At 48.0% G+C, this 65,789-nt stretch overlaps 3 protein-coding genes across 4 annotated transcripts; 2 read left to right on the top strand and 1 right to left on the bottom strand.

Moving 5' to 3' along the window:
* Nucleotides 1-19,593: 19,593 nt before the first annotated feature.
* Nucleotides 19,594-28,789, bottom strand: LOC129079789 (anaphase-promoting complex subunit 13-like). The gene is made up of 2 exons (XM_054585050.1): nucleotides 28,559-28,789; nucleotides 19,594-19,740 (listed from the first exon to the last, which is right to left on the bottom strand). Exons 1-2 carry the CDS (start codon nucleotides 28,787-28,789, stop codon nucleotides 19,594-19,596), a joined length of 378 nt encoding a protein of 125 aa, XP_054441025.1.
* A 13,420-nt stretch (nucleotides 28,790-42,209) lies between these two features.
* LRRC15 (leucine rich repeat containing 15) lies at nucleotides 42,210-43,973 on the top strand. Its single transcript, XM_054585272.1, has one exon. It carries the CDS (start codon nucleotides 42,219-42,221, stop codon nucleotides 43,971-43,973), a length of 1,755 nt encoding a protein of 584 aa, XP_054441247.1. The 5' UTR covers nucleotides 42,210-42,218.
* A 6,107-nt stretch (nucleotides 43,974-50,080) lies between these two features.
* On the top strand, nucleotides 50,081-61,894 carry CPN2 (carboxypeptidase N subunit 2). Of its 2 annotated transcripts, none has more exons than XM_054585144.1 (2): nucleotides 50,081-50,157; nucleotides 56,224-61,894. In XM_054585144.1, exon 2 carries the CDS (start codon nucleotides 56,233-56,235, stop codon nucleotides 57,874-57,876), a length of 1,644 nt encoding a protein of 547 aa, XP_054441119.1. In that variant the 5' UTR covers nucleotides 50,081-50,157; nucleotides 56,224-56,232; the 3' UTR covers nucleotides 57,877-61,894. The 2 variants fall into 2 exon arrangements, with proteins under 2 accessions (XP_054441119.1, XP_054441120.1); XM_054585145.1 differs by lacking the exon at nucleotides 50,081-50,157 and adding an exon at nucleotides 55,600-55,748.
* The last annotated feature ends 3,895 nt before the right edge of the window (nucleotides 61,895-65,789 follow it).

Below are 65,789 nucleotides of genomic sequence, written 5' to 3'. Positions count from 1 at the left end.
CAAATATAGAGACATGTTTCACACTTTATACAAAAAATATCCTGGTGAGTTAAAAATCAATATGTAAAATCTAAGGAGTTTTAGGAGAAAATACAAAATAATATTTTCTTTATCCTGAAGTAAAATATTCAAACCCAGAAGCTATAAAGTAAAATATTAACAATATGACTATATTAAATGTTTAAGACTATACAGTAATATACATATAAAAGAAGTTAAAGGACAAGTAATAGAATATGAAAGTATTTGCAACACATCTAAAAAAGGGTTAATAGTTTGGGGTTGTTTTTTTTTAGGGAAAAATTGTACAAACCTTTAATTAAAAAATGGAAAAAGAATACCAAAAAGTCATTTAAAGCTTTTTAAAAATAATAGAAATATGCAAGAAATATGCAGAAACAGGTTTAGTTTCAACAAATAATAAGAAACAATTAAAATAACACACCATTGTCACAATCAGATTAATACATACTAAAAAATATTGGTAATATCAAGTATTGGCAACTGTGGAAGGAACTGGGTATTCATAGGCTCTTTTTCTACATTTTAAAGCAATCCCTTTAACATATTTTGTGGTGCTGGTTTGGTGGAGGTGTATTCTTTTAGCCTTTTTTTTTTGTCTAGGAAACTCCTTATTTCGCCTTCCATTTCAATTGAGAGCCTTGCTGGGTAGAGCAGTCTTGGTTGCAGGCCTTTGCTTTTCATTACTTGGAGTATTTCTTGCTACTCCCTTCTGGTTTGCAGTGTTTCTGTTGAGAAGTCAGCTGCTAGCCATATTGGGGGTCCCTTATATGTTACTACCTCTTTCTCCCTTGCTGCCCTTAAGATTCTCTCTTTGTCTTTGATATTTGTCATTTTAATTATGATGTATTTTGGAATGGGCTTCATTGGATTCCTCTTGAATGGGACCCTCTGTGCTTCCTGAACTTGTGTGACTTTTTCTCTCCTCAAATTAGAGAAGTTTTCCGTCATTACTCTTTCAAACAGGTTCTCTATCCCTTCCTCATCCTCTTCTCCTTCTGGTATCCCTATTATAAGGATATGATTATGTTTCAGGTTGTCCTGCATTTCCCTAAATGCCTCTTCATTCTTTCTAAGCCTTTTTTCATTTTCTTGCTCTTTCTGGGAGCTTTTTTCTACCTTATCCTCCAGCTCGCTGATTCGTTCCTCTACTTCATCTAGCCTGTTTTTGATTCCTTCTACTGTGTTCTCCAATTCAGAAATTGTATTCTTCATTTCCTCTTGTCTCTTATTGGTAGTTTCTATATCCTTTTTCATGCTGATATAGTTTGCAGTAAGTTCCTTGTAGTTTCCCTATAGTTTTTGTAGTTCTCTCTGAGCTCACTGACCTCACTGAGCTTTCTTAGAACCGTTGTTTTGAACTCAATATCTGATAGTTGACTTGCCTCTCTTTCATTTAGTTCTCTTTCTGGGGATTCCTTCTTTCTCTTTGACTGAAGGATATTTCTTTGTCTTCCCATTATTTGTGAGACTCTTCTTTCTTGCTTCTGCTTCTTAAATTGATCTGTCTTGATTTCCTGACTTTGTGGTGTGAACATCTATGGTAGGAGGCTGCTGTTTTTTCTTTCTTGGTCTGCCTCTGATGATGTCAGATGATGACCCTGTCTGACCTTAGGTAGTCTCTTCGAGACTTTCAGGAATCTACTGTCTGTGGCTGTCTCCTTCAGCTGTTAATCTACTCACTCTGCACTCAGCAGCCAGACTTAGACATCACAGGGCAGGGCAGAGTCCCTCCTGAGGGTAGCATTATTGGGTCCTCTCACGCTGCTGCCGTTCATGGGAGTGGTGTGCCTAAGCCAGATGGCTGCTGCGTTATGGGGAAAGAGTCAGCACTGGGATCCCACCAGCTTTTCTCTCTGTTCTATCCCCAAAGCTTCTCCAGTCTCTCCTCAAGTGTCTCTAGACCACTCCACACCCTCTTTATCCAGGGATCTACTATCTGTGGCTCTCCTTTTTTTTTTCCCCAGACCCCTCAGGGCACAACCACCCCACCAGAGCAGAGACCACAAATCCCTTCATTGTTATTGCTACTGTGTTCATTGTTGACTGTTAACTGTCCTGTACCCAACCATGTAAAAGAAATATGTTTCTATTTGTCTTACTTTTTATCCAGTCCCAGCGATTCCCCCACCTTTGCTTTCTCCTCCTTCCCTAATCTATAACCAATGGATTTCATGTAACCTCCTTTAGCTTCCTCCATTGATTGTAAGGTATAAAATAAGCTGCAAAAGTGCCAGTCTCTGGAGCATTTTCTCAATCCATTGAGATCTTGCTTCCCAGCTATTGTCCTAAGTTTAGCTCAGATAAACTCATAACAATTCTTGAAAGAATAAGAGGAAGGAAGGATGAATTTTTTCCTACTCTCAAGTCATAAAAACAGTCTCTACATCTTCTGAAAGTTGTGAAGTTTTGTTTTTTCACATTTAGGTCTTAAATCCACATGGAAATTATTTTTGTAAATGGCATGATGCCGGTAACCAGCTGCATTTTACCCCAAATGTACAGTATATCTTATTGTCCCAAGCCATTTATCCATTGTCATCCTTCCCTACTGATTTGCAAAGCTATCTCTGTTATGTGTGAAGCTTCCACACATGCATGGGTTAGTTTCTGGGCTCTATATCCTAACTACTGGTCTACTTATCTAATCTTCTACCCACTCACTGTCTTCATTATTATAGCCTTACTACTTCTTGGTTTGAGTCACCACTCTACCTTGTTCTTCAGAAGTGTCTCATCTGATCTGGGCCCTTTGCAATTCTATGCCCATTTCAAGATCAATGTGTAAAACTCCACTGAAAAACTCTGCTGAGATTCTGATAGAATTTCAGTGATGGTGTAAACTAATTTGTGGAGGGAGGAATTTACATTCTTCACAATACCTAAGGCACTTGTTTGTAAACATCATTCATCTTTCCATTTATTTAGGGCTTTTCTAATCTTTCAGGGAGGTTTCAGTTTTTCCATACCTGGCTACCACTGTACATGTAAGTTACGTGGTTTAACTACTGATTTAATTTTTTTTCCAGTGGTTATAGATCTATATAGGCCAAAAAGTTCATTTAATTTTTCCATAAAATAAAAGGCACATTTTTCATTTTCACCAATAACCATTGATTTGAATATTTTGAGCATGTTGGCTAACTCCCATGTGGTAGAATATCAATTGTTTTCATTTAATGTCTTGATTTGATTGCTATCAATTTCAACTGGTTTACCCCACCTTGGAGCATCATCCAGGGAGAAATCTCCAGCACGAAACTACACACACCACTTTTGACACATTCAATCAGCCAGAGCACCTTTTACGTACACTGCACAAACCTTTTCTTGCATTTCAGCTGCATTTTTACTTTTCTTGAAATAATAAAGCACAATGTGCTGAAAATGTTACTTATTTTCTTACATCTTCAATATTAAAATGGCTACACAAAAATTCACCAATTTTGATAATTTTTTTAGTGCATGCTAATAGGACAGCTCTCACAATACAATCTAACAAAGTTGTTTCAAATGGAGTTAAAGACAACCAAGCGCTACTAAAGCCATCTTACGGAAAAAAACCAAATGAACTTTTTGGCCAACCCAGTATTTCTTCACTTTTGTTACACTATATATATTTCAGGAGTTCTTTGTTTTTATCACTAGGAATTCAAATTTCTTAGCCTAGCATTTTTCACAATATTTTTATTTCTATTTTACTTTAAAATCTCTGCTGTATCTGTACTTGTCCCCCCTTTTCCATCCCTAGTATTGTTTATATCCATCTTCCTTTTTTTTCTTGATCAATCTGCAGTAATTTTTTCTATTTAATTACTTTTAACTCAGAACAAACTTTGGGCTTTGTTCCATCTCTCTATTGTATTGTTTCCTATTTCATTTATTGTCGGCTTTTATCTTTATTATTTCCTTTCTGTATTTTCTCTGAGTCTCTAGTTGTTGTTGTTGTTTTTAACTCCTGACTTCTTAGATCAGATACTTAGCCCATTACTTTTCATTCTTTCTTCTTTTTCAAAATATCAATCTCCCTTAAATCCTGTTTGAGCAGCAGTTCCAGATTTAGGCTGCGGTATTGTTGTTAATGTTAATCCTCTGTTATTGTTCAGTCCTGTATTTTCTCATTTCCATTATGATTTTTACTTTGAGCTGAGTTACTTAGAAGTATGGTTTTTACTGCAAGTTTTTTAACACTTTCATTATTGATTTCTAATTCAGTTGTGGTCTGTATGATCCTAATTCTTTGAACATTTTTGAAACATGTTTTATGGCTCAGCATATAGTCAATTTTGAGAAATATTCTTTATGTTCTTGAGAAAAAAATTTTCCTTTAAATTGGGTTCAGGATATCATATATTCACCAGACAAAGCTTGTTAATTATGTTGTTCATGGCTTCTGTAAGCTTCCTAAGTTTTGGTTTGTTGGTTAATTAATTACAAGGGAAAAATTTGATTGTGAATTTTTTAAGTTCCTATTATAATTCTATCAATTTATATACATTCATTTATTTTATATTTATTTACATATACCATATATAAATTATGTGTGTGTATATATCTTATATATAATATATATAAAGTTAGAGACATTGAAATTTAAAATTCCTGGTTAATTTAATCTTTTATAAGGTTATTTATGTAGGTTATTTTTAAGGTTTTAGAGTCATGTGAGTTTTCTTTAAATTGTATTATGCAATGTCAGTCTTTATTCTGATAATATTTTAAAGTCTATCTTACATGTTAGTTTGTTTTTATTTTTTAAGTATATTTTCTTGATTATACTACTACAGTTGTCCCATTTTTTTCTCCCCTTTATTCCCCTCTGCCCTTCACCCACCCTCCCACCAGCATTCTCCCCACCCTTAGTTCATGTCCGTGGGTCATACATATAAGTTCTTTGGCTTCTCCATTTCCTATACTATTCTTAACCTCCCCCTGTTTATTTTATACCTACCAATTATGCTTCTTGTTCCCTGTACCTTTTCCCCCATTCTCCCCTGTAGGGTAAGTGGAGGCAGTCTGGCTTCCTCACCCAGGTGTCTGGGTAACTAAGGGAAGCAGCTTTTCACATCCTTTAAGGGGCCTGATAAAGTAGTGTTCTCACAGCCTTGAGACTGGGTCTCACAGCCTTGCGTCTGGGTCCGATAAACAGTTCCCATAACATGAAGTTAGCTGGCAGGCGCAGCTCATGCTATGTTACCTACCAAATTGGCCTGTAGCTGGCTTTGTTCCTTTTAGTTCTTAAGAAGGTAAGGGATTCTTACTGGGATCGCAGACATAAACACGCAGGAGGAATGCAAGGGCCCACATTGGGTGCCGCCCAGAGGGGACAAGTGACATGCAGTGTGACACTCAGCTTGTAGTGTGCATGGATTGTCCACCCTCGAATAAAGGCATGTCAGTCATCCCAACAGCTCCATGAATATTCTTCCGTATGCACAAATCCCATGAAGCTGTCCATCCTTGATCAGCTGTAACACATTCACTCTTCCCATCCCCACTGATAACCCTCCATGTGATCTTCTTTTCTATGATTCTGTTCTTGTTCTAGTTGTTTGTTTGTTTTTGGTTTTATTTTTGATTTTAGGTTCAGTTGTTGATAGTTGTGAGTTTGTTGTCATTATACTGTTCATAGTTTTGATCTTCTTCTTTTCCTTAGATAAGTCCCTTTAACATTTCATATAGTAAGGGCTTGGCGATGATGAACTCCTTGAACTTGACTTTATCTGGGGAGAACTTTATCTGCCCTTCCATTCTAAATGATAGCTTTGCTGGATAGAGTCATCTTGGATGCAGGTCCTTGCCTTTCATGACTTTGAATACTTCTTGCCAGCCCCTTCTAGCCTACAAGGTTTCTTTGGAGAAATCAGCTGATAGTCTTATGGGAACTCCTTTGTAGGTAACTGTCTCCTTTTCTCTTGCTGCTTTTAAGATCCTCTCCTTATCTTTAATCTTGGGTAATGTAATTATGGTGTGCTTTGGTGTGTGCTTCCTTGGGTCCCAACTTCTTTGGGACTCTGAGCTTCCTGGACTTCCTGGAAGTCTATTTCCTTTGCCAGAGTGGGGAAGTTCTCCTTCATTATTTTTTCAAATAAGCTTTCAATTTCTTGCTCTTCCCCCTCTCCTTCTGGCACCCCTATGATTTGGGTGTTGGAAGATTTAAAGTTGTCTCAGAGGTTCCTAAACCGCTCCTCATTTTTTTTTTTTGAATTCTTCTTTCTTCATTCTGTTCTAGTTGAATATTTATTTCGTCCTTCTGTTTCAAGTCATTGATTTGAGTCCCGTTTTCCTTCCCTTCACTGTTGGTTCCCTTTGTATTTTTCTTTGTTTCACTTTGCATAGCCTTCACTTTTTCCTCCATTTTGCGACCTTACTCCACCATTTCTGTGAGCATCCTGATTCCCGGTGTGTTGAATGCTGCATCTGATAGGTTGGCTATCTCTTTGTCGCTTAATCCTATTTTTGGAGCCTTGATCTGTTCTTTCATTTGGGCCACATTCCTTTGTCTCAGCGTGCCTGTTATGTTGCAAGGGGCGGAGCCTTAGGTATTCGCCAGGGCAGGGCAGCCCACATCACTGGGTTGTGGCGCTGTATGTGGGGGAGTGGTCAGAGAGGGAACAATGCCACTTGCTCAGCTCTCGGTGGGCTTTCAGTCACTTCCCCTGCTACCCACAAGCAAATTGGGCCCTTCTAGTGCTGATTCCCAGGTGGGTGGGTTTGTGTACATTCTAGGACCCCATGGGCCTCTCCAATGAACCCTTCTGTGAGGCTGGGAGTTTCTCCCGCCACTGCAACCCCCACAGGTTTTTACGGCCAGAGGTTTTACGACTTTCTTTTCCCGCACTGGAACGCTGGGCTGCGTGGTCTGTCTCGCTCCCCAGTTGTTCCTTCTGGTTTATCCACACGCAAATGTGGTCCTCCAGCCGCCACCTTGCCGCGTGTCCTCTCTGCCTGGCTGCCCGTCTCTGCCCCGCCTACCAGTCTGGATGAATATTTCTTCTTTAGCTCGTTGGTTGTCAGACTTCCATAGTTTGATTTTCTGGCAGTTCTGGTTGTTTTTTGTTTTTAAATTAGTTGTTGGCATTCTTTTGGTTGTGTGAGGAAGCAAAGTGTATCTACCTATGCCTCCATCTTACCTGGAAGTCATGTGTTTGTTTGTTCTGCTACCACACCAGCTTTCTTTTTCTTAGTATCTGCATAATATATATTTTTCCATTTTTTACTTTACACCTTTTTTCTTTAGTTTTATTTTAGGTATGTCTTTTGTAGGCTGTATAATATTGGATTTTTCTAAATCTTATTTTGATAACACCCGTGTGTTAATAACTGAAACTGATCTTCTTATATTTATTTTATCTGGATACTGGTGTATTATTACTCCAAAAGTTATTTTTGGTTTTCTATTTTCAGTTTTCTTTCTTCATTTCTTCCTCTGCCTCTTATTTCATCCCTCTGGTACATTGGTAAGTTTATGTTACATTCTTCATACAAGCTGGCTTTTGTTTTTGTTATTCTTTCAGTGGTTATCTCTTTCAAACATGCATACTTAACTGTGATTTTTTCTAACCTATTTTAAAGTATTTAGGCTTTCTTTTCTATGTCTAAACACGGCATGGATTTTACTATCTTAACTGCCCAGTGAACACAGACAGCCATCTTAAGTATCTTGTTGTTATCTAATTTTTGATTTGACCTTTTAAAACTTGATTTTTAACCTTTACCAATGTGACTTGGTTGGGCTGTATCCCACAAAGTTAAAGGTCGCCAGTCCTGGGCCTGTAAGAGAAGAAACCAATCGATGTTTCTCTCCCTCTCTTTCTCCCTCCCTTCCCCTTGCTCTAAAACAGGAACTTAAAAACAAATGAATAAACTTGATTTAAAATATTTTTTGTAATTAAATTTAATTTATAGACGTAGTATGCATTTCTGCTCATATACTATGGGGGACTCAGGCCTGTGAAGTCCCCTGATTCACTGTGGATGGAAAAGTCGTTCCAGACACCATTTACCTGTCAAGGGAAGAGGAAGGCGATGATTCTCTCTAGTGGGGAATGCCCCGAGCCCCCATGCTCAATGGCTTTTATTGAGAGGGTTACAAGCGGGGGATAGGTAGCAGGAAAGTATATGTAATTGAATTATATCAGCAACTTAAGCTTCCAGAGCATAGGTGATGTTTAAAGAAGACAATGGCAGGAACACACCGAATAGCTTGGGGCCAAGATAAGCAAACATTAGGGCACTGGGTGGGATTTGGGTCAGGATCCAGGAATTTTGTAAATTTCCTTCCCAGCCTTGAGCTGGTTATCACGGTATAAGATTAATAGAACTTGAGGGAGAAACAAAGTGTGCTTCAAGGAGTGTAATTTACTTCTAGGCCTGATTTCCCCTGGGGGCTCTCAGAGTTATTATCAGGTCCTGCCTATCAACCGCATTACCAGTGTTCCGGCCAAGTCTTATGGGGCCTCTCCCAGGCCCCAACTTGCGCTGGACTGCAGTTCCTGATACCACTCAAAGCGACCCCCTACAGTACACAAGGAGGAACCCCTAAAAAAACTGGAATTATCTTCTGGAGGGTGGGCCCCTTGTTTCAGGCTTCCCCTGCTAGGTGATGTTCTAGGAACCCATCTGTATCAGTGCACCAGCTAGCGTTGTGAGAGGTTGCGTTCAGCTTCAGGAAATTCTTTTTGAAGACTCTTTCAACTCATTTGCCCATTTCATAGTGGGTGATTTACGAGCACACCTGCCCACACCACAATGAGTGCTCAGCAGTTTTTGACCACAAATGGCATGGCTCTGTGTCCTACCCTCTCTATTCACCTGATTTCACCCCAACTGACTTTTTTTTGTTTCCCCAGATGAAAAAAGTCCTCAAAGGGAGACGTTTGCTGATGTGGAAGAAGTAAAACAAAAAATGGCAGAAGCACTAAAAAGCATCAAAATCTACAAGTTAAAAAACTGTTTTGACAGTGGAAAAAAAAATCGTGATAGGTGTATTGCATCACATGGAGAGTACTTTGAATGTTACTGAAGTTTAAACATATAAGAATAAATACACAATTTTTTATAAATAAAGTCTGTTTTTTGGGTCCCCCCTCATTTATTAGGTTGAATCATATGAAATTTCTAATATTCAATCACTTTTGACTTATAAAAACAACAATTTCATGTGATTCAACCTTCAAGTTCTAGCACCACATGTAGTTCTTCTCGTGATTATATTTGTACCTTTAAATTTCACCTTTACATCTTGTTCTATGGTGTTACTGGTTCTTACCTTGCTCGCAAGAGAATAATTCAGGGGAGAGACAAACATACACAGTGGAAATGAGATAGCAAATGTATTTATGAAGCACACAAGCAAAAACTACAAGTGGCAAAACCCTGACTTTTGGGGTTTAGGGGCCGTATACCTTAGCTAGCTTCCAGGTATCTCTCCTTCTCCCCCTTCTAGGCCTTGGGATTAATACCAAGGCTTTTTTTTTCTTAGTAAAGTCTTTTTGTCTAGTTAGTGAAGTTGTTACAGAGGCTCCCCTTCTCAGCACCGAGTCTCAAGGACTCCCCTCCTGCGCTGTTTTTGCTTGCGATGTTCGGGACACTGGCAATCTTATCAAACCAGGCTCAGGACTGGTGACTTAATTGGTGAGACCCGTCTCCCTTTTGCTTCTAGCCTCCTGTATTAAGTTCTTAGTTAGATTGTAATGTGAGGGCCCTGCTTTTTATCCCCTCTGGCCGCTCATTCCTAATTGCTACCTAACAATGGTCTCTATTAACACCTTACTCTGTAAATTGGCATCAGTGCTAGTTTGTTCCAAGCTCTCCTTTGGATGCAGGAAGGGAAAACTTTGGTCTCCCAATTTCTGTTAAGATTGATGACTTTTATATTCTCTAATCATAATTAAAATTTTGGTAATGTTGGAAAATCTTGGAAATAATAAACGAGGAGTTGATGTCATTGCGCCTTTACTATAGTATCAAATAGAACAATGTAATTATATCTCTTTTCAAGCACTCACTTTTTTCATTTTTCTAGAATTTCTAGAAACCACTCTGGGCCTGCTACCTACCCAGCTGTTTCCTTGAGCTTTTCTTGGTTGCTTCCACTGTTTTTTCAATTCCTGGTTTACTTCTTCATTTTTTAACTTCTTAGAAGAAAGAATAGAGAGGGTACCCTCTTTTTTCTGAGACTCTGCCTGAAAATTTCTTTATTCTTTACTCTCCTGTGCACTTAGTTGCTAGTTTAGTTAGGAATAAATTCTAAATTAAAGTTATCTTCTCAGACCAAGATTACTGGTAAGAACTCTTCGTTATTATTTATAGTTGACTCTTTTTTGGGGGGTGAGGGCAGGGAAGCCTTTTGGAGCTTTCCTATGGCCTTTGTGTTCTGGTTCCACTATGATGGGCCTTGCGTTGTTCTTTACTTCATTCACGTGGCTGGAGACAACCCGAGTCCTCTGGAGGTTTGTGTTCTTAAATTGTGTGAAATTCTCTCATCCTATTCTCTTGATAATTTTTTTTTGGTCCTCTCCTTTAATCCTTTTTAGCTTCTCCTTTCTTTTGTTTATTTAATCTCTCTTTTCTCCTTTCTGGAGACTTCTCAACTTTATCTTCCAACAATTTAATTAAAATTTTTATTTCTGTAATTGTAGTTTAAAATTCTGTGATCTCTGTTCTTTCGTTGTTCTTGGGTTTTTTTTGTTTTTTTTTTTTTTGTTTTTGTTTTTGTTTTTTTTTACAGACTCTTATTCTTGTTTTGTAGATGTAGCCTCTTTGGGTTTTTTTTTAGGATAATAGAGTTTAAAATTTTTTACCTTTTAAAGTTCCCTTTTACTTTCTGAGCTATGTATCTGGTTGTTTTGTGTTTTTTTTTCTGGGATTTTTGTTATTATTGTTGCTTGCTTGCCTATTTTGAGTCCTTGGTTGTTGGTTCATATTGTAAAAGTGAAACAATAAAAATAGCCAACTTTGGGAGCTTTGTGCATATGGACAGGAGTTGTTGACTGGCAAGCTATATTTTAGGGTTTGGGGGTAGCAAGCTGAATATTTACTGGGAACCTCTACATGCCAGAATTTTGTGGAGGATTGTGCTTTTTCCAGGACCCTGAAATTTCTTTAAATAACTTTCTTTGTTTGTTTTCCTAGGGAAAAAAGCAGAGGCAACTGCTCCACATACTAGCTTTCAAATAACTCCCTGGTATTTTCCCTCCTAGATCTCAGACCCGCCCTGCAATGTCCCAAGTGTAATGAATGTTCAAGCCTCTCCAGGGCTTTCTTAAGAAAATGGGATCTCTGCTCCTGCTGCCTATGGCTTCCTCCTCCTTACCTGCCTCCCCTCGTTCTGTCCCATACACTTGCTGAAATCTCCAGTCCCTTGAGTATCCTTTCCTATTCCCTGTGATGTTGTGGGTTTATACTATTTCAATTCCTTTATTACCATCTGAGTGGGGTTCAGGCAAGGAGAGGTAACAACTAGGTACAAACAATTTGAATGTTTCACTGAAAGTCCGCTCATTTCTATTCTCCAAGTTTTTAGTTCTGGCAGTTTCTTTGACTTCCTCTGGGCAAAATTGGGTCTACCTTGTCCTGGGTTCTGGGTTTCTCCTGCACTTTGAGCCTCTCCCCTGTCCCAACCCCCACCCTTCCCAATTGCCCAACCCACTTCATGTTATAATTGGCTTATTTTTCTGGAACCATGGCAGGTTGGGCTCTGAATCTCTGCGGAGACTGGGACTGACCAAGGCTATTTTGGGGAGAAGTCACTCCGGGCTCCCCACCTTTGAAAGATCACCATTGCTACCAGGGCGTGCCGAAGGCAGGGAGATTCCAGGACTCAGTGAGTGCCTCGTTGCTGCACACACCCTCATTAGGCATCTGGAATGTTACGAGATGATTTCATCAACATCATGAAGAGACAAGCATTAACCGAGTCCAGTGGCTGGATCCAGAGTACCGGATCCTGAGATGCCCGGGGGGAAAGAAGAAACAATGAACAGGGAAGGGATGGTACAGGCAGGTGGAGGAGGGTATAGGGGGGATAAAAAAATAAATAAGCAGACTCTGCCCACTGACACCCTCCTTTTATCCCGTTCCACTTCTCTGTCTATGCTTCCAGGTGCTTCCTGGCTTTTATTACCCCAGCACAGATATTGACATTTCCAAGTCCAACCCTTGGGAGGGTCCAGTGTTCCAGCTGCTACTGCGTTCAATCAACCCTTATTAAACATCTGGCTGTGGCGGGCATCATGAATTCAATTTTCTTAACCCTCACAACCACCTTGAGAGATAGGTATTATTATTTCACTTTATCAATGAGAACCCAGGCAGTAACATCCCTAAGGTATGATTGACAGACCTGTCATAAGAGCGCAGGTCTCCTGGCTTCTGGCCTAGGGCTGCTCAAGCCCCTCCTCCACTGCTTCCCCTGCTGCGCATGGGGCAGTGCCCAATGCCCCTGCTGATCGGGGAGATGCAAGCCCCAGGAGGACGCACCCGTGCTTGTGGTTGGGGGATATATGACGCAGGGGTTCTAGTCCCTCAAGCCTTGCAGAGTCTCCCTGAGAGCTGAGCACTCCTTGTGGGGGCCTTGGCTGGTGAGAAGGAGATCAGAGGAGATGCAGAGAGTGGAATACAGAGGGGAAAATGGCGAGGGGGAGGTAATTGAGAAGGGCATGACATGAGAGGAAAAAGTGGACCTGCCCCAGCAGCAACCAGTCAGCGCCTGTGGGCACCGTGTTCCTCTGTGGTGAGAACGGCGGAGTCACTCTCAGAGATGGGTCTCTGCTCTGCCAGGTCTCAGTTTCCCCACCCTCGCCCAGTGTTATGAGTCTGAGATGATAATGCATATAAAATGTGTTGTAAGCTGAAGCTCTGGTCAACAGGGAAGGGTCCCTTTGTTGCTGGCACACCACGAGGGCAGGGCGGTGCCTTCTCCATGGGCCCCACACCCCAGGGCGCAACCAAGAACAGTACCACTGGGCATAGGGGAGACCCAGGAACAAAGAACGTCAACAGAGGATGCAGGCAGTTAATGGGGATGCAGGGTGTGTCTTCCTGGCAAGCTTCTCCCGGGGCACTGGCCCCACAGCCCAGAGCGCCCACCCTCTCCTCCCGGCGGCCATGGCAGGGGCCGCCCCACGGAGGCCTGCCGGAACCCCCGCCTGCCTCGGCCAAAGGCGGCGAGCCGGGCCTGCGCCCTGGCTCCAGCCCCCCAGCAATTTATGTTCTCAGTGACCTCAAAAGAGAAACAGCAAATGTCAGTATTGCTGAGTTGAAATTCAGCCTTGAAACTCAAGTTGAAACTCAAGTTGAAATTCAGCCTTGGTTCAAGTACTTTTCAGTGGATCTGTAGGACAGGACTAGAGGAAATGGCATCAGTGAAGCTCGGCAGCCCACCCAGGCTTCTGAATGACACTGCCTTCATAGGGTACTGGCCTGCAGACCTGCCCCGGGGCACTCAGGTGCAACACAGGCTCTCTGAGGGCCATGTCAGAGAACCTCCTGGGTGGCTCAGACCCCTGTGGGCCATGATCTTCTCACAGCCCAGTATCCCTTTCTGGGCCAATGGAAGAAACTCCTGTGAACTGTGAGATCTACAACATTTCCAGTGATGATGCAAACAATGGAGATTCTTCCCTTTTCATATCTGTCAAAAGGAAGAAACAAGCTGCCCTGAAATGTCCCGAGCCTCACAACCCCAGAGGCAATCAGTCAGGCAGAGACTGGCTTTTTCCAGAAAAGAAGAGCAAGTAAACAATACATACAAGAATCAATCGATCTCTCTCTCTCTCTTTCCTTTCCTCTCTCTCTCTCTAAAAAATGATTTAAAAAAGTCTATCTTTTTTTTTTTAAAGCAAATAATAATTAAGAACAAAAATTAGCCTTGCTTTCTTGTCTTCAGGCAGTGTAAATTCTCCTGGTAAATCTCTCCCACCCCTCCACCCCTGCCATTTAAAATTTTTAAATTGACTTAGAGAAACATACTTGGTTGTTCCACTTATTGATGCATTCAGTGGTTACTTCTTGCATGTGCCTTGACTGGGGATTCAAACCCACAACCTTGGCTTATCGGGTGCTGCCCTAACCAACGAGGCTACCCAGCCAAGGCTCTTTTCCCTTTCTTGTGAGGGCACTCCTGCAGAAAACTCCCGTGAAACCTTCTTAAAGGGTCCACTCAGATGTAATGCTTCTTCCCTGAGGCAGAAGTAGTTGCTTCCCTGTAGCAGGCAGAATAATGACCTCCAAAAATGTTTAAAGAACCTTTGAATATGTAAATATGTTACCTTACATGGCAAAAGGGACTTTGCAGAAGTGATCAGGCTAAGAACCTTGAGATGGAAAGATTATCCTGGATTATCCGGGCAAACCTCAGGTAATCACAGGAGTCTTCTTAAATGGGAGAAGGAGACAGAAGGTTAGAGGGACCTGAAGATGCAGCAATGCTGAGGAAGGCCAAGGGATGAGGGCAGCCTCTGGCAGCTGGAAAGGGTAAGAGAACGGACAGATCCCTTCCTAGAGCCTCCAGAAGGAACCAAGGCTTGTTGACACTGACTTTAGCCCCGTGAGACCCATTTTAGGTTTGTGGTAATTTGTTACAGCAGCAATAGGAAACTAACCGGTCCCATTTGCATGCCTCAGTTACACATCTAACACATTGTACTGTAAATCTATAGGTACTGGTCTCCTTAACTGGGCTCCTTGGAGTTAAAGCTATATATTAAGTAGGCTTTCTACCATGGAGTTGCAGGGCACAGCAGATGCTCAGAGATAGTGCTCACTTGAGTGAATATAAACTACATAGGCAGGCTCTGAGAATCAGATCTGATGGCAATTAGCTTCAACACGTGCTGCATTATTGGGGAATTTCACCTTTGATCCCATTGCCCTTAAATGATCTTTCTTATGAAGATTTTTGGAAAATCAGGATCTGCCACCCATATTTAATTTTGCTCTCTCTGAGCAAATGTGTTCTTCTCATCTGAAACTTGGATCCAGGAATCCAAACCTAGACAACAGGAAGGGAAGGGGAGTGTGGATAAAATGCATTCTTAGGTCTCCAGAGGGAGGCTGATCTGAGACATTGGCTTTCAACTTGAATGTTGTGTTCAATCCTGGGGAGCCCCAATTAATCCAGTGGAGAGAGTGTGGTAGAAAATAACGAGGCAGGAGGGCGGGAGGGGAGCAGGATGAAGGGCTAGAACCAAGTCACATGGAAACTGGTTGGGAGTCAGGGGTGCTCAGCCAGGAACAGGCAGGACTTGGGGGTGGCGGTCCCTGCGTTTAACCAGGGTTGATGGGGGGAAAAGGAAGGAATTTGTTTCATGTGGTTTTTGAGGTGTAGAATGAAGACCGATAGATAGAAAACACAGGGTAAGCCGGGGAGGAGATTTTGGCTGAGTCCAAGGAAGAACTCGGTAAGCGCCATCCAGGGTTGGGGTTCTCAGCCATGTGGGGCTATGAGCTGTCTCTGGAGTTCAGGCTGCAGCCCGTAACCCCAAGAGGGAAGGAATTCCCATGTCTGAAGGCGACAGGTGTGAGTCTTTTCAATATTCTTTAAGATCACTTCTCCCTCACACGGTCTGCAATGGATCAGGCCTGCCCTGGGTTCAGCTGGATGGAGGCGGGGGTAAGCCTCTGCCCAGGCACTGGCCCATAGAGATGCTGGCTATGGCCTGGTGCGCTGCCCTGCGCAGAGGCTGTGCAGGCGTGGGTGCTCGCTGTCCCTCCGTCTTCAAACACACACCTGAAACCAGCCGTCCCCACAGCAGGCCTTGTGCAGCTCAGTGTTTCCAGGGAGGGGGCCTCTCACTGGCCCGCAGAGGCCGCCGGGGTTTTTCATATTCCCAGATTGCTTTGGAAAAGCTGCATCGGAGGTTCATATCCACTCTCTCCAGGGCTGGCCCCTGGCCAGAGTGTGTGTCTGGTTTTCTCCCACCTCCCTGTGCCCCTTCCTCTGGAGGCCCAGAATCCCTACCCACTACGGCCCAGCTGGGTAACTTCAAGTGAATGCTTTCCTCTCACAGGGTCTTTGTATCCTCATCTGTTAAATGGGGGTCTGAACTGGCAGGTCCTTTCCTCTCTGATGCTACGAGAACCCAGAGAGTATGGTAGAAAATAACGAGGCGGGAGGGTGGGAAGGGAGCTGGGTCACAGGCTGACCTGAACTCCTCCAGGGTCTAGGTGGGTTCGCTTTCCCTCCCCTGTCCGTCAACCTCTGCCTTTTCAGAGACAAACCCCTGTCACCCGTCCCTCTCCCTAACCCCAGGCTACACTTGAGCGGCTGACCCTGCTTATCTCCCTTCTAACACTTAAGTGGCTATAGAAACAATCCTTTCCCAGATCCAGTGGAAGATCAGTGTACGTGCCTGGCCTGGTGTTCTCGTCTCCACGTGTCTTCCTACTGCCTGCACCACGCTTTGCAGAAACATATTTTGGCTGGTTGTTCTCATGACTCCTGGTTGGAGGGAACCATGGCGAGGTCCTCCCCAAGTCCCTGGTTCAGTCCACTCTCTGGCTGGGCCCAAGGCTCCTGCCTAACTGGGAACAGTGCCTGTGTGTTCCACAGCAGCTACCTGCTGCCCAGGACCTGCCCACAAAGAGAAAGCCCAGCCTCTGGCACCAAGCATGGAATCTCATGTTTCCTAGTGCAACAGTAAGAGGTCCCTGGGCTATTGCGGTCCTGCTCTAACCCCCACGGATGGCTGCAAACAAGCATTCTTGGGATAATCATGGTGAGACATGGGTGAGAAAGCACTCTGTGACTTGCAGAGTTTTGTGTGAAGAATTACTATATCTGGAAGGTCCACTGGGCACCCATGGTCCAGTGGGGGATGTTCTTCCCAGAGCTGGTCTCTCCCTGGGAGCATCTAGGAGGCACGTCAAGCCAACAGGTACTATTGTACCGAGGGTCAGACATGTTGTGTTTAGATGCTTCTTGATGAGAGAGGGAGAGCGGGGAAGGGAGATGGAGGGAGGAGGGAGGGAGGGATGGAGGGAGGAAGGGAAAGAGGAAGAAGAGAGAGCAAAAGAGAGAGAATGTGAACTCCTGACTTGGCTGTCCCACCCAATTCATGACCTTGAGCAAGTTTTCCTCTTCTCTGGATTTAGTTCCCTCATGTGTCAAGTGAGAAGGTTCCTTTCAATGCCATAGATATCCTGTGAACTCAAGAATCTTTTCCACCTTCCTGGGACTCCTGGCCCCCACAGCCGCGAGTTGCCACCAAGGCTGAGGCAGCAGGGAGACCAGAGTGGTCTGGGCAGCTCAGTGACTGGATGAGGGAGCCAGCTGGGGCTGCCTCTCCCAGGGCCTCTCATCGAGAAAGTGCCTTCAGTAGAAGTAGGGCTGATTCACAGGGACCGATCCCCATCATGAGTGACACAGCTTCGCAGGCATGTCACCCTCCTGACAGGCCTGCATTGCTAGCCTCTTAAACAGAGCCCAGCCCTTTGGGCTTGGTTTATAGACTGAGTTATAGGATGTCACTTAAATACCCAGTTGAAAACCAATTTCTGTATCTTCCTTTCTCCCTAAGGAACTCCTGCTTTGCTCAGATTATCAGGAGGTTCTCTTGTTGAGCATTAACAGACTCTCTCTTTTTAGGCAACTTGATTTCATAAGAGCTCAACTTGAGCGTGGCTGGCTCTGTATTTTCTGAAGAGACTTGGCTGAGAGAGCAGGGTTGGCCTCACAGTCACTGATGTTGATTAAAAGCTTAAGTAAGAGGAACAGTACTTAGGGAGAGTTGCTGCAAAGAGAGATGGTGCTCACCCACTCTGCCGATAGCCTCACACAGAGGGATGTGGTAAGAAACAAGCCCTCAGAGCTCATGGCTCCGACTGTTCTTAGGATGCCCGATGTCAAGGATGTTTGGACTAAGTGACAAAGTATCTACCGTAGAAAGACCCGTGGAAGAAATGCTCATCTGGTCTGTGTCCCAGGGTTATTACCCTCCTTCTCAGTCACTAGCCTTCACATCTGGCAGTAGAAGCAGACTTGGTTTCCTTTTCCTCATGGCCCACTAGAAAGTTTCAAGGCCAATATAAGGCCCACTTCGGCAAGGTTCCCCTCCCTCTTCCTACCTCTGTGGTTGTCGCACCTTGGTTTCCCCTGTGGACTCGGCCTCAGTCTCCTTAGCCATTAAATGCTGAGAGACCCCCCTCACCCTCAAGACCATGTCGCCGCCGCCGCTGCCTAGAAAGTTTCTAAAGGGCTTTGGCTTCGGTTGCCTTCGGCGTCAGAATTGCAGGTGATGCCTGTAACAGAATCACTGACTACACTGGCCCAGCCAAGTGAGAGGTGCCTCAAGTCACATGCCAGTGAGTGCAAGGCAGCCCATCCAAGGGCAGGCAGTGCAGCGACTCCAAATATGATCCATAGCTCTAGTCTGTCCCTTGTTCCACTCCACCATCTGTGGCCTGTGGCATCTGGCCCTAAGGTCGCAGGACTTCCAGACTCATTTGTGCCTTTCAGTGGGGAGCTGGGAGAAGAGTAGAGCAATATTGCATGCCAGCTTTGTGTACCCCTTTGAAACAATAGATTTTTTAAATTATCGTCCATATATCCATAAAGGAAAGAACATAAATCACATGTGTGCAGCCGAATGAGTTATCACGAAATGAATTTTGAGGTGTTTCCTTTTAGTTTCACTCCTAAATCTCTTTTACTCTTCCATTTTAAAATTTTCTTCCTTCTTTATTTCCTACTTTCATGTTATTTTGTTATAGTTTATTTGAGCTACCTCAAATCCTTTCTGGAACAAGGAGTGATAAGGATAAATACACAAACAGATGGTGGTGGATGGATGGATACACAATTTTGTCACTGGCAAAGAGGTTCTTGCTCCCCACTACCAGGACAGAAATCGAGAGAGGAAGAGAAACAGGTGCAGAGAGAGGTTTACTGAAAACAAGGCAGATGGACAGGAAAAAGGGAGAGAGGTTGATGTAGAGGCTCCCTGAACTGCTGCCAGGGTCTGGCTTATCTACTGCTGGGTGTCTTTCTTTTTTAGATTTTGTTTATTTACTTTTAGAAAGAGGGTAAGGGAGGGAGAAAGAGAGGGAGAGAAACATCAACGTGATTGAGTCTTGGCCCACAATCCAGGCATGTACCCTGGCCAGGAACAGAACCCATGACCTCTAGGTTTGCAGTCTGGTACTCAATCCACTGAGCCACATCAGCCAGGCCTAGTACTGAGTTTCTTCACGCAGGTGTAGAGTAGATTTCTCTATTCTCCAGATTTGATTGGTGCAGGCACAGAGTGGATTTCTTTGTTCTCCAGGTTCCTATTGTGGGCTGACATTGACTGGCACGGATGCAGTCACATGGGTTTGGGGACTGCCAGAAGAGAATCTTTAATCTTATCTAGAAGAGACTCAAAAAGTAACTGAAAAGCCATGAACGGCTTAGATGAAAAGCCATTCATCTAAGAGAGGGTCAGCTGTCTCGCTCTGACACGACCAGGAAGCTGACCTACCTAGAGTTACCAGTTCTAAGCGCCACAGCTCTGTCCTAATGTGAGGAAACTCCTTGCAGAAGGGATGGAGTGTGTGGGTCGGAGCAGGGGGAGTGTCCAGGGGTCATCCTTACTTGGCTTTGAAGCCAGCTTTCTCTTCATTGTTACTTGCCATCTGGATCTCCATCCATACTGTTAACCACTTGTTCATTGCCACCTTCATGCTACATCCCGAGTTGTAACAAGCACCATCATGCATTCCTGTCTTCAGAGTCTGCTGTTGTCAGAAGCAACGCTGAGTCATTTCCCTTAATTTGCCAGTAGGGAAATGGGCAATGCCAGAGAGGAGTCTGTCACTCCAGGACTCAGGTGATGGCTCTCACAGTGGAATGTGGGCTCATTACTATCATTTAGCGCTGTTCCCCCTGAGAGCAATAACAGACAGCTTCTGTTTTGAGGAGCAACAACTATTTCATTTGTTTCATTTCTTATGCAAAGGTTGGCCAGAAGTAACTGTCTTAAGAAGTAATTTGTTGCTCATCTGAAGAACATAAACTAAAAGTCAAAAAAGAGAATACTGGATTCTAGTTCCAACTTCTGACTGAGACCTTTCTGGAATTCAGTTTCCTTTTCTAGAAAAGTATAGATTTAAACTACATGAGGTTTTGGGTCTTTTTCAATCCCTGCCTTTCTCTTACCCCTCCCCAAAAGCATATAGTTTGGGGTTGGTAGTGGTGTGAGAATCTTGACCACTCTTAGAGGTAAAAATGTTCCTGAGTAGTAACAGATATATAAGCAATTGTTTGAACAAATGGAAAAGCCCAATTCCTTCTGATACATTTCATTTGGAAAACTTTAATGGACTTGTTGTTGTTGTTGTTGTTGTTGTTGACAAGTCCAAAAAAGGATGTGGGGGCCAAAGGCCAGAAACAAACATTGCGGTGAGAATGCCTGGCTTTCTGAACTGTAGCTACTGTGACCTTTCAAGGTATGAACTCAAATAAATAGCCCCAAAACACAGTCTGGCCTTGGAGTTGTTCAAAGCAAGTGAGGAGGCAGAATTACAGACGCTTGAGCTCAGGCAGCCTCCTGAAGGGGCTCCAATTGGAAACGCACTCTTCAGGACTGACTAGGGAACTAAGTCCCTGACGGCTCCAAGCACAACAAAAATGGCTCTGGAGGTCAGAAAGAGGAGACAGGCCAGCAATCGCTGCACACTAAACTGGACCCGGCCCGACCGGCTCCTATCCTGGAAGAGCTACTAACCCCCACCCAGCCTAAGGAGACCAGGCCCACCTAGGACTCGTGAAACCATTCCCCAGGCCCCTGGAGTCTCTCTTCTTCTGCAAAATTATGGCCTCACCTGAAATTCTTGTGCACGGTCCCCTAAGCTTCCTGAGAGAAGTATCTGCATGCTCAAGACCCTCTTTTACCTTCTCTAATTCCAGATCAACAGGGGCTACCATCTTGGTTCATTTAATGTGCTTGCACAGTGGGAGAAGGCCAGAAAGGGGGTCTGATTTCACATTTATTGAACAGCTATTTGGTCCGAGCGCTGATGTGTGTGATGCACAGTGCAAGTCAAGAGGGTCTGAAATCAGTCAAGGTGGATGCAAATATGGACCATGAGCAATGTGTGCCTGCCTCTTTCCCTCCCTCCATTCCTCTGTTCCTGCCTTCCTTTCTTCTCTTTTATCAAGTGAGACAAGGTAAAAAGTTACATTTTTTTTATAGAAAAATGAGCTGTCATAAGTGATTATCTCATGTAATGTTCCCAAACTATAGATGAAAAAACTGATATTCATATGAGCAAGTGACTGGCTAAAGTCCATTTTCTGGATTACTAGCCTTCCATGTGTTCTTGAACCTGTTTACCTAGGTAACAGCATTTACCTATTTTGGGGGGGTTATACACTGAAAAGAATTGCAGAAGGATTGATGTGCAAGACTGGTTTCCCAAAGGGGGAGCAGGGGAAGAATGGGGCTTCCTGAACTGAGTCCACGTGTCCTTGTGTAGAATTCTATGCAAACTTCAGTCATGTAGGCCGTTCAAAACAGACCTGTTCATTCATGTAATAATTAAGAAAAACACAGCAGCTCTTACTGCATCCATCTCTGACCTTTAATTAGGTGCAGTGACGCGTTGGAAGCTGCTCTGGCCATAAGGACTACGAAGTTGCTAGTTTAATCATTTCAAAGGTTGCTCTGTTTTATTGTGGCATAAAATTTGTAAGTCTCATATTAAAATGTACAATTAAATGTAACTCGAATAAATTGCTTTAGGCCAAAAAGAACTTTTCCCTTCCTCTTCCTGAAACTAGCCCTGTCCCCCAACCCACCCCCAGTTGCTAACTGTCTATTTTCAAATTCACTAAATCCCTTTGAGGAAAAGAGACGGATGGGCTCTTTGAAAAACAATGTTTAAATAGTCATTTGGCCAGCTTACCTGGCTTAGTCTCAGACTGTCCTCCAGGATGGTGGAAGGACAAGGCAGATTCTGAGGCCATTAGATCCAGTTGGACTGGTCTGTTGATAAAATAAACGAAAAACATAATGACCACCATCCTTCCTGGTTCCCCGTCACCTGTGGAAAAAAGCCCAAGTTCGTAAGCCTGGCAGACAGAGGCTTCATAATCCAGCTCCCTGTGGAAGGAAGCTCACTCCCCCTAGCACAGCGCCCTTTCTGGCCTTTGAGCCTTTGCCCGCCCCATAGCCCTGGCCTGGACCACCCCACCGGCCCCTTTCAACACTTTCAGAATCCTATCCTTTTTCCAATGCCCTGCACCCATCCCACCACGCTTTCTGTGATCTCTCCTGCGTGGACAAGCCTTTCCCTCCTCTGTCCCTTTAGGACACATTGCTTGCACGAGGTCAAAACTGGTTTTAGTTTAGGGTGCTTTAAGTTCTTTGTCTCTGTATCTCAGGCCCCTGGGACTGAACTTTCCACAGCCACACTGAAAACAAACAAACAAACAAACAAACCAAAAACCCTGGCTGGTGTGGCTCAATGGATGGGGTGCCAGTTGGCCTGCAAACCAAAAAGTCGCTGGTTCTATTCCCAGTCAGGGCACATGCCTGGATTGCAGACCAGATCCCCAGTTGGGGGTGTGTGAGAGGCAACTCATTGATGTATGATGGTTCTCTCCCTCTCTTCTCCCTCCCTTCCCTTCTCTCTAAAAATAAGTAAAATCTTAAAAAAAAAAAAAACTGTAAAGACTGAAGATCACCCCAACTTCTCTGTGCAGACCCCTAGCAGAGTGCCCGCCTGGAGTCCAGCTGATGGCCACAGGGTTTGTGGGACATTTGTTCACGTGGACTGTGGACCCATCCACCTCATCCTACCAGCATGACTCACCCGAGAAGAGATTACACTGGGGGCACTTATCCTGGGGGGTGGAGGCCCCTCTTGGGAAACATTGCACTATTGCTTACAGGGGCCAGAGTGGAGGATGAGGTCTTTAAAATACAGAGAATTGAAGGAATGTCTTCTTCATTATAAAATCATCAAGTCAGTTGCAGAAAATGCGGAAAATATATAAAAGACAAAATTATAGAGGAGAGAAAATGGCTCATATTCCTGTCACGCCGGCAGGCCAGCGTTCTTTAAAAGCTTAGACACACCTGCTGACCGAGGGGAGCTGAGTTCAGCCCGGCGCAGAGGGGTGGGTTCAATGGCCTGTGCACAGCCAGGTGAACTGGGGACAGGCTCACTCAGGTTGGGTTTCCGTGCTCTGCATTTTTGATAATGTTTTCAGAAAGGCCTAACTTCTAATTTCATAGAAAAACATTTCACTAGTTACCGAATGGCCCTCAATTCTCCAGTATAACTTGATGCAAGTGTTGATTTTTCACGTGGTAAAATATACATAACATAAAATTTACCATTTTAACTGTTTTTAAATGTACAGTTTAGTGGCATTAAATACATTTATATTGTTGTGTAACCATCATCCTGATCCATCTCCAGAATGTTTTCATCATCCCAAATGTAAAGCATTAACTGCCCATTCCCCCTCCCAGAGCCTCCAGCAACCCCCGTTCTGTTTTCTGTCTATGAATTGGAATACTTTAGGTACCTCATATAAGTGGAGCCATACAGTAAATGTCCTTTTGTGACTGACTTATTACATTTCTCATATTGTCCTCAAGGTCCATCCATGTTGTAGCATGCGCCAGAACTTCCTTTCTTTTTAAGGCTTGGTAATATTTCATTGTATATACGTATCACATTTTGTTTATCCATCCGTCAATAGAAACGTGGGTGGCTTTTGATTGTGCATAACGTTGTTATGAACATAGATGTGCAAATATCTCTTTCAGACCTTCCTTCCAATTCTTCTGAGTATATATAGAAGTAGAATTGCTGGATCATATGGTAATTCTACATCCAATGTTTTTTGAAGATCCATCATGCTGTTTTTCACAGCAGCTGTGCCATTTTACACTTTCATCAGCAATGCACAAGGGGCTCCAATTTCCCCCCATCTTTTCAATCCTTATAATTTTCTCCTTTTGGGGTAGTAGCCATCTTAATGCGTATGAAGTAGTATCTTATGGTGGTTTTCATTCACATTTCTCTGATGACTAGTGATGTTAGGCATTTTTCGTGTGTTTATTGGCCATTTGTATACCTTCCTTGGACAAACGTCTACTCAAGTCTTCTGCCTCTGTTTTAATTGGGTTGTTTGTTTGAGGATTGCTTTTTCAAGCGTGAAATCCTCTCTCCTCCACCCACTGCTCCCAGGCTTGACAACCTCCGACCAAACAGCCTCCTTGGAACACTCATGACTCCAAACACATCGTCATCAGGAACAGAATGCTGGGGACAGAGAGCAAATCTCATAACACTCGTCTCAGGAGGAACACCACTAATAACCAGGTATGGGTGGACATGAGTCTGGGAGCTGTCACTGCGGATTTTAAGAAGGTGACTGTCTGCTTGTGTGTCCCACTATTATTCTTTTATATGTTTTTAGTGTTTCTGTCTTTATTCTTCCCATGTGAGGATGGTGTGCCATATTTTAAATAGACCAAATTCTGCCCCTCTGGGACAATTAGAAAGATTATAAAGTCATGTCCTCAAAGACTACCCTTTTCCTGCAAGAAAGCACCCCGTAAGAAGGAAGGGGTGAGGAGGGGAGAGGGGCACACCCGCTCACAGCGTATCTACTGTCTTCGGGACCTGAGATGGGCCTGTCACACAGGACCTTCTCCCAAGCCTTTCATCATTCGCACAAGGCGTGTTGTTATCTAGGTTTACACGTGGGGACAAAGAGGTTCAGGCAGGTGGACTAATTTTTTTGACATCCCAGCCAGTGACAGGCAGATCTGGGATTTGGAAACCACCCCGGAAGCCCGAGCCCTTAGTTTTGCTCCTGCTGCTGGGACCACACCGCAGTGCTGAGGTGGGCGTCAGGAACCTGCTTCAGGAAGAAAATAGCATTTGCTCTCTCTCTGCTCATCTCAATCCCTCCCTCTCCACTGGACATTTCCACTCAATTTATAGACATATGTAGTCCTCTGTCATCCCCAAAGCCCCATGTCTGCTACAGGATTCCTCCTGCACCTGCTCCTTCTACTCCCCCCAGCCCCCACCACCCCTCACATCCCTGACCGTGGGCTTTGTCCACAGGCCAGCACATTCTTCTTAAAGCTCTGTGCTCCCCGTGCTACAAACAGCCTGTCCTGCTGCTTCTATATGCTCCCGCACTGCTCTTGCTTGGTCCCTTGAGATGGCTCTCTTCCTCTGCCTGCCCATGTAATATCGGGGGCCCCAGCCTGCCTTTTGAACCCTCTTCCTACCTTTCTGTACATGCAGACCCCTTGAGAACCTGATGACAGTCATAATTTGTCTCCCCAGAAAAGGACACATGCACAGCACATTTCTACTACTTTGACTGCAATTTTGGGAAATTTGTAGGCTGATCTCCCTCTCAGTCTTTTAGGTGCAGAGAGCCTGCTTTAAAAGCAGCAGTTTGTCGACTCCAGTTTTAGTCCCATTTCTGGACAAGCTCTTTTCATCTATGGCTTCTTAGACCCTGATTGCCACCCAGAACCTTCCCCCGTGCTCAGATCTGATTTCAGACTCAGTTTGAAGTCTACATCGTGGTTTCTCAGGACTTACCCACGGCCTGTTCAAGATGAGCCCGCCACCTTGCCCCCTCCTCTTCTCTCCTGTGCTCTTCATGGTATCCACCATCCACTCGGTCACCCATGCCAAAACACTGGCCACTTCCCTTCATGAATTTTTCTCTTTCATTACCTGTGGCGTGGACTCCTAATTGCCCTCCTCACATAATTATAAAAGTTTTAATTTTGCACGTGGACCTCAGCTCAAGACTACATTGCCTTTGCAGGTAAGGACAGCCACATGATTAAGTTCTTGTCAATGCAATGTGAGCAGAAGGGATGTGATAGTTTCTAGGTCATGTCTTGAAGTGGAAAAACTGAGCCCTTTCCTTCCTCTCTCCTTCTTTTCCTTTGGCAGGCATATGAATATGAAAGGAGAAGCTGGAGTAGCCTTTTTTTTTAATTTTAAAGATTTTATTTATTTATTTTTACAGAGAGTTAAGGAAAGGAGAGAAACATTGATGTGAGAGAGAAACATCAACCAGCCGCCCTTCATACACGCCCCAACCAGGGACCAAACCCTCAACCCAGGCATGTGCTCTGACTAAGAATTGCATTGACAACCTTTTGCTTTACAGGACAATGCTCACCTCACTGAGCCACACTGGTCAGGGCAGGAGCAGCCATTTTGGACGTGAGATGGCAATCGTGGGTTTAGAACGTTAGAGCAGAAAAATGGAATGTCAGCCCCTCATACCATCAAGCTACCATCCCAGCCATAGGTGAGAAACAAATATCCACCTTGCTTAAGCTCTTGCTAGTTTTGGCTCACCTTGTGATGGTGATTTAACCCAAATGGTAACAGCCCCACTGTATTATCCCACACTCCACCATAGTCAATTCATCACCATGTTTTACCAATTTCACTCCTCATATTACCTCTTGATTCAGTCCCGTCTCTCCATTGTCAGAGCCCCATCTTAGCTCAGGTTTTCATCATCGCCCATCTGAGCTGGAATTTTTTATTAGGTCTTCCTGTCCCCATTATTCCTCCTCCCCCTCCTCGCCTCTCCCCTGCCAGAACCATCCATCTTCTCCGGACCAGTGTTTCTCAGCCTCAGCTCTATTGACATCTCAGCCCAGACAATTCTTTGTTGTGAAGTTGTCCTCTACACTGGAGGATGTTTAGCAGCATCTCTGTTCTGTCCTTAGTAGATGCCACTTGCATTCACCCAGTAGGGACAACCAAAAACATCTCCAGACATTGCCAAATTTTCCCCAGGAGGGAGGCAAGATAGCCCCTGGTTGAAATCTATTGCCTTACACCAACCTGATGTTCCCACATTCCACCATAGTCACATCTGTCCTTGGCCAAACCCTCCTGTGGCCCGCCATGGCCTACAGAATGAGCCGCAATCGATGAGACCCTTCATACATTGTCTCTTGCATTCTCCCCAGAATGGTGCTTCTACTAAGCTCTCACATGCACCCTGCTCTCTGCCTACCTTGAACTCCTTGCCACATGCTGAATGTGCCATGGTCTTTCATGCCTTTCAACCTTGGCAAACGTTATTTTCTTCCCAAATTGCCCAAACACCTGCTCACCTTACCAGGCCAGCCCAAGGATTACCTCCTTGGAGAGACTCCTTCCCACCAGTGTTTCTCAGCCTCAGGCAGGCTCGGTGGCTCCCTTGTGTGGCCCCATCCTATACATGCCTTACACTTGAATATGGCTGTTCATGGGTTTAAATTCCCCTCAGAATGAATTCACTTCTGTGTATCGATACCTAGCCCAGGGCCTGCCTCTTAATGAACTCTCCATTTGCTGAGTCGAGGCTGGGCCTCCACAGTGAGCATCCAGGACGGTGAAGGAAGGGACTGTGTGTGACGTGTTTGACGGTGCAGGAGAGCAGGAGGCTTGGGAATGGGGTGTGCCTGTGTCTGGGCCCCAAATGTCTGAAGGGCTGGTCCAGGGGCCAGACAGTCACCATGGGGTCTGAAAGCGTGAAGAGAGCCACTTGGTATAGATTCCAGGGGGGCAGTTTTAGTGTCAAAAAATGAAACATTAAAAAATAAATAAAACTTTGTATTTTGTCTTTTTTTGTTGTTGTTTTTGTTTTGAAAAGAGAGATTTCAGTTATTCAGTATTTTCAGTTTTTCAGTGATGGACCCAGAAGTATAAACCAGGACCTCCTCCCATGGAGTTTTTAATCTAGATAGAGAACAAGACAGATACCACTTAACTAAGGTAAATAATTCCAGGAGATAAATACGTTTTAAAAATATTAGTTCTCATACAAATGTGTATAAGTAAATACTGATGTTGGGAGGGGGTTGTTTTTTGTTTTTTTGACCATGGTTTTACAGTTATGTCTCAGAGGGCTTTGAGAAGACAAATCCCATTACTGGATAAAACTAGTAATCCACCTAGCCAAGGAACCTTTCTAGAAGCATCAAAAGACGTGGCAGAGAGAGTAGAGGGAACTGTCAGATACTCTTTAATTTGTAAATGTATCCAGGTTTGAAAGCATCATGGAGCATCTCAGGAACCCCAGTGGTCAGTGAATGTGCTTCTAAATGTCGATTACATTTCCAGGCTCCCTACACCCCCTCAGGGGGGCGCAGGGGAGCTTAGTGGTCCGCCTTATGTCGGCTTCCCCTTCCCAGGCCTTCCCTCTCATGTCTTCAGTCACCTGCCACAGGACACACATAAGAAGTTGGGAAATGTTAAACTCTGACAATAAAGCAAAATTAGAGTTAAAGGCAAATATTTAACCGAACATGTTTAAACACAAGCTAGGGAATGAGGAACTTTAGGTTCAAAGAGCCAAATATTCTGCATTCCTGGGAAATCTGTTTCTCATTCTGGTGAGTATTCGCACATTGTGCTTTGTTGTCATAAACAAAGTGGGTATACATTTTTGAGTGTTGATTTATCACTAAAAGATTTGAATTAGGGGACTGAAAGAAAACATTTTGCATCTATGTATTTTTTTTTTTTTAAATCTATCCATGAAAAAGAAGGCAGGTGTCAGTTTCCTTTCAGGGGGAACGTTCTTGTGCAGGTACAGTAAGGCCAAGGCGGTCCACTTCGTCTCTTCTTCTTTACCGGGTTCTGCAGCGCCACCGCGGTCCCGCTCAGGCTCCGGACGCTCCTTCAGTGGTATTGCAACGTCCTCGGAGGGCAGCTCATCTTCTCGCCAAGCATCGTCAATCAAACCCAAGACCCTTCCGTCTCTCTGTACTCCACTGTCCATTCTCCTGCGGGTTTGGTCTTGTCAAGCCAGCACCCGACCCAGTGCTGCACCCGCCGCCGCCTCCGGAGCCCACCCTCCGCACCCTGTGATCCCTGTTTTTTGTCTTTGAAAGTGGTTGTTCTAATTGTCAGATGCAATTCAGGCATGCATCTCACTTTTATTTAAATGGGACATAAACAACACATAGTTATAAGAAATCCTCATTCCTCGCTGGTCCTTCCCTCCACTCTTGTAGCAGTTTTGAGTGTATCCATCCAAATTCATTTCTAAATATTGCTATATAGATATAGAAGAAGAAATTTTTGTGTGTAATAAGCATATATACATACATATGTGTATATATGCAGATATGTGTCTGTACATGCCTATATGCTTACATATATACATGTGTATATAAACACACATACATGTGTTATGTGTGTATAGAAACACATATATGCACATCCATAGAGATATCTAGCTGGATGATGCCACATGTGGCACGTCAGGGAGCGCCATGGGTCCCTGCTTGTCCTCCTCTGAGCAACAACAGCCGCGGGGGGATGGAGCACGTCGCAGGGAGCACGGCCCTCCGGGATCTGAGGGTTACTGTCCAGACCAGCCCAGATGGGAGCAGGGACTCTGAATCCCGCAGAGCCCGTCCCAAGAGCGTCACGGATGGGGGAATAAACATGAGTCGTTGCAAACACTTCTCTGTTTGCCAGGAGAGGGGATGTGACACACTCCTCAAGTGGGGAAGGCCCCGAGTCCCTTTGTTCAAAGGCTTTTATTGAAAGGGTTATCAGTGGGGCCAGGTAACAGGAATGCACAGGTTTTCTCATTACATCCGTGTGTTAATGTTCACAGAAAATGGGTGATATTTTGAAGAAAACAAATGGCAGGAACACAGCGACTTATATGGGTCTGAGAGGAGACTAGTAAACAAGAGAGACGACTAAACATGAGAGCGTAGTAAACACAAGAGTGCCTAAGGGTATAGGTTTAGGGTCTGTGAATAATGCAAATTTCCTTCCCAGCCTGAGCTGGCTATTGCTTCTGAGGTAAAAACAAAGCACACTTTAAAGAATTTACTTTTAGGCCTGATTTCCCTGGGAACCACCAGATATTGTTTAGGACCATCTCCAGTTTTATTTCGAGCCTGAGCCAGGTGCAGGGAGGGAGCCGCCAAGAGACAAGGGGACTTCTTTCAGAAAGAATGAGGACTCTGGCCATGTCCAAGCCGAGCCAAGGAGTACGGGCTTTTTTGCCCGTTAGTGTGTTCCCCAAGTCCTTGTCTGCACCCATACCGGCCGATGTCTGGCTTAGGTTGCCCCTTCCATCAGGGGTCTTACCCGTCATCAACAAGCGACCATCACAGGGCCGAGCAGGGAGGCAGGAGCTATGTCTCTACCAGAGGGGAAAGGTTATGTCTCCTCAGGGGCCTGTTTCTCCAAGGCCTCCCTGATCATTTCCAGCCTTGGGGCCCTCCCGCCTGTCGGCAGGGTTACAGTCCCTGAAACCAGACAGGGAGTTTCCCAACAGGATGACATTTTCTCCCCGCCGCACAGCTCTTTTTTGTTCCTCTTCATCTGTGTGGGGGTAGGTCTTTGGCAGGGATCTTGGCGGTGCACTCCTTCAGTTCTGCCATGAGAGCCTGTCCACCTGAACAGCAGGGATGCCTGCTGGTCTTTGAGACTCACCGTTCTGAGGAACCACCTACAATTCCTCCTTCAGAGAACAGCCAGGCAGTGGGAATGAGATGGGACCATGGCTGCCTATTGGGAGCTTGGTGGTCCCGTGGTCTTCTCTGTGCCCGAGGCGGCCGGGCCCCCGCGAGAGGAGCAGCAGGTGAGAGCAGAGCAGTGACCTGGGGAAGGAGAGAAGGGGGAACACGGGCAGAGGGAGCCCTGGACGCCCATCTGCCACTGACTCCATGGGCACTGCAGGGTCACTTGATGGGAAAACTGATGTTTTGTACCATCTTTTTATATTAGTATGATTGATAAAGAGTGAGATTGTTTTCTTCACTATGTTTCCCATATGTTAAAATATAACTGAAGAGTTATACATTTATGGCTTTTTCCTGTAAAACCAATAAGTACAATCATATTATATATACCGGGGGGGGGGCCCAAAGTAGGTTTACAGTGATTTGTATGGAAAATGATACAAAAATTAATAAATAATAATACAGGAATAAACTGCATTTCACATACTCACAACTGTAAACCTGCTTTTGCCCCACCCTATATATTAATCCACTTAGTACATTGGATATATTTTCTTTCTCAGGAAATCAAGATGCATCCAATCTTTTTTAATTGGTTACTTGGGTATGGATGTTCACAAAGCATGAAATCATTGTCTTATGGATGGACATTTGCATTATTTACACTGATCTGTTATTACCAAAAGGCCATACTGAGCGTTCTCAAATGTACAGCTTTGTATCCACACTCGGGACCATGTCTGCTTATTGGCGCTGATGCTGGCGAACGGGTTTACGTATTTTGAATTTTGGTAGCTACTGCTCTAACAATTAATATTCCCATCAATAAAGAACACTCGCATTTTTGTCAACCCTGGAGGTTCTCCATCTTTTTTATCCTGCCAGTCTACCAGGGGGGACCTCCCCCTATGATACTGCCCAGCCCATCCACAAAGTGGGCAGAGCAGGGCCACGGCCCCATCTCTCGAGGGCGCTATGAAAGGATTTCGTCCCCACTGCGGAGGCTGGTTCACAGGACCTCCACTTCTCTAGATTCTATGCTTATTAACTCGACTAGAGAAACGTGTGTAGGTGGAAAGGATCAGAGTTCTCTGAAGCCCAGAGGCAACCCTGGCCCTTCTGGTTCTCCTGGCGGGGGCTGGAAAGTGAGCCCTGAGGTTTTTGGGGCCTGCGGGTGGTGAATCAGGCTTTTACTTTCACCTACTGAGGGCTGACTGGAGCCATTTTGTTTTCTCTGTGAGAGAGAATGTCCTTCCTAATGAAAGAGGGGGTCTCAGTGGGCTAAAGCTCAAAGGTCCTGTAGCTGAAACCCTACAGCTGCCCTCAGCCTGGAAACATGGTCCTTCCTGGGTGGCCTGGCTAGTGTTGAAATCCATGTCCTAGCACAAGGACCAAAGAGGATGATAAGAGTGCTTTGAAAACTGTATGCCCTGTGGAGCCCCCCAGGGTCCTCTGTGAGACCTGGAAACCCTGTCATACTATACGTCCTGCAGCCTGACCATGCCTCTCCCCTCCTGTAAAGCCTTCCTTGGTTCCCTATGGCCAGGAGAGGGACATTGCACACCGTGGGGAGGTATCCCAGACCTCCCCGGTGAAGCCTGCCACACGCCTGGGCTCCAGCCCAGCTCAGTCTTTGGTCCAGAGCCCTCTCCCCTTCTTGCTGTGATGTGATGATTTTCCTTAACTCACTCCCCCCACATTTCCAGGGCCCACTCATCTTTTGAGGAAAACTTCTACATGAAACTCAAGCCCAGTCCCTTCAAAGGCACCTGCATTTTTCAACCTGAAGAAGGTTTTACCACTAACCCCACTCCCTGTGTCATCTCACAATTCTTAACCTGCACAGCCTCTCTCTCATTTATAGTAGTTATGTGCATCGGAGCACACAACCCAGCAATGGTGGCAAAACAGCATATAATCAGTGCACAAGCTAGGGGCTGAAGCCTGGTTTCGTCACTGAGCGTGCGACCTTGGGGAAATTAGTTAACTGCCCTGGGCCTCAGTTTTCTTATCTGGAAAATGAGGGCTATCACTCCCACTCACAGAATTATTTGGTAGACCAGTGGTCTTGACTCTGTGTGTGTGTGTGTGTGTGTGTGTGTGTGCGCGCGCGCGTGCATGTGTGTGTTTTGATTCTCTAGGGGACATTTGACAAAGAGCAGAGACATTTTTGGTTGTCACGACTTGGCAGGGGAGGGAAAGCTCTTGGTGTCTGTTGGGTAGAGACCAGGGATGCTTTAAGCATCTTACAGCACACAGGACAGCTACTCACAACAAAAGCTTCTCTATCCCCAAATGTCAATAGTGGCGAGGCTGAGAAACTTGGTATAGATGAAATAATGTATAAATGTGGGCTCTCTGGTTCACAGTAGGTGTTTCATCAACGTGTTTCATCGATTCTTCCTTCCCAGTGAGTGTCAGGTCTTTATGGGCAAGAAATGTATCTGATTCATTCCTGTCTCGTACACAGCTTCCAGCACAGGGCCTGGCACAGAGTGACTGAATGTTAGGATTAGAAAGAAAGGAAAGAATGTAAAAAGGGGGCATTCTTATTCTTGCAGGTTCTATAAAAATGCAGTTAAAGACCCCAGTTTTGGGACGTGGAGGTACCAAGCTCATAGGAGGGAAGTAGTTCTCCACGTGGGATATTATTGGGAAGGGAGGCTGTGTTGAAGCCTTGGGCTGGGAGCTGTGTGGAGACCTACTCCAAGCAGCGTCTACCCCGCCTGGGCACGTGTCACTTGGGCTCACAGACAGGGCACTTTTTGTTTCTGGCTCTGAATCATGGTGCCACGGTGAGGAGGCATGTGGCATGATTCAGGCAGAGGGCTTGACCATGGCAAGCCACCCAAATGACTATTTCAGTAATAACACTATGCACTTTTATGTTTTCCTTTCATCACAGATCTCAAAGCATGGCACAAACATTAATTAAGGTTCTTGGCATTCCATGAGGCACTGTGTGTAAAAGTCACTCTCCCCACTTGACTGAGAGGGTGAATTGAGCCAGGGAGGGCAGGCGGCGTAGTCAAACGCAGCTCAGATCTAGTTGAGGCTCCTTCTTTGAGGAGAAGCAGGGGTATGGCAGCCTCCCGTCCCTCCAACTATGACGTTGTTCTCCTCTTCCTCAGCCCTCCTGGTGACGCCACGGATAGAAGTGGTTTCCTGGACCTTACAGGGATGGCTGGACGTGGGCTCCCACACAGGGGCGAAGGGCGCAGGGAGCCCCTCGTCTCAGATATGCCCCTTGACTGCTGTGTGTGTGAGGGGACAGTGAGGGGACACTGGGTGATGTCAGAAGGGAGGTGACACATTGTTTTTAGGAGGGACGCCACAGCTCTAACTTCTTCTTTGGAATGAAATGATTTTTCCAAAATGGTAACAATAGGTGAATTGCGTTAAGCAAATAAGAATGTTTCTTTATTCTCGTGCATTTTCTGTACATTTGAAATCACTCTCAAATATAGTTTAAGATAAAAAGGAAAGAATGAATGCCTCTTCTAGAGCCACACAGTTGTTTTCTACAGCCACAATAGCCGATGCAGCCAGTCCAAAAGAAACATTGGAGGAAATGAGAGAAGAAGAAAATGTGTTCTTTAAAAAAATTTTTTTAAAGTGCATAGATAGAGAGCAGGCTGACAGCTCTTGCGAGGGTGGGGGGCGGGTCAGAGGGTTAGTGGGTGGAGAGAATTGGGCAAAAAGAGAAAAGGACTCATGGGCATGGAAAACAGCGTGGTGATGGCGGGGGAGGGGGATTGGGGAGAGGGTGATAAGGGGGATAAATGGTAGTGGAAAAAAATACAATTAAAAAAAATTTTTTATGTGGCAAAAGAAGAGAACCCCTTGCACTTAAGCAGGCAGGTGTGGCTCCCTTGGTGAAGCGACTGTCCTTGCCCGTCGGGGCGCTGCAGCGGCGCGGTCGCCCCTCCCCGTCACCGCCGACACTGCCCCCTGCAGTGACTCACGCCCGGGACCGTTTAAATACCGGGAGCGAACGGCGAGCAGCACTCATGCTGCAGCCTTGAGCCGCCCTGCGTCCTCCTCCTGCTCTCCAGCTCCCTGTGGTCCACGGTGGGCGGGCGGGCGCCGCGCTGCTGGTAAGTAGGTGGGCTGGCCCTCTCTCTCCCCTCTCGCCGCTGCCCGCCTGGAAAGACCTGGCTATCATACCACCCCCATCTGCTGCTGACCCCTTCCCCTGGCAAGCGACTCCCGAAGGGGCAGGGCTGGCGTGGTGCCTGGGGATGATGCTCTCAGCTCCGCCAAGTAGAGCCTGCGCCGCCGGAGGGGTGCGTAGCGTGCACACACTGCCCCGCGCGCCGGGAGCCGCCGGCTCCTGCTCTGGATCCGTGACCAGCCTTCACTTGCCCTTACCGTCCCAGGAGGTCAACCTGGGGTGCTGAGAAGACATTCTAAAGACCGGCAAGGCACATCGGAGTTGACCAAATTATCACACGAGTTACCCATTGAGTTTCCTCTTTCTGATACTAGCTCCACGGAGGGAAGAGTTTCTCTTCTTGAGGAGATTCAGGTTACTTGAACCCATGTCCTCCTCCCTGGCACTCACTGCGGGGGCCACCAGTGGCCTGCCCTGCATTTGGGTCTGTACAGGACCCCCGAGACTTTGCTTCAGGGGGTTTTCCCAGCCGAGGATCTCTCCTCTTTTCATAGTTACAGTTGCTACAAAATCAGATGTGCTGGTGCCTGGTTTTCCACCAGTTGTGGACAATCATCTGTGGGCTCATAACTGTTCTGGGTTCTAAGTTTGTGTGGGGCTTAGGCGGCTCAACGGTGGCAGCTTCCCCCTCTTGCCAGGCGGGGTCGGGGGCGTGGCTGAGGCTGCTGGCTTTGAGCAGGGAGAGTCAGGGCTGGAGATGGACTTGATGTAGGTGCTGTGCATGTAAAATTGGGACTGTTGTGCCCTTGTCGGTGTGGCTCAGTTAGTTGGAGCGTTGTCCCATACACAGAAGGTCGTGGGTTCTAATCCCGATCAGGGCCCATACTTGGGTTGCGGGTTTGGTCCCCAGTCTGGGTGTGAATGGGAGGCAATCGATCAATGTTTCTCTTGTCACATCGATGTTTCTCTCTCTCTCTCTCTCCCCCCATCTCTCAATCTCTGTCTCTCTTTCCCCTCCCCTTTCGTTCTCCGGTAAGGATTTTTAAAAAATATTGTGACTGTTGTACCTTTACCAGCATCTCTGCTCAAATGTAGAGGCAGGAGCGAAGCCAAGGATCCAACAGTGGAAAACCAGAACTTTCCAGAGCCCACCAGAGCCAAAGTGTGAGAGAGACAATCTACCTCCAGGGCCAAGTATGTCACCTCAGGGCAGGCTGCGACTCTCTCTTGGATGGCACGTCACCCAGACTGAAGGTGCTGGATGCCTGTCTGTCACACTCCTGCCTGTCCTTGGGGATTATCTGGGATTATATCACTGTATCTCAGGTGGTTTTCAGATGATGTGTCAGTGCCACTGGCTCCTAATTTAGAAATTCTCTAAATGGCTGTCATTTCTTTTACTCTGCATCAACTGAACATCTGGGATACATTCAGGGCCAGACAGTCCCATGTGCTTGTGGTCCTGAGTCAGCTGGGCGGGCTCTGCAGTGATGAGACCAGCATGTGAGAGAGGTCGGCCAGGGCGAAGTGTTCTGAGCAGACCCGGCAGCGAGTTAGGGCACCCATGGAAGGTTCTCCCTAGGTCCAGGGAACATTACCTGGGCTTGCTCCATAAATGGAGGGGATGGGGTTGGGGCACAGGTTGGAGTAGGTCCAGATGTAGAGAAATAAGAAGAGACGGGAGAGGAGTTGTCCCGCCGATTACGCTGATCCTGCCAGCAAGCACTCAGAGGCGGTGATTACACATGGCAATTTGCTTCTCTAAACCCTGACCACGAAAGACGGGCTGCAGCTTCTGGTTTCACTGTCTCCCTTGGCTTCTGGGACACAGGGTTTGGAAACCATTTCCAAGATGCTCTGATGAGGGACTGATCCATTTTCATCTAACTGGGGCCCCCAGGTGTTACCCTGAGAAGGGGCCGTCTCCCCTGACTTCTTTAATAAAAGCCCTGAGTGGGAGCTTCTCCTGCTTGGCTGGCAAATCTGCCAGCACCTTCTGCTGCTTTTGCCAAGCTAATTACAGCCCTATGTGGGCCTCTGCAGGAAGCCCTCTCTCTCTAACCCTGGGGCTGGAAAAGGCTTGCTTTTTTCTTACTCATTTTCTTTCTTAAACAAACGAACAATATTTTGGTTTTGAAAAGTTGTAAGAGATGGAGCCAACAATTGATTCAGGTGGAAGATGAGGGCGTGGCCAGTCTTCCTTTGGGGATCTGGGATGCTTTGTGTTTGAGGGGGAACATTCCTAAATTGGGAACCACCCCCAATGGGGCTGAGTGTGGAGATCAACTCCTGTGGTGACCCTTTCCGTTCCTTCCGTCCATTTCCAGGCCACTCAGGTGGAACTAGCAAACACAAATATCAGAGCAGCTCTAAGGAAGAACATCCCGCAAACCATATAGCCTGGGAGTTGGGAGAGCAACTCGCAACTTGTTTGCTCATAACACTGGGCAGCTGGAGGGTGGATTGTATAGGAGCCTGAGGTCATTCGGGAATGGAGGGAGCAAAGCCACCTCTAGTTCCCTTCCAGGCACTGCCAGACACATGGTTAACAAGGTCCTGAAGGCTTGTGACAAGGTTCAGAAATTCAGGTAGAGAGCTCTGATCTTGGGAATCTTCAACCGATGGTGTGACCTTGGGCAAGTCCCCTCCTCCTCCTGGGTCCCTTAGTTTTCCTGTATCCAAAATGACCGTATGGTTTGACAAGATGGTCTCAAAAGGTCCTTTCACCTCTGTTGCTCTGGGCTCTAAGCACTGCTTCTGAAAACAGCTTCTTCTACTGGGCTTAACTTAGCACAAAGCCTGGATTCCTGACGGGGATGCAGAAAGGGCCACTAGAGGAAATATTGATCCAGGGAGCTGGCTCGGCCTGGGGCCTGGCCTTCGGACTTTCCGATCCTGGGTCAGTCTCTCTGTTCTTGACACTAAATGATGCAGATCATGAGCATTGGGTCCCAGCTGGTCTAGGCCTTGAGTCATGCATGCTTCTGAGTGTGGACCGTGGACACCTTCGTTACAGATATCTGGCGAGTTTGTTAAATGTGCAAGGTCTTGGAGATCTTGGGCCCTTCAGACTTGGGGATTGGAATCTCCTGTGGGGGGAACCTCCGGAGACCTTGATTTTACTCCAGAGCAGAATGAATAATAATTGTAAATAAGATTTATTGAGTCCTCTTTTTGTGCCAAGAAGAAATCCAAGGGTTTTATGTGTCTTAACTCATTTAATCCTCACAGCCACAACACTGTGAGGTCAGTTCTATGAAGCAAGCAAGCAAGCAAGCTTCCCGGGCACTTCCAGGTGATTTTTATGGACTGATGGGGCCGGGGGGTGCAGTACCCCTCTTTAGTGAGGTGGGGAGGCCTGGATGCACTGAGCCTCCCTGTCAGACCATGCCTTCAGACCCTAAGCACTTGGCACTTAGGAGAAGGCTGGGGGGGGGGTGGACACTGGCAGGCAGGGTGAGGGGAGGAGCCACCCTTCAACAATTCCAAACCTGTCATCTCGGCCAGCTGGACAGGGTCACTTCTCCTTGAAGACGAGGCCATGTTTAGGGAGACCTTGGTGGGGAGACGGCACCAGCTAGGGACGGAGGGCCTCTCTCTGGGCCTTATTTCCCCCAAGTGTTTTGGGAGGAGCCAGGACCAGAGGCTCCTTAAGGCCTCTCTGAGCTCCTGGGTACCGTGAAATGGCTGTTGGCTCTGTGAAGACGCACCAATTAGCAAGTGGGATTGCCCTGCCTGGCACAAGCGGGGCCAAAAGATGGGTACAAGCTCCTCAGGCCTTGGCATGAAGGCAAGGCTGGGTGAGACGGCGCTGCTGGCAGTTTGGTGTGGCCTGTTAGGAAGAGAGGATGAAGAGAATGACAGGGCTTCAGGTCAAATCTCCCTTCTGTCTCCAATTAGAAGATGTCAGAGCTGCCAGGGGCCCCTGGAAGTCTTTACAGGAGAGGAAATCAAGATCTGGGGAATTTGCCTAGATTCACACTCAAGCTTAGTATCAAGACCAGAGTAACACATTCATCGCCTGGCTCTTTCCAAAAGCTTTGCTCTGTGGCATTGGTAGAAGAAGTCATCTCCTCCCAGGGAAACTCGTGTTTAGGGAACATGAACGATAGTATTAAACCCCAAAAGTCCCAACCCGCCGACAAACAAAGTCCAGGGCTTCGAGGCTAATTATGTGTTTGTTCATGAATCACAGGCTGTTCTTGCTGAAGAGACCCACAGCCAGAGCGCCTGCTCCCAGCGCTTCTACTCCTGGGGAGAGACTGCGTCAGAGTGCCCAGGTGAGCTCTCTGTCTGCTGGGCTCACTGAATTCCCCAGCCAGCGACAGACGCTAGACTGTGCCCCCTCCCAGCCTAGGGGTTGGACTGAGTCGCTGCAGTGACTGAGGATGCGTTCTGCCGCCTGGGAGAGGAGGGTGTAATTAGGGCGGCTTTGTGGGTCTTTAACTGGCATTTGTCATGGCTGCCAAGCGGCACTGGGCGGCGTGGGCTATTATGCTGCTGTGTGCTGGGTTTCCGATGGCCTGGGCTGCTGCCTTTGCCTGCAACGCTCACTGGAAATCCCCCAGCCTCGCTGGCTCTCTGGCCCTGTTTGTTTTTTGGGGTTTTTTTCTCTTTCTTTCTTTCTTTTTTTTTTTGGTGGTCCCTCCCTCCCCTGAGGGCTCTGCAGCTGGGGTTGAGGTGGGCTCTTTGGAGGTCTTTTAGAATAGTCAGTACTGTCTCTGGCAGTAACAAGTGCTGGAAAACAGAAAACTACTGCATGTGGTGCTGGGGTGGGCTCTGCATACATGAGGATTTATAAAAAGGAAAATCTGCAAATTCTTGCAGTATTTGTCAAGCTGAGTATGGTCCATTTTCAACAACAGTGGCTCTGTTCCCATCAGGAATTATCTTTGCTCTCCTTCTCCCTGCCTTGGCGCTTGGCCCTTCCCGGGGCTGGCTGAGGCCCCCTCCCCAGATGGGCAATGCGGACTCAGAGAAGGTCAGAGATGGGCCCTCAGCAGGAACCTCATCCATACCCTCACAGCTGGGGAAATGACAGGGACTGTTTTGGGCTTGCCAGGCTGTGAGCATTTAATTTCGTGCCCAAGTCTCTGACACTTGGGCTGTGACACCATTTTGAAACATACTGGGGTTAGGAGTACACACATTATAAATGAGTGCTACGCAGCATGCCACCGGGAGGGTTTCGAGCTTCACCTTTTGTAAGTCACTCCAAGACGGCAGGGCTGAGATGTTCTGGTTTCCAGGTCCCCTTACCATCAAAGGCCTTTAAGAGATCACTTTGTCATTGCCCTTCTTGAAGTTCAGGCACAGCACAGCACTACACTGTACAGCACTACAGAAGTGGCCTGATTCTTTGTTCTACACTTAATTCTTCTATCGATGTAGTCTAAGGTCACATTACCTTTTGTGGGCAGTCTCCAGTTTTTGTTACCATCAATAAGTCTTTCCCCTGGGATGGATGTTGAGTCGCTTTTTCTGTGCCCCCTGTTTAGGCTGTTTATTTTTGGTTCTCAAGTCAGAACCTGACATTTGTCTATGTAAGTTCCTCCTTTCAGATGTGTCCGTAGCTTAATCAGGTCCCATTTCTTTGCACTGGACTTCATTGGCCAAGTTATTATTCTTTCTTTCTTTTCTCCACTGTTGTAAATAATTAATTGAGCCCTTAACGCGAAAGTACAGAAGGTCAGGGCTTGGGTGGGCTGTGAATAAATGAAAAATCAAGGTGTGAGTGGGTTTTGTCCTCAGAGTAAGCTTGTTGGGCAGCAGGAGAGGGCTACATTGAGCTGAAGCTAGATTGAGAAGCCTGGATTCTTCTGAGTTATGGGCCAGACTCAGGACTTCAAGAGTTCAGGGGAACAAATCGAGACCAGAGAAATGCCTTCCCCGCCCTGCCAGTTTATGCGTTACATGCTTTCACCTGAAACTCCTTCCTCTGACTCAGGGTTTTCACTCATTAAAAAGGAGAGGCCCTGCCTTAACAGTCAAAGTACCCACCCAGGAACCCGGAGCCCTGGGCTTTACGCTCTGAGCCGCAGTCTCCCTGCTCCCTACATTCCCCGTAAAATCATGGGAATGTATGATCAGCAGTTCTTAACCCTTTGCAAGTTAGAGATCCCTTTGAACCTCTGATAGAAAATATGGATGTATATATGGAATACATACACAGAAATTCTTAGTCCCTTGACTAAGAATGCCAAGATTAGAAGCACTTCGAGGCCTCCCTGTCTAAAAGTTCTTGTTGTGCATGAGCTTGGAACAGCTGCACACATTTGCCCAGGACACTCTCACATGCAGTCTCCCATTTGCTCCTCCCAACAGCCTCAAGGTGGGGCAGAGATGACCATCCCCACTTAACAGATGATGGAAGTGAGCTAGGAGGCCTCACACTTCATTCAAGGTCAAACAGCTGGGTAGTGGCCCTTAGCTATTCAGTGTAGCGACCGGTCTTCCTGCCCCATGTCTCCATGTTGTATATATTTTACATGTATATGAAATTATTATCCCTGACCTCAAACACCAAACCTTTGTGAATTTGGCTCCGTTCCCAGATCACCACCATGCCTTCAGGAGCATCTGAACCTAATGCCTTTTAGCTCAGAGCGCATCCTAAGTTTTGGGGACTTACTCAGGGTCACTCAATGTTTCTTTGTGGACTAGTCCCCAGAAGGGAGACCCCAAGCACAGGCTGAGTTGTAGCAGCCCCGCGCAGCAAGACAGGGAGTGCTGTGGAAAATTTCCTTTTATTGGGAAGGCTGTTTGAAATAAACCTAGATGAAGCACATGTGAAACATGTTTAAAAAACGGTTAACAAAGAGGCAAGTTGTTGGCACTAGTGATGGGATGGGACAGGGTGAAGTGGGGTGGGGTGCGGGGTTGGGGGGCCTGTGTAGAGGAAAAGCCCAGCTTCCCGTGGTCTTTTCCACCAGATCAGCAGAGTGGCCCTGCCTCTGCTGGCTGCTATGGCTCCTCCCGGCAGGCTTCCATGTTTATGGCCTTAATGTCTTTCCCCAGGTTCAGGCCCTACTTATTTGTCCTTATTTCCTCTCTGTCTCTCCTGAGGAACTATGTTCAAATAGCAAGTTCAGGTGCTGTAAGGGATATAGTAGGGGATAAGATACTGCTCCTTCCTTAAGGAACTTATAGAGATGAAAGATGAACAGCCTTGCCCTTGAGATGCTTATTGGCTAATGAAAGAGACAGATGGGAACAAATGTCATCCAGAGCCGGCTACGGTGTGGGCCACAGTGGAGGTCGGGAAGACCACCTGCATGGAGGGTAGCTACTGCTGACTCATGGAAGCGGGGAAAGCTTCCTAGAGGTGACTGCATTTGGGCTAGACTTGGGAATATGAAAAAGATTTGGATGAGGACAAAGACCACTCCCAGTGCAGGGGATGGCTTGGGCAAAGGCATGGAAGTAAGAAGGCGTGGGAAAAGGCGAAGAGACTTGCTGACCAGACCATAGGGAGCATAAGTTGAGTAGGTAGGGATGGGGTTCAAAAACAAGTTAATTTTTGGTACCAAAGATTGACATTGGCTTAACACCAGCTGCAGTATTGGTGGCATGACCCGACTCATGTGCTTTCTCCCCTTGCACAGGCCATGCTGCTGAAACACTACCTCCTTTTGTTGGTGGGCTGCCAAGTCTGGGGTGCAGGGTTGGCCTACTATGGCTGCCCTAGCGAGTGTACCTGCTCCAGGGCCTCCCAGGTGGAGTGCACTGGGGCGCGCATTGTGGCAGTGCCCACCCCTCTGCCCTGGAACGCCATGAGCCTGCAGATCCTCAACACACACATCACCGAACTCAACGAGTCCCCATTCCTCAACATCTCAGCCCTCATTGCCCTAAGGATTGAGAAGAATGAGCTGTCCCAAATCATGCCCGGTGCCTTCCGCAGCCTGGGCTCACTGCGTTACCTCAGCCTTGCCAACAACAAGCTTCAGGTTCTGCCTATCGACCTCTTCCTGGGCCTGGACAACCTTGAGTCGCTCCTTCTGTCCAGCAACCAGCTGGTGCAGATCCAGCCGGCACACTTCTCCCATTTCAGCAACCTCAAGGAGCTGCAATTGCATGGCAACTACTTGGAATACATCCCTGATGGTGTCTTCGACCACTTGGGGGTCCTCAACAAGCTCAATCTGTGCAAGAATAGCCTCACCCAACTCTCACCCAGGGTCTTCCAGCGCCTGGGCAACCTCCAGGTCCTCCGACTATGTGAGAACAGGATCTCAGACATCCCTGTAGGCACTTTTGATGGGCTGAGCAACCTTCAAGAACTGGCCCTGCAGCAGAACCAGATTGGTGTGCTCTCCCCTGGCCTCTTCCACAATAACCGGAACCTCCAGAATCTCTATCTGTCCAACAACCACATCTCCATGCTGCCCCCTGGCATCTTCATGCAGCTGCCCCAGCTCAACCGCCTCACACTCTTTGGGAATTCCCTGAAAGAGCTTTCTCCAGGGATCTTTGGACCCATGCACAACCTTCGAGAGCTTTGGCTCTATGACAACCACCTCACTTCTCTACCTGACAACATCTTCAGCAACCTTCGCCAGCTGCAGGTCCTGATCCTCAGTCGCAACCAGATCAGCTACATCGCCCCTGGTGCCTTCAACGGGCTGACAGAGCTGCGAGAGCTGTCTCTCCATACCAATGCGCTTCAGGAGCTGGATGCGAATGTCTTCCGTGTGTTGACCAACCTGCAGAACATCTCCCTGCAGAACAACCGCATCAGACAGCTCCCAGGGAATATCTTCGGTAATGTCAATGGCCTTATGACCATCCAGCTGCAGAACAACCAGCTAGAGAACCTGCCACTGGGCATCTTTGATCACCTAGGGAACCTATGTGAGCTTCGGCTCTATGACAACCCCTGGAGGTGCGACTCAGACATCCTTCCACTCCGCAATTGGCTCTTGCTTAGCAAGTCCAGGTTGGGGACAGACACTCTCCCAGTGTGTTTCAGCCCAGCTAGTGTCCGGGGCCAGTCCCTCATCATTGTCAATATCAACCCTGCTGTCCCCAGTGTCCAGGTCCCAGTGATTTCCGAGGTGCCTACCTTCCCAGAAACACCACAGTACCCAAAAACACCCAGCTCTACTGAACCCACCTCCATCTTTACCACCACTCAGTTCATCACTCCCGTGGAGGACTTCACCGATCTGACCACCACTGAGCCCATCGATGACCGCAGCATTGGGGGCATGACCAGGGCCCAGAGCGGGCTGGCCATTGCCGCCATTGTCATTGGCATTGTTGCCCTGGCCTGCTCCCTGGCTGCCTGCATCTGCTGTTGCTGCTGTAAGAAGAGGAGCCATGCAGTCCTGATGCAGATGAAGGCACCCAATGAGTGTTAAAGCGGCAGGCTGGAGGCAGGGCTGGGGAATGGTGGAACCGCCAGAGGGTCTGGGAATTTCATCCTTCGACCTTTGCCCCTGGGTCCACAGAGCCATCGGCTGCTCCCTCTCTGGTCCCTGAGAGGAAGGTGCCCCCATTCCTGACCTGCTCTTGCAGGACCCTCTTACCACCAAGGAGATCCAACCCTGCAAGTTTTCCAATTCGCATCCCTGGGCTTCCTGGAAGAAAGCCCCTCCTCCAAAGCCTCACCAGCTCTCCTCCCAGAACCGCCCTCCCTGTGCCCGCGCCCCTGCTGGCCTCTGTGGACTCACTCATTACATGCCTGCTCACTTCGTGGAAATAGTCCTCCACTGGGACAGCCTCTCTCCCAAATATTCTGTAAGTTGATTTCCCTTCGTTTGCTCCTTTTGTTTGTGGCATGGCTCTACTCTGTCACTTCAAATGAAGCTCTCCTTTGATTTTCTGCTCCTGAAAGAAGGCTTCAAACCATTTAGCTGGTTTCTTAAGACCTGCCAAGCATCCTGGCTCTCAGGATGCTATGAAAGACAGAGAAGGAAAATGATGCTGCTCAGATCCTGGAGACAGAGCCACCAGCAGCACCTCTCTTGTGATTTTCATCTGGAAAAGGAGGGAAGGCACCAGTGCAACCAATTCAGCCTTTTAGAGAATGATATTTCCAAGCTGCAAACTTTGCTTTTAAATTTTTAGTCTTTTAAGGAATAAAGTCATGTAGAATTTCTGACCCCCCCCCCCAAAATGCAAAAATCAGCTTCATGGTACTGGATGGAGAAAACAGCCAGGTACGTGGGGGTCCTTGGGTCTACCCCTAGGGTTTTTCTCTTTTAACTATTTATTGAAGGATAACATGCTGCATACAGAAAAGTGAGAGCATGAAAGTGTATAGTTTGATGGATTTTTCCACAAATTTTACGCACCCTGTAATCAGCATCCAGATCAAGAAACAGGACATCACCAGTATCCTTTTCCTGGGCTTTTACAGGAGAAAACTGGGGCTTATGGAGATGGCATGGACTTCCCTGGGAACTGGCTCCTCAGGGGCCAGGGTGGGCCCTCCACTGCCCCCTCCCCCAGTCAATCCTTGCAAAGGTACAGCTGCTAGGGGTGGAGGAGAAGATGCGGGTACACTCTGGCCAGGACAGAATATTTTATTAAATCCTCAGACCCTGAGGCACCCAGATTGGCCAGGTCAGAAGCATCTCAACAGTAGAGGTTCACACAACCACACACCCTTCCCTGCCAACAAGCTGCCTGCTGTTCACTGGAAGCCCTTCTGCCTGGGCCTTTTATGGGCATGATATGCCTATATCTGTTTTTGATTTTCACTCCCTATTTGGGGGAAGTGAAATACTTCAGAGATGAGATCCTTTAATTGAACAGCCAAGTGTAATGGAACCCAGCAATCCCTCTACTGTGGTCGTGAAATTCTCCATCAACATTACAGTCAGCTAGAAACTGAACTTCAGAATTCTTATATATAACAGGAAGTGTCAGGATACACAAATCAGTCACACTGGGTCTGGGGGCTCTCTGGAGCAACTCTTGCCTATGGTCTGGTTATCAGAATTGTTTGGTCCAAGGTTATTCTCCCCTTGAGTTACAATCAAAGGAATACTGGCCCTTGGCACCCTTCCTTCTACATACATATTCACACTGGTAAAGAAATTATGTTCATAGTGATGAGTATCTTTCTGTGGACAACTGGTCTACCAATTTATAAGTAAAAGTTCTAAATGGAGAATTTCAGGTGCCCATGTCCGCCCAGGAAAGAACTATAACCAACGCTATAAAGATTTGGAAATCTGCCATCAATCCTCGCTGGCTCTTATTGGTTTCCTCTGCCCCACAAGACAAGTGAAGAAGTCTCCCTGGGCCTTAGCAGAATGATGCTCACAGGTCCCCAACAAAAAGGGTCCAGGAAGAGATGTGTGCAAGAACTAGTGCTCTTGGTAGCTTTTTACCCTCTCTTCCAGGGAATCTGGGAGATGTAGGGTTTTGTCAGAGGCAAAAGACATCACCTCCCCAGGGTACATCAAAGTCCCCCAAATGTTTTCAGAATATTTGTAGCAACCAGTAGACATGTACCAAGGCTTGCTGGGGACTGAAAGGCAGTGAGTTCAGAGCTTGGGGCATGAGCATCCTTCCGCTGGTGGTAGTCTGCCATATTGATACTGAGGCCAATGTGACAGGAAGGAAGTTTGTCCTTCTCTGCTTCAGACAGGAAGCGTGGTTTGGCACTGCATTCCTCAAGGTACTCATGAGTTGGCACCAATGTCTCATTGTGCAAAAGCACAAGTGGGCCAGATGTGACAGAGAGGTGAGAAAGGAGTCCTCTTCATCCAGTGTGTCCTGCCAATCTGAACCCAGAACCCCTGGGTACTTCCAGCATTGGCTATGACATTGCAGTACCTTCCCCTTTGGCCCATGATATCAACATGTGTCCCCAGGCCAAAGCTGGCCTGAGGGCAGCTGTGCTCAGGTCACCCCCCACAGGAGCACCTCATGTGGGGGTAGTAGACCCTTTATCTGACCTTTTGAGCTTGCCTGTTCCTTTCAGTCATCAGAGTGGATTGGATGGAGTCATCCAGCCCCCTCTGTCTTGACAGGTCTTTTGGCTTCTCTGAACCGTGTTGTCTGGTCAGGGAGCTGCCAGGAAAGCTGTGTAGTTTTCTTTCCAACAGGACAATGCATTTACTCACCTCTCAGAGCTAAAATGAGTCACTTGGCCATCCTCCCCTCCACACAAAGTTGAGGTAGGGCACAAAGTTCACTTCACTTTCCCTCTCTAGTCACCGGCTTCTAGGTCAGCTTGCCAGTCCTAGTAGCCTGCATTGGGAGTAGAAGGTCAATGGTGGAGGAAAGATAATTAAAGCCAGTTAGAACCACTGCTTTTCAAAAATACTTACAGTGCCTAGTTACCCTTTGAAGCATTTAACAGGCATTTTTCTTTTTAACCCTCACAGCACCCACGTGCATGAGTACCAGCTTACCCCCTTGTCACAGGGTTTAAGACTGCTGTTCTTCTGCAACATTATTCAATACGTTGTGGGTTTTCCTTCTCTCTTTATACTTTATACAAGATCTCATGGCCTTTCCTGGGCTTTCATCATTAAACCAAAGAAAATGGGAGTCACTCTCCTGTTGTTCCCAGAGTTTTAGCCACTGAAACCTCACTTGGTACTGTGTGGACCAAAACCTTTGTAAATACAGGGAAAAATTAAACTCATCCATCCATTAAAGAAAAACTGGCCCCTCTCATGGAAATTGTTGGGCTGTGTGTATATTGTCTCCTTCTTTAGAATTTAAAGGCACAACACAGTTCTCAGAACTCTTCATGGGCGACAACCATTTTCACCACCTTCCAGATGTCAGTGTAGAGCAGCTGCAGGAATCTATTCCTAAACTCAGGAAGCTTTTGGAGAGCAGATAGCTCCAGATCACTAGATGCCTGGAGTTGGTTAATAGACAGTGGATGAATCCCAGCCTTTGGCTGCAAACCTCTCAAAGAATTCAGCCTACGGATCCCACAGTCAGAACTGCATCTGGGTTGTTGGGGAGGTGGTGGTGGTCTTGGGGAAGAAGCCACTTCAGAGAGGTGGGCAGGTGTTCTCCAGGCCAAAGTCCTCCCAGTCTGTGTTCTCTCCACCTAAGGATGGATTGCTCTCACCAACCCAGTGCCTTCATGCTGCCTTCAAAAATAGATCATGTTTGCCTTGCTTAGAGAATCACTGCAAATAGTACCAGGAGCTTGGTGATGCATTTAGACATTTCTAGGCCCCTGGGGTTTTGTAGAGTATGAGCCCTGGTGGGCAGGGTTGGGGGTCCATCTTTGCTGGGGCTCTGTCTTTGCTGGATGCTGCTTGTAATAAATTTGGTGTACAGAATCAACAATAAATGATATGCACAGAACACGTGCTCTCCTATGGATGTCTTGGCTCTGGGATCTCACTCTTCTCACTCATGTGCAAGGCTGACCCAGACAGCTCCTCACAGAGAATAGACTCTAGGCTGGGAAGAGGCCTTTGGAAAGTGAGTGGGAACAAAGATGAAATAACAAAAGATATCTAGAGGCCACTGTGACTGGAAGGGGCCTTGAGGATAGGTGCAACTCATTTTATAGATGAAGAAAGTGTAATCAAGGTAGGAAGTGAACAAGTGGCTGGGCTGGCACAACCAGACCTCCTGACTCTCAGGCTGGAGTTTCTTGTATGTCCCCAGAAAGGCACTCAAGTTCACTCAGTATGCATTTAATGTGCCCCTGCATGCACGTGCACGTGCGCGCGCGCACACACACTCACTCACACACACACACACACACACACACACACAGGCTGATGTGGGGAGGGCTTCTCTGCACTTCTCAACTCCTGTCAGTGCTTAGCACCAGGCTGAGAGAGCCAGAGCCTCTCAGAAGACACCACCTGAATGGAGGCGACTCCCTCCAAGTGTCCAGGTGACCCCAGGACTATTTCAGGTCTCCAGGTTCCAGGGGCTGTCACGGTTGTTGGCGGGGCTCCATTTCATAAGAGAAAGCCAATCCTCTCTGCTGTTCCTATATGCCATTGCCATGCCCAGGAAAGGGGCTTCAAACCATATTTTCCTGGGATCATCTGTCCACTCAGACAGGTTTCTGGAATTTTGGATAATGGGAGAAAGAGTTAGAATCTCCATCCCATCTCCCAGAAAATTTCTGGAGTTCTTAATACAAGTCTTCCCTCCACATACGCACACATCTGTAGTTTAATTGGACATGTGTGTGTACACACACACGTCCCCAGGCCCCTGCCACACCCACCCACAGATGAGAGTGAAGAGACTTGTAGAAATTAAGTAACTTGTGTAAGGACTGGCTCGTTAGTTGAAGAGCCAGGATTCAAACCCAGATCTGCAGAATACCAAATTTCTGTTGTTCACCATGACGTTGGCAAACAGACATGCTCTCTTTCCAGATGACTGTGTTGCTGCCTCAAGGACCTGTTTCCTCAGCCTAGGTGAGAGTCTCCTCCAAGGGCACTCAACCCCCCACCCCCACACCCTCAGCCATCCTGCCCCTGCCAGCCTGGGTGCGACTGAGCGTGGGGCCAGGAGCGTTTTCGTTCACAGCCTTTCTCCCTTCTTCCGTGCTCCCGTTCTTCTCTGCCGAAGTGTGGACTTGCGTTACGTCTCCACTGAAAAATGCTTCCTTGCTACACTTGATCAAGCCCTTGCAATTTGGCTGATGAAATATGCTCACACACAAAAAACAAAACAAAACATATTAGTCTGGATTTGGAAAAGAGTGACATAGATGTTGATATCACGCAGTAAGTTTAAAAGCCAAGAGAGTACTTTAGATGGTAGAACCTGGACATTGGAAATGATCTTTGACTGCTTACCTAGGTCATCCCTTCGCCCTGCACCCCTGAAAACACACACATGCACATGCACACATGTGCCCACACACAAGTGCACGCGTGCATGTACACACGCTCTTCACTTCGCTCTGCAGCCCCTGCATGAACAACTCCAGAGGCAGGAAAACCACTGCCTCCCAAAACAGCTTTCATCCCTGGGTGAGGTGAAAATGCTCCTCTCCATTTGCGCTAAAATTCACCTCACGTCTTTTCCCCGCTCTTAACTCAGGAAGAGTTCAGAAGGTTAATTTATTAAACAAACAAACAAACAAACTAAACTAAACAATAAACCCACAACTTTCTTAAAATTGCCGCTGGTGCCCGTGGCTGGCTCTCTCGCTGAGGTCTGGCTCCTGGGAACCAGCCCAACCTTTCGCAAGGAGGGCAGTGAGCGTGGACACCCCGGTCCCCGTTCTCACTCCTGGAGTGGCCCACTGGGGACTTTCTATGGCCTGGTGGGTGCCCTGGTGGGCCTAAGTGTGCCAAGCCTGCGGCCTTGGATGGGTTTTGGCCCCACTAGTGATCTGCCTACGTACAGAAGCAGTTTGGGATCATTTTGTAATATTCAGAGGCCTTGTCCCAGATCCTCTGCTCTCCTGTGACCTGGGTGACATTCCGGGAATACTCAGGCCACGTGAGGGGAGGAACCACTTCCTGGAACTTTGATCAGCTCCGGGCTGCTGGGTCCACACTGACCGCAGACCACACCATACACCCTTCCGCTCCCAAGGAAGAGCTAGGGCAGCAGGTCCTCCCGGCCCAGCCCCTCACGGTAGGTCTCCTGGAGTTGCTGAAGGGCTTCTGGGCCTGTGGGGACGTGGGAGGGATCCGGAGACCTGGCTGGGGGGCAGGAGGGGGCTGGCCACTCCCCCTCCGCTTCGGAGCATGTCCCCTACTCTTGGCAAGGGGAAGTACCCCTGCCCCCCTGCCCTGGAAGGAGAAGCCCCTGAGGCACTCACCCCTGCCCCCGCCCCGCCCCAGGGTGGTGCTGGGCTGACTGAGGCAGGAGGCAGGTGGAGCTGGGGGGGTCCGGAGGTGAAACCGTCCTGGTCCTTGCACTTGGGGAGCCCCGAGTGAATGCAGTGCAATGGGAATAAGCAGGGCGCCCTTCCCCAGGTTTGCCTGGTCCCACCCCCGTGTGTGCTGGTCGTCCTGGCACGATTATCGATAGCACCCTCTGATTTCCAGAAGCGTTCTGGTTTAGATGATAAAGTATATACTCACTTTAGGAAGAACATTTGTAATCAGCTACCTTTTATTGACTATTTACTGCTTGTCAGGCCCCGTGTTAAGTGCTTTATATTTACTATCTAATGTAACATATTTAGCATGCAACTGAGTAGGAACTTACCCTTAAGGGATGGGTTCTAATTATGGATGGGGCAATCGAGGCTTAGAAAGATGGAGGGACTTGCCGAGGCCCCCACAGGGAGCAGGTAGCGGTGTCAGAATTTGAACTCCACCAACAGATGAAGAGTCAGGCCTGAGATACAGCCACGGACACATTCCGTTCAATGCAGCACACAGGGCCTGAGCGCCTTCTCTGTGCTCAGCCCCAGGCTAGATGCTGGGCTGCACAGCCAGGTGGAAGGTGCTGCAGGGCTCACTGGCAGGTGATGCAAACGGCTACAACACAGAGCAGTAGGATCCAAGCGGACGACATAGGACATGCGTGACTTGGGGGATCCAAAGGAAGTGCAGTCAAGGAAGGCTTTCCCGGGAGAAGTGTGACTTGCACTGGCCTGGGGTGTAGGGGGAATGGGGACAGGTAGCAACGGGGTGAGGCAGGCAGGGACACTCTACAGGGGGAGGGATTGCGTAAGCGAGGGCTAGAGCTGGGGCCCTGTGGGGAGCGTTGGAAGAGAGCGCCAGGTTCACGACCTCCTTTTATTTGAGAATGTCAGCTATCGTCCCTTCTGTTATGACAGAGATAGGCGAGCTCCTTGGAGCCTTTGCATTGTAACTTTGAGGAAGGAAAAAACTCAGGGAACCCCCTATTCTGTGCCTGGAACTATGCTGAGTGTTTTACACACAATTATCTTAATATGTATAACTCTCAATCATATTACAAAAATAATACTTTTATTTTAAAAGTATATGATGTAACAAAAGGAACAAATTAAATCACCCACAATGCTATTGTTTAGCGATAACCACAGCAAATATTTTGTGTATAATCTGAGCTATGGGCGCGGGGGGAGGGGCATCCAGAGTCGTTTCATTTACATAAACTCAGGTCTGTGTGAAAGGGGCTTATTAGATGCTCCTCTCTTATTACTCAGGAAATTCCAAGGGTTTTGGGAGCTCTGTTTCAGGAACCAGGATGAAGACCAAGTATATATCTATGTATCTGATTAGATCCCAACTTCACACCCCATGCTATGATGCTCCAAGGGGTGAGAAATATGTTTGTTATTTAATGGCCACAATAACACGCCCAATGCTGTACTTCAGCTAGTATTATTATTATCATGATGGCTCTTAATTTACAAATGCAGAAACTGGGACTCTGAGGGGCTCCTTCACTGCCCCGGACACGCTGGGCAGCAGGCTGGGGAGGGCTGGCCCCCTGGGTGGGGACAGAGGCAGGAGCCAGTGCCAGGCCTGATTGCCTCAGCTGCTTGGCTTATTTTCCTGGGTTGGGAGGGAGAGAGACTGAGGTCCAGGGAGCAGCAGGTCTTCCCTGGCACCTGGATCGGGTGGTCTGGGGCTCTGGGCTCCCACAGCCCTCTGGAAGGAGTGAGCATTAGCTTTGTGGTGGATGATAGACTGGCTTGTGGCACACACACAAAAGTACCAACCCAAAAGCAATTTGAGAAGAGGAAAGAGTTCATTTGCAACCAGTGATACCCCCTCCCCACAAAAAGAAACCCCAAACCAGGCTTGCTGAGAGCATGGAACATTTTTGTGGGCACTTCTGCTCTCTCTATAAATGCAGAGATGGTTTTACAGATGGGAAGCAGGAGTCTTTCTGGCTGCTACTCCACTGTCCCCTCTGGTGCCATCCTCCGCAGTGTCCAGGTGGGGGCGCTTCCCACCTCCTGAGCTCCCCCTGACCTGCTCTTGAGAGTGGTCTGGGGAAGGGGCCCAAGTCCAGGGCGCCCTGACGGGAGTCATTAGAATCTGCACTCGACTGAACTAAGGAGAAAACAATCACACGTTTCCCTTGGCTGGGAAGAAAGAGCCAGAAAAAGTACTGTAGACAGTCATAAACCTCGCTGGTCCATAAATGGAGTGGTTAAATGATCTCATCAGTTATTCCACAGGCAAGCTCTGCGACTACTTCAGGACAGAGCTGGGGCTGGCCCGAACTCAGGATAATCAGGGTCGCGGATGCTGCTGAGTATACACTGGGCCTGGCTCTCGGTTTGGAGCTTTCATTTTCTCATCCGGCCCTCAGAACAACCCCACGAGGAAGGCAATATTGAAGCTCATTGTGTTGAAGATGAGGAAATTAGAAAGCTTAGGTAATGCAGTCAAGGCCACACAGCTAAAAAGGGGTGGAGATAAGATTTGAACTCAGGCTGTCTGACTCTAGAGCACAAACTCTTAGCCATTCTAGAGTGATGCCAGATTGATCAGGTAGTGATCAGCTGGAAATTATCGGTGTTCCACACCCTCACCGTAAGTACCACCCCCTCCTTCCTCCCACCCCGGTAGATTGGAGCAAGAGGGATCTTGCCCTCATCGGTAGGGGCCCTGATGTGGCCCTTCTCCCACCACAGCACCCCAAGGGGTGAGAAGTTTGCAAGACCAAAGGGACACGCCCGTCAGAGGCTATGTCCCATTTTATTATTTTATTTTTTTATCTTCACCTGATGATATGTTTTATTGATTTTAGAGAGAGAGGAAGGGAGAGAGAAAGAGAGAAACATAGGTGTGAGAAATGCTGATCGGTTGCTTCCTATACACACCCCCCCAAGGATTGAACCTCCAACCTAGGTGTGTGCCCTGACCAGAGATCAAACCTGCAACCTTTTGGTGTTCAGGGCTTCACTCTAATGAACTGAGCCACCCAGCCAGGGCTGTGTCCCGTTTGAAACCAAGCTTTAAGTACTCAGGACCCAAGGCTTCTGTCGATTGTTTCCCCAGGTCCATCTTCCTTAAGCCAAACATTTCACAGAAGTGCATATGAGGTCTCTACTCACGGTACTGGAGAGTCAGCAAGGCACTGAAGGTGACAGACAGTTGGCGAGGTCCCTTGTGTATGTTCACTATGGGTCCTGTAAGTGTGAGGAGTGGGCCTGCCTACCCCCACCCACCCCACTGCCTTGGTATGGACGCCACATCAAGGGTGTCCCGGCAAGCGCCTTGCTTAGAACTCAGGCCATTAGGACTGATCCTGGGCTCTTACTTCTTAGCTATGTGCCCTTGGACCTGTCCCTGCGGCTCTGGGACCTCTGGTTCCCCTGTCCCGGGTCCTTCTAGATTTGCTCTCGATATCAAGATATATGTGTGGAAGCTTTGGGGACTGACAGGTGAGAGCAGCCCCCTCGGCTCTGCTCCCCACATCAGAAACGTTCCCCTTCCCTTCCCTCACCCACTTCTGCCTGAGCCAAAGCTGATTTGTCTACATTTGATATTCTGTGTGACTGATGTCATCATTTTGATTCAAATCCTGAATCTCAAGTTACTGCCTTTGTTGGAAAATTCTAACAGTGACAGTGGAGTAGAAGTTAGAGGCACAGACCAGGGGAAGAGGGGGAGCCGCCTCAGGCTGGCTCAGTAGGTGGGACACAGGATCCCCAGGCAGTTTAAGCTCTCTTTTCACCTGCACCTCCGGCTTGGCCCCAGCTTTTCTGAAGGGATGGTGGGGATTGAACCATTCCAGGGATGGACAGGTGTGCTTCCCCGGCTGCTCTTCTCAGCTCTGGAGGGTTCAGTTTCACCAGCACTAACTGAGCGCATCGTAAGTCAATACTGTGCTGGGCACTGAGTGTAGACAGGGCAGGACGACCAACTTCTTGTGAAAAGAGCAGCCGTGGGAATCCTTCATTTCAGAGGACTGTGCTAGGCACTAAAGTAGAGCCTTGTTTCACCAGGGGCCTCGTTTCTGGGCAGGGAAGGCGTCTGTCAGGATCTCTGGGACTTTTGTGTAGGATCAGCAGCTGTGCATGCATCAGAGGAGCCTCAAGGGAGGTGTGCGCTTTCCTGGGGAGAAATTGTTCCTTCTTTATTGATTTGGCTGAGAAGTTCCTGGAAAAACTGAGTTATTAAGTGTCTGAATGGGAGGAGGGTACAGGGGCTTTTATGAGCACTTTGTTTGCTAGAGGCTTTTATACCGGAAGCCCTTTTACCTGAAGCTGAATTTTGAGATGCAGGCCGCAGCCAGAAGAGGGCAGCAGAGAGGCAGCTAGGGGACGACTGTGAGCTCTTACTGGAGGCCGGTAAATTGAGAAGAATTAGGATTATGATGTTAGTGAGAGTTTTTCCTCCCTCCCTCCCTTCCTTTTAAGATTATTCTATCTAAAGGGCATTTTTTTGTTCCTACCTTTTTGGTATTCAGATAATTTTTTCTGTAATGATGGTGGCTCACAATGTTTAACAATAATTAACATAGCTTATTAATTGCTCACTCTATCTCAGTCACTGGTCTAAACCTTTACCTGTATTTACTCATTTAATCCTCAATTACCCTAACATGATAGGCTCTATTATTATCTCCATTTATAGATTAAAAATTGAAGCACAGACGGATTAAGTAACAAGCCCAAGGTCACATAGCTGGGACATGATGGAGCTGGAATTCTAATTTATGGCAGCGGAACCACGACAAGCCATGTAAATAACGATGTAGGCGGGAACAGCAGTGACCTGGTAGGCGTACACCCCCTTGCGGGGCAGCTGAGCCCCAGATGGTCTTGTCATGTAGGAATGTGAGTCCAGAGTCCACTGCCCCTCAATCATGCTGAAATCTCGATTTTTAATGTGATAGCTCTCAATCTTTACATGTTGGCTAATGGTTCATGTATAAAAAGATATAGACATAAGCAAAAACTCATTGTAAGCTGCCTCACCAACTTGTGACCTGTGGGTGGATGTTGGCATTTTTTTCTCCTAAAAAAAATTAAGATTTAGTAAACTGAAAACATGGTCTCATTTGCTTAATTAAAATACCCCCCCCCCAACACAAACCCTGTTGGTCTGCGGAATCCCTGCATCTGGGGCCCCCCTGTCCACAGAGTGTGGGAAGCTCCACAGGCTCCCCGCAGGCGAGGCTGGGATGCCTGAGGGGGGGGCGCCACGGGCAGGAGGAGCACATGTTGGCAGCAGTGCCAAGGAGCCTGCAAACTTGTTTCAAGACAAGAATCCTCCTGTCTCTGAGGCTGCTTTCTCCGTCAGCAGATGCGCAAAGAGCAGATGGTAAGATCTCTTCATAATTAGGCTCTGGAATGTGCTGATATTTGGAAACTCAGGAAGAGTATGGTTTAAAAATTTCCAGGTCAGGAATAATCTGCCCATATTTTACATATTATCTTAAAAATTCCACACTACTCGTAGTCTTTTGTGCCTCCCTTCCATGCCTTCCTGCCCCTTTCTCCAATCTGGAAAAAACACAGGAGACTCGGGTCCTGGTCCTGCCACTAACGTGCTGGGTGGCTGCCGACAGGCCCTGTGGCAGTCTCTCTGCCAGGAGATTAGAGCCCTGGTCCCAGCGACCTTGCAAGGCTGCTTGGAGGTAGTATGAAAGGCATTCAAAACATAAACTTCTGTCCAAAAAGCTGGCCTCCCTGACAGAGCTAATAACCCTCGTCTTCTGGCTCCCCATCCAGCGTGCTGGTCACTGAGATGCACGGCCTCTATCAAGACACCACTTCCGCTTTCTCTCCCCACGCAGATCTAGGAGATGCTGCCTGGAGCCTGGCTGCACTGGGCCTGCCTCCTGCTCCTGGCCAGGCTCGCCCAGCCCTGCCCTGTGGGGTGCGACTGCTTCGTCCAGAAGGTGTTCTGCACGGACAAGGCGCTGGCCACCATCCCGCTGGACATCCCGCCCCATGTCACAGACATGGTCTTCGTAGAGACCTCATTCCCCATGGTTGGAGCCAGAGCCTTCAGTGGCAGCCCTAACCTAACCAAAGTAATATTCCTCAACACCCAGGCCTACCACTTTGAGCCGGACGCCTTTGGTGGGCTGCCCAGGCTCCAGGACCTGGAGATCACAGGCAGCACTTTTTCCAATCTCAGCGCTGAGACCTTCTCCAACCTGACTTCGCTGCGCAAGTTCACTCTCAACTTCAACATGCTGAAGGCTCTGCCCGAGGGCCTCTTCCACCACATGGATGCCCTGGAGTCCCTCCAGCTGCAGGGCAACCGGCTCCAGACCCTACCTGGGAGACTCTTCCAGCCTCTGAAATGCCTGAAGACCCTCAACCTTGCTCAGAACCTCCTGGCTCAGCTACCCGAGGAGCTGTTTGATCCCCTTGGCAGCCTGCAGGCCCTGAGGCTGAGCAACAACGCACTCTCCAGCCTGCCCCAGCACGTGTTCGCCAAACTGGGCAGCCTGCAGGAGCTCTCCCTGGATGGCAACTCCATCTCGGAGCTGCCTCCAGAAGTGTTCTCGCGGCTCTTCTGCCTGGAGAAGCTGTGGCTGCAACGCAATGCCATCAGGCACCTGCCGCTCTCCATCTTCTCCTCCCTGGGCAACCTGACCTTCCTGAACTTACAGGGGAATGCGCTGCAGATGCTGCCCGCGGGCCTCTTTGCCCATACCCCGGGCCTGGTTGGCTTGTCCCTGTCCCACAACCAGCTGGAGACTGTCTCCGAGGGAGCCTTTGCCAAATTGTTCAACCTCAGTTCCCTTACGCTCTCACACAACGCCATTACCCATCTCCCGGCCAGCATCTTCAGAGACCTAAAGGAATTGACCAAGCTCTACCTGGGCAGCAACAATCTGACGGCCCTGCACGCGGGCCTCTTCCAGAACCTGTCCAGGCTCGAGCTGCTCAGCCTTTCCAGGAACCTCCTGACCACGCTCCCAGAGGGCATCTTCGACACCAACAACAACCTGTTCAACCTCGCCCTGCACGGCAACCCGTGGCAGTGTGACTGCCACCTGGCCTACCTCTTCACCTGGCTGCATGAGTACAGCGACAGGCTCTTCAACACCCAGACCTATTGCGCGGGTCCTGCCAATCTGAAAGGCCAGGTGGTGCCTGCTTTGACGAAGGAGCAGCTGGTGTGCCCTGTCACCTGGGACCACTTGGATTGGCAGGCCCCAGGGCTGGAGGACAGGGAGCCACGGAGCAGCTGGGATCTGTCCGCAAAGGAATGGGCAGGCCGGAAACGGTGCACCTACAGCAATCCCGATGGCACTGTAGTGCTTGCGTGTGATGAGGCCCAGTGTCGCTGGCTGAATGTCCAGCTGTCTCCTAGGCAGGACTCGGGCTCCCCAGGAATGACGTACAATGCCACTCAGGAGTGGGAATTGAAGTCGAGTTGCGGCACTGTGAGGGTGGCTGTGTCTATTGAGGCTCAGGCAAGGGAGCCCTAGGAGCAGGGTGCACAGAGCCAGGAGCTGGGGCACATGGTTTCTGGGGTCTGGCCAGGCAGGAGGTGGGGGCAGAGGGGACAATGAAGCTGGGTTTTCAGGTGCAAAGGATGGAGGTTCTGTGTCTGCAGTGGAGGAAGGAGACGTGGCCAAGGGCCTCCTCCTCCTCTCCTCGTCCTTCGTTAACCCTCTCACAGTCTGAGACATAACATGGCCTTTCTTAAGCTTGGCAAAGCACCCATTAAAGCTGTATCATGGTCTGGAGGATAAAATAAGACTACTCCCCTGGTGTTTGTTTTGTTGGGTTTTTTTTTAAGATTTTATTTATTTATTTTTAGAGAGGGGAAGGGAGGGAGAAAGAGAGGGAGAGAAACATCAATGTGCAGTTGCCTCTCATGCCCCCTACTGGGGACCTGGCCCGCAACCCAGGCATGTGCCCTGATTGGGAATCAAACCAGTGACCCTTTAGTTCACAGGTCGGCACTCAGCCCACTGAGCCACACCAGCCAGTGTGACCCTGGTGTTTTTCTGTAATTTAATTCCCACCCCACTCTCATCCCCACCCTGAAGTTCCAACGCTTAGGTGCTATTTTACAAAATGGAGGCTACCCTTTTTAACACCCAGTTCAAAGGCCAATGTCTCTTTCTAAGTCTCCCCATGGAAGTTTGTTTTTAATGGATATAGGTGGTGATAGAAGCAGAGATGCCCAGAATGATTAGGGACAATGGTCTGACTTTGGTGTGTTGGGAACTCACGGCATGAGCTTCTCCTCTAGGGCTGCTTCCGGAACTCAAGAAGAAAGACACCGTCCTGGCCGGTGTGACTCAGTTGCTTGGAGCATCGTCTCACAAACCGAAAGGTGGCTGTTTCAATTCCTAGTCACGGCACATACCATGTTGCAAGTTCGATCCCCGGTTATGGCATGTATGAGAAGACAACCAATGGATTTTTCTCTCTCATGTTGATGTTTCTCTCACTCTTCCTCTAAAAGCAATGGGGGGAAAAATTCTCAGGCAAGGATTAAAAAAAAGAAAAAAGAAAGTTTCCTTGGGAAGGTCAATACCACTTAGTTGGCTTTCATTACACAAAGCTCCCAGAAGGGGCTCTGTGGCTGTGTCTGTTCAGCAGACAAGATGGCTGTTCCCTATGTTGAAAGAAAAGCGCTGAGAAAGGAGGGGAGGACAGTGCGCTGGGTGGCCTGGGGCAGACGTGCTTCAGTCTTAGCTTCCTCAGCATGTGACTCTGCAGCGGTCAGTCACAGCAATTCCTTCCCCTTGGTTTTCAGGACACCACCCTCTTACTCAGCCTCAGCTGTTCTTTCAGGCTTCCCCAGCCACCTATCTCTTCCACGTCTGCCTCCTCAGGGTGCACTGTCATTGGCCTTCTTGGGCAATCGCATGCATGCCCCTGGCATCGGATGCCACTTTGATGCTGATGACCCCAAATCTCCATCTCAGGCTCAGGTCTTTTTGGCCCCTGTCCAGAGATATCCACCTGCTCAGCAGCCCTGGGTTCTGTCATCACAGCCACAAACACGTCACGACCAAACTCTGTTTCCTGCTCCTCCTGGAGGCCCATCCAGCAAATACCAAGCCCAGGAGTGGGGAATGTTCTCCAGTCTCTCCTCCCCTTAACCCTCATGGCCAACTAATCAAAAATTGCCTCTGAGTATCCCTCCTTCCACGTCCCTGTTCCAATTCACAGCTCAAGGAGGAGGTGCTTTGTCTCCCGGCACTGAGTCAACTTGCAGCCTCCTACCTGGTTTTCCTGCCTGCAGAGTGGGCTGGCCTGGGTGAAATGCTGGGGTGGGAGAAGAAGAAATGAATCAAATGTATAGCAGGCCCTCCAGGAGCCTGAGCTCCGGAGGGGGGTATCAGACGAGGGCACGTGGGACAAAAACACAAGCTTAACGTGTTCAGTGCTGGGCAAGCCCTGAGGAGTTCAGGGGAGGTGGAGGCCGGGGCGAGCACAGGCCTTCGGGGAGGCTGCATTTGATCCCAGGCCTTGAGGGGTCACAAGCAGAGCAAGGCGGGCAGTGAAGCTATGTGCAAGAAGAGCCAAGGGATGGAGACAGGTGAGCGGTGCGGTCAGGGCTGTGGGCGTCCGGAGCAGGCTACTGCTGGGAGAGGGAGGAGGAGAGAGGGTTGGAAAGCCAGCTGGAGCCAAATTCTCTAAGGCCTTGGAGATCCAGGTGAGACGCTCGTGTATTTATGAAGGATGCCCGTCAGTGATGGAAGGACTTTATGCAGAGCAGGTCCACACTCCTGCCCGTGCTTTAGACGGCTGGCTGAGTGCAGTCTGAGGACAGCAAGAGGCAGGGAAAACGACGAGGACTGTCCTGTGACCTGAGGTCAGAGCCACAGGGCCAGGGACACTAAGGAAATGGAATGAAAGGTTTCAGTGCTGGAGTAGCACATATACAGAAGGATTAAAAAGCCTAAATGTGAACTACTGAGATGTGAATTCAAATGGCATAGGTGCCACTTTGCACCGACGAATCCTACAAAAATGAGAAGGCTGGATCATGTCCAGCCTGGGGCAGGCTGTGGGCACGGGGGGCCCTCCGGGTGCTGCAGGTGGGCACGGTCTCTCCAAGGACACTGGTTTCTTGCCTGGGTGGCAGGGAGGACAGTGAAGCCAGTAACCAAAGGCAGGAGCAGGTTTGAGGAAAGGAAGGAGCAAGATGCCAGCTTCAAAGAAAGTATACTTCACCATCTCAGGTGACGATGAGCTCTTTAAAAAAACATGCTGCCTAAGGCTCACATCAATTCAATTCTAAGTTTAGCAGGTTTGCCAAAGGAACAGACGCTCTCTCTGATTCATTTGGTTCAATTCCCAAAAGCATTTGGTTTAAGAATAACTTTGACCAGATCCTTCCAAGGTTGGGGAACTTGGCCTCCCTGGGATGGCCGAGGCCCTGAGCGGCAGAGGGTTCTGTAACTGGCCCCCAGCCTGTGCTCGCTCTCTCTGGCCAGGCAACACAGGCTGCATTAGGCTGCTGGCCTCCAGCTGCGTGTGAGGCCCGCTGTCTGCAGGAAGGGGCTCCACACCCAGCACACAGAGGCGCTTCACAGATCTCTAGCTCATGGTCCAGATAGTTACGTGTCCACTGCCAGGGATAAATGAATAAGATGATTGAGCAACATTTCTGTTCATTATATTTCCCCCCAAGTATAACTCTTTATTAAGTGAAAATACAATAATTTGTCTCCGTGCCAAATGGTGCTGGGGAAGGAGCACTGGCCAACAGCCAGGGCTTGTGTCGCCCGGGCTAGGCAAGGCCAGGGTCACAGTGCTCTTTTGGAGAGCTTTGCCGGATTTAATATAGAAACGTATGTCTATTGCATGGGACATACATATACTAAAATCTATTCATAGTTTATCTGAAATCCAAATTTAACTGGGCAGCCGGTATTTTATCTGGTGACTCAAAGACCTGATGAAGGTAGAGAAACACGATGAGGTGGAGGTGAGGGTGTTGGATGGTCCTCCTCAGGGCTCGGGGGATGGGAGCCCTGACCACTCAGCGGGGCATTGCGATCTTAAGGTTGGAGCTGACAGGAAGCAGGAGGCACTGAGCACCCCCTGGCAGGTGGGGCTCCTTGCCCATTGCCTTGAATGTCCCAGTGTTCTTCAGGGATTGTCTGCCGCTTGCCAGCAAGGTACCATTGGCCCAGTTACTCAAGTTCTCTGTGCTGCAGTTGCCTCTTTCATACTGTTTATCGTGGGTGTAATAGTACCCAGCTCACAATCTTACTGATGAAGAGAAAATATGCGCATTCTTGTAAAGAACTCAAAACAAAGACAATGGTACATTCTTAAAAAATAAATGTTATGATCTCACCTATAAGTAGGACCTAGTGAACAAAACAAACAAGCAAGGAAACTATGGTTTCCAGCAACTTTGAAAGAAAAAAAGAAACCGACAGTAACAAGAGGGAAGGAGGGTAACAGGGAAAAGAAGGGGAAGGGTCAAATCAAGGAACATGCATAAAGCACCCATGGACAAAGCCAAGGTGGGGAAGGATTGAGGGTGGGAGGTGGGGGTGGGTGGGGCAGGGGAACGATGTAGTGGGAAAATGGAGACAAATGTATTTGAACAATAAAAAAAAGAAACTAAAAAAATGTAATGTTATTTATTACTGTTGTTATTATTTCTGGAGAAGTGTGGTGGGTGTTGGGAGAGGAAAGAACTAGGCAATTGCTTGGCCATCGCATTTCTTTGTCTGTTTCATTTGGTGTTCCTGGGAGGATGTTAAAATTGCGTTGCAATATCAAAATTGTATTATTTGGGAGGATTGGAAATGCCATTGACAAATTTCTTCAGTGCTAACAGTGGATATTGGAAAACTGGACGGTGCTACCAAAGATTAGACCATTTAGCACAACGGAAGTCCCAAATGAGTTCTTTCTCACGCTGCCTTTAGCTAGGAGACACAGACATTTTTCATTTAGTATTTCACAAACCTGCGACTGTTTCGGTTCTGGGTCTCCGGCGCCCCCTTGTGGCACCCTGGGAGAACGGCTCTCCTCGGCAGGAATAATAATCCTCAGCGAAGCGACGCCGCGCTTTGCTCTTAGGAAGTCACAAAGGGGTCTCCCAGACAGGACAACCAAGCGCATCGACGCTTCCGGTAGGCGGGCGGAGCTGCCGAGGCTCTGTCTCCTGCAACTCTGGAGACGTGGCGGGCCCGCCGGGTGCCCGCGGCTGAAGGCGGCCAGTGCGCAGGCTGAGGTCCTCACCAGGTGGCACCGCCACCTCGCCGCGTTCGGATACGCCGGTACTGTCTCGTTTGTCCTCGAGATGCTGCAGGTCCTGGAGGGGGCGCGGGGTGGGGGCGCGGGACACGCTGCAGCGCAGGGAGTGGTCAGACACTGCGTTGGGTGGAATCTCGGCCTTTGGCAATGAGCTCCGCCTTGAAACGACCCTCGAGGTACAAGCCACAGTTGTCTTGGTGTCTTAGTGTCCAGGACCACACTGTAGCATATACATTTCTGGAAGATTATGCTTTGCTTTCTTTGGAATTTTATCAAGAGTTGTTTAGCGTTTGGGTAAATCTTTCCCCCTTTGGGAAGGCTTCAACCTTATTTTCAAAAGCCAAATACAAAGGAAAGATAACTTCAAGTCATTCTGTACTCTTAAATTCATCCTTTACCCATCTTTTACCAAGTCTCTCGTGAGGTCTTAGCCAAGCAATTGCAGGTGGAAATGAGTTTTTTTAAATCCATTTAATTTCTAATTTATTACAGTTAGAATATTTAGTTTTAAAATTCTGTGAGATCTGATAATATTATCTGAAATTTATTTTAGGAGACCGAAGGGGTGTTAGGATTATTTGCTATAAAAAGGGTGTTGGATCTGTCAGCAAGGAGACCCCCTGTAACAGAAGGAGCAAAAGCGAGGTGTCCAGGTCTCCAGAGAGATAGAGCCAGTAGAATTTATAGAGAGAAATATAGGGGAGATTTATTAGAGGACCTGACTCACAGAATTACAGAGGCAATAAGTGCCATGAGGTGCCACCCACAAAGTGAGAACCAGAAAGTCGGTGGGAGCCCCAACGCCTGGGAACCAGGGGCCCCGGAGGGCAGAGAAGGTGGATGTCTGGGCTGAAGCAGAGAGGGCAGGTTGGTCCTTCCTCTGCCTTTTTGTTCCATCCTGGCCCTCAGGGGGTTGGATCATGCGCACCTGCCTTGGTGAGGGGGATCTTCGCTCAGGTCTATGGATTCAAATACCATTCTTTTCAGGAAACACCTTCACAGACATACTCTCCAAGGGATGCTCGCCTGGCCTGGGAGACAGTGGACACCTGGGGGCGGGTCCAGCCGGAGTCTAGGCTCTCAGACCTCTGGTGGCAGCTAGGCTTCTGGGTCGCTGTGGCCTTCTAGCCCGACCCCTCAGGAACTGCGCCCTGGTTGTGCCTGGGAAGCTCAGCTCCCTCCCTCCTGAGGCAGCCCAGCCTTCCCCGGGCATCAGGGACTGGCCCTGGGAGCCGCCCTGTACCCTTCCTGCCGGCCTCACCAAGGGGCCACCCCTGTCTGTGCAACAACAGCCCTTAAGAAGCGGAAGCAGCCTTCAGTCCCCTCAATCACCCAGCCCTCCCGCCGTCCCGACTCCAGCCCCACACCCCCAGCTTCAGCTTCCCACAGGCTGCTGCTCCTCACAAGGTGCGGTCTTCTAGAAGCCACTGCCTGAAGGCTGTGTCCTCTTCCTCCTGTGCGTGGAGCACCTTCCTGCAGGCCTGGGCTCTGGGGATTGGGGCCAATGGCCCCAGGGCAGCCAGGAAAGCCGTTTCCCTTGATGCCTTTGTCTGAAAAGTTTCATCCACCACGGACTCCAGGGTGTTTTTATTTTTCTCAGAATAACATGGCTGGCCTGCCTGTGTCCTTTGCTTCCAATCCTGTAGAACACATTGTCCCAACAACAGCTTTTCCTTGTCAAGCTGGATTTCACAGAAATTCCAGAGGCTCTGGGGCCAGCCTTCATAGAGGTACTTCATGGTCGAGGACATTCCTGTTGTTGTGTGGGGAGTGTTCCTGCTCCCGCAAGATTGAAAAAATTGGAATTTGTGCAGCATTTGCCCAAGACCTTTGCAGCGGCCACACTGACTGTCCAGAAGGCCAGGTGTGCCTGGTGTTTCCAGAGGCACCACCTTCACCCTGAGGCCCATCTCTAAGGTGCTCAGACACCACCCGGCCAGCTGCAGAAGCAGAGACTCAGTCTTGACAGTGACAGATAAGGCAGGAAGAGACCTTGAGAGTTGGAGAACTGTTATACAATACTGACCCTTCTTTCTTGCCCAGGGGACCAGGGTGCTAGCTGACCTTTGTGTCCTCAGCAGAGAGAGAGAGAGCACTGCGGTCCCTGAGAAAGTCTTTCAGAGATTATCCCGCTGACACCCTTCCACCAGCAGAAGCCAGACTGAGGGACCACCCCTCAGGATTCAGGACAAGCTATTGTACCTGGTTGAATTGAGTGTTCAGGATTGTGGTGCCAAGTTTTTCTAGAAACTCCTTGAAGTGGAAATGGTGAGTTTGGAAAGCAACCTCCCTGGGACGCTCTCCTCTCCTGCCTTCTTTGGGTCAGTCATGTGCATGCAGGGACAATTGGCTCCAGCTCACTGAGACACTCCCAGCCCTGTCCTACAGCACGGCTCTCCCAGGTGTGGGCTAGGCGGGACTCCTGACAGCTCTGTGCTTCTGCCAAATCTCCCTCAGTCAAGAAGCTGGTTTCTTTCTTTCTTTCTTTCTTTCTTTTTTAATTTACTTCTTAGAGAGAGGGGAAGGGAGGGAGAGAGGAAGGGAGGGAAAAAAAATCAATGTGTGAGAGATACATCAGTTGGTTGCCTCTTGAACACCCCCAGCTGGGGATCCTGGTCTGCAGCCCAGGCATGTGCCTGACTGGGAATTGAACCTGCAACCTTTTGGTTCACAGGTTGTCACCCAGTCCACTGAGCCGCACCAGCCAGGGCAAGAAGCTGGTTGTTTCTCATAGCCAGGTTTCAGCTCTGCCTTGGGGAGTCATGGATTTGGGAAGCTAAGATTTCAGCACAGAGGCCAATTATATCACCTCTTTAGAGGGAATATGTCTTCTTCTCTTGCAAAATCTGAAGAGTCTCTCTCAGCAGTCGCTGAAGTGGTAAGCTTGTCCCAAAGCTGCTGCATCCCTATCTGACCTCTCATCCATGACATTCCTCCTCCGGTGGCTCCAAAGGATCCCAGGTGGGTAGAGTTGTCAGCACCTCGCTGCCATCCTTGTGCAACAACTCAGGGGCCTGCTTTGCTTATAGATGGCCTCGCTGAGGCTGTGCCATCCTCAGGAGCATTAAATCATCACCGACGACCACCCCAACAATCACCTCCCCCTGCAGCCCACCACACTGAGCCTCCTACCACATCCTCATCAGCCTCCTCTGTG

This window comes from Pteronotus mesoamericanus, unplaced genomic scaffold, assembly GCF_021234165.1.
Source record: "Pteronotus mesoamericanus isolate MK-2021 breed Mesoamerican mustached bat unplaced genomic scaffold, CSHL_Meso_final contig_82, whole genome shotgun sequence".
Taxonomy (NCBI): domain Eukaryota; kingdom Metazoa; phylum Chordata; class Mammalia; order Chiroptera; family Mormoopidae; genus Pteronotus; species Pteronotus mesoamericanus.
This window is presented reverse-complemented; position numbering and strand designations above follow the sequence as displayed.

Excerpts from the sequence above, each read along its gene's own strand:
- LOC129079789 (XM_054585050.1), bottom strand. The coding sequence starts at position 28,789 with ATGGACAGTGGAGTACAGAGAGACGGAAGGGTCTTGGGTTTGATTGAC. Across the intron at positions 19,741-28,558 it reads CTGAAAGGAAACTGACACCT|CAGACTCTGAAGACAGGAAT; the intron begins GCCTTCTTTTTC and ends TTCTGACAACAG.
- CPN2 (XM_054585144.1), top strand. The coding sequence starts at position 56,233 with ATGCTGCCTGGAGCCTGGCTGCACTGGGCCTGCCTCCTGCTCCTGGCC.
- LRRC15 (XM_054585272.1), top strand. The coding sequence starts at position 42,219 with ATGCTGCTGAAACACTACCTCCTTTTGTTGGTGGGCTGCCAAGTCTGG.